This window comes from Aegilops tauschii, chromosome 3 (assembly GCF_002575655.3).
Source record: "Aegilops tauschii subsp. strangulata cultivar AL8/78 chromosome 3, Aet v6.0, whole genome shotgun sequence".
NCBI classification, from domain to species: Eukaryota; Viridiplantae; Streptophyta; class Magnoliopsida; order Poales; family Poaceae; genus Aegilops; species Aegilops tauschii.
The window spans coordinates 285,575,139-285,647,227 of NC_053037.3; the positions used below are offsets into that span (position 1 = coordinate 285,575,139).

Here is a 72,089-nt window from a genome sequence, read left to right on the forward strand (position 1 = left end):
CGGCGTCATCTGCTACCTCAACCTCGCCAGGCTCCGCCTCAACTACGGCACCCACTACAACCTCGGCGAAGTCATGAAGCATCAAGTACCATGGGATCCAGGAGGTTCGCCATGGCATCAGCTTGAGGTCAAGCTGAATTTTAAGGAGTGGGGAATGTTAGCGAACCCTACTAGTGTGCTGGGCTGGGCCATATGCTGCTCGGCTTGGGCTGCACGGAGGCCTGGCAAGAAAGCAACTACATATACGAGGCCATCGGCAACAGACAAGTCGGCTAGGAATTGGACGGCTTCGGCCTCCTCTGCTTCTGTATCTTCTTCCTCTCGTGTTCCTCTCCTCCTCTGTACTAGCTAAACCTTGGTGAATCCATGGCTTGTAGTTCAAATCCTTGAGCAATTGATCTCTGTACTAGTGTGTTGCTAACAATTGGTTACTCCATTATAGGTTGTGAGAATGACACGTTTTCTCTGAAATTCTAAGGCCCATCCTGCATCACACGCTCTTAATCTTCAAGAAAAAAAACTGCAAAAGTGTAGAAGTTGTCTTTCACTGGGTGAAACTTACATCGTGCAAGATCCCATGTTGCCCGCATGTTTTTGTGACACCAAAACTGATTGTAGGGCCTGTTTATGTGCACCCGCGCCACTGCCATCCATCTAGTGGCCTCCGGCGGTGCCTCCTTTTCATCAAAGACGAAGTCGTCAAAGCCCTCTTCGCGGATCCCTAACTCGGCCATCATCTCTCCACTTCCGACGCGGAGTTAGAGCCAGATGCCTCAGCTGTCGTCAACCCCATAGTTGCAAAGCATGAACGCTAGCCCGAGAAAAACTAGATCAGGCCTTTGAGACGAACTCTAACCTCTTCTCGCCCCCAGAGAATTGATCAAGGCAGGGTAGTGATGCGAGGATCACCCCTAAGCCAGCCCGGATCAATTGCAGAGGAGGGAAGGTGAAACACTCAATGGCGGTGAAAAAATCACCTCCGGGAGAAGGAAACCCTAGTAAGAGGGAAAATCAAAAATCACCTCTCAAAAAGGAAACCCTAGTTAGAGGGAAATCAAGGCATGTGTGCACGATGCAATTACCCGTGGAGTTAGGCCTCGGTCTGTCTATGTCTCTGGACCCATGATAGTGGAGTTAGGCCTCGGTCTATCTATGGAGTATGGACCCATGATGAAGGAAGCCACGGGTTTAGTCAAGAGAAGCCTACAAGGTTCAGTGTGTGCGTGTTCGGCAAAGAGTAGCCCATATCTTAGCAAAGGAAGATTGCAGTACCGAGCTATGCATGACGAGGATTCTGTGCCTCAACTTGTATTTTTTGATGCTTTGAACTCGGATGTAACCAAGTATGATTAAATAAAGCGGCAAAGCTTCCAATTTAAAAATAAATAAATCCAGATGTGAGTGCATAAGTGATCAGATTTGAGCAGTGCACATGTCCGGTATTTAGATCTATGATAAAGAGCATCAAATATCAAATTTTAGTTATAAGGAAAAAGAAGAGAACTTCAGCCACATAATTTTATGATTGATATGGTAGAGCCATAGATCTAAGTTTGAAACCACTGATAGGCAGAATATTCAATTTTTCCAAACAGGAGGCCACATCACTGCAAGCTTAACCAAATTCATGGCAAATCCACCGACCACCGAATCATGGGCACGAACTTAGTTCAAATACAAAATCAACATTGAGGATTCGACTTTGTAGATGCGCTTTATACATCTCTGACTCCAATGTTTGAAGAGCCCAAGAGAAACTGGATCTTAGACATATCTGGTCTTCCCATGAAAACCCTGCTTCTTCACCTGTGAATTCATCATGTAGAAATATGTCAAGAATTGATTGATGCACTTTCCAGCTAAATTAACCTCTGCTAGTTTAGCAAATGAGTGTTTCTATACCACTTTGAATGTTGACTGCAGCTTGGATAGAGCGACAGGGCACTCTCCCTTCTCATCATACTCATCAAACTCTCCTTCAGAAAGATCAATGTCAAATGGTGTCCCATGTACCTTAAAGAAGAGGGAGATTATTAGAACACCAATAAAACCATAACAAGCATGCTGCGAGAGTGAGGAACACATAGATTGTCAAATATAGCTATCAAGCAATGCTTACTTGCTTCATATGATAAACTAAAATCCACATATCTGCAGTACATAACATAAGGGTAGTGGTACTGGGTAACTGCAACTCAAGCTCTTAGTTTGATTATAAGTTGTCCCTTTCGATCTGGGTGGAGCATAGAAGAACGTAATTACTTTCTCTTATATATACTATGTGGGATGAAGAAACACACATTTTGAAAGAGCCCAGGAAGAACACATACAGAAATCACAGATTTGCTTGTCAAAAAACAAGGCGTATTGTTTTCTGTTCGTGGAAAAGAAGACAGACAATGAATAAACTAGAAGGAATATCTGTGTTCTCAGATGCAATATAAACAGAGGTATCATTGTAATGTAAACACATTATATTAGTTCTTTTTTGTTCAATGACACACATGATATTAATTCATAAGCAAAATGATGCAAAAACCAATAATACATAGAAGCAACCATGAATTCATCAGCAGGTACATAACAGTGAAACCAATGAGTCAAGCTCGCATTGAACAAATGCAACATTAGAGCTCAGTTCTAGGCTTCTAGCACATAAATTGTCTGGGCAAAATTAATTACTAGTTACAAAACAATATAGTAAGCTGACTGCAAACAAAAATCCAGCACATTCTTTTATAATGTGACCATACAGACTGTTAATACTCGTGGATGTGGTGAAAGATCAATAAATACTTACAGATTCAGCCTTCCAGCCATTACCAAAAGCGAACTCAATAGGTTCATAGCCTCTGCATTCAAAGACCATCAAACAAGTCATCTCTCCTTTCTGGCTCTGCTCAGCAGTCAGTGGTGTTCCCTGCCCAGGAATCATCACAACTGATCCCTCCCTCGAACATAACTTGCACTGAAAGAAAACCAGAACACCGTACTGATAAGACATATAACGATATCACAAAAGTATGTACTGGAGGAAGTTTTTTGCTCCTGTACACATTCCCTAGAAAGACCTAGGGAAAACACAGGCAGGGGCCTATCAAAAGTCACTAAGCAATATAATCTACCATCAGCTAATAAAACATTTAGATTTAAATTATATAAATCATAAAATGGTTTGCAATAGAAGTGCCTATTTGACAAAGTAGTAGTATTATGGAACCTATGAAGTCCCTTAAAAGTCAAAAAAAAGAGATGCTTAAGCTTCCAACAAAACAAATGTGCAACAGAGTAATGAGATCTTGCAACACTGAAGCGGAATATAAGTACTTCTCTAGCAAGGTGCAGGTGTAATGACACCAAGAGAAGGGTGTTCTACCAGCAGTTTGAAATCCTTTATATTTGGTGAAGCTCATTGCCCTAGGGTCTTTGAGATGCATAGCGTGTCCTTTTAAAACAGTTAGCACATGAATCTGTCATCAAATACTCCCTACTAAAGTTGTACTAAAGCTGCATAAAGTAATATGGATCGGAGGGAGTACTCTCTTTGTATCTCAAAGACTGAAGGACAGTGAGCTAGCTGTCTGCTTTTAAAACGTCCTGATGGTTCCTACTGTCAATTCTAGCCAACCGGGAGAGACCTATGTCTATCCACTAAATAACTGGTTCAATGAAGGTCCATAATAAATAAACAAAAGAAAACCATATACGTATTAATAATACCCATTACCACAGAAATCAAGTAAATCTGTCTATCCCAGACACGTTTAGTGATAGCAATGGAGAATTGTAAGCAGATTGGTACTGTAAGCAAATATATTATGTCCCTGTTGTTTAAATAAAGATATCAGCTTGCAAACTAAACTTCCATTAAGAAAATAAAAAACAAAATAAGATCGCCCTGTGTTAAATTGTTCAGTACTCATTATTCAAAAAAAAGGAGGGAGTGGCAGAAACAGTGCCAGCAATAACAAAGCCCCAGACAACACATGCAGTGTTGCAGGCTAGAAACGAGAGTTACAAGACAGTCAAAGTTCTCTAGCAAAAGCAAAGTAAACAGTCCTCCCAAAATAAGTCAAAATGACAGCTTGATGCCATCAGTCCACCTTGTATTTGTTTCATCCAAAAGATGGGCAACCTTTTGTTAAAATCCAAATCACAATATGAACATGCTATATGCGTCGTTGAAGACCTCATAAGATAATTTAAACTATTACCACATAAACAAGCAGACAGAACACATATTATATACATAATTTGTTTGGACTTCACTTGCAAAATCACATGAAACCAAAATTATCACCACACAATAGCATAGACTTAGAAGAGCTTAACCACCGTCACACAGTAACAAGTTTCCTGGACATGTATGCCAATCGTAGAAGATGACACACCTATGTTCTTAACTTTGAACACAAACTGATCCTCCACCACACTATTCGATCCCCATTTTGGTTCAAAAAAGTTCAATCCCCATCTTAATGACACCTGGCATCAAACGGTGTAAAAAGAGAACAGACTACCAAATCCCACACGGAAATTTCAACCCTATTAATTCTGCGAACAGTACACACAAGACAGGAACAAGCCGATCGATCCTATCAATGCAGAAATCCGCGTTTCCAGTCTCATCGACGACACAAAAAGTATTCTCCACGGACAGAAAGCTAAGGGCACATATGAATGAGTCCAGAGGAGGCATGCGGTGAGAGAAGGTGGCACCTTCTGGAGGAGATTGGCGGTGCCTTTGCCAGTGGGCAGTTGGACGACCTCGTCGAGGGAGACGCAGGTGGTCTTGGCGCTCGTCTCCCCGCAGCTCTCGCACCGCAGCTGCGATCGATCCGACGCAGATACGCAATCGCCGTCAGAATCATCCGAATCGGAGAGAGATGTGGCGTGAGGAAAGCGACCAGAGAGTAGGCGGAGTCAGGAAGCGAACCTTGAAGTAGTAAGGGTAGCTGGGGTCGTCGCAGCCGCCGCGGGGCTGCAGGTTGGTGAGGCCGTCGAGCTCTGCCCCCACGAGCAGCGCGAAGAACACCATCTCCCCTCCGGTCGACGGGGTTGCCGCCGCCTCCTCCTCTTTCAGTCCTCGCTAGGGTTGGGGGCTTGGGTTTTTGGGTCGCGTCGGTGGCAGACGAAGCCTTGAGAGGAGAAGTGGGCGGGTTTGGGTTTGTGTGTTCGCTTTGCCTTCGCTCTCGGGGAGAAGGGGACGGGGGAGGAATATGTGTTTCTTCTTTCTTTCTTTTTTGCGAACGGGAAGAATATGTTCGGTCGCTCTGCGCTTCTCGCCGTTTCGGAACAAGTTGGACAGGAATGCCCCTGGTCTGTACTACCTCGTTTATTTCTTAGTTAACTAAAAAAGATAAATTATCTCAAATGATAAGTGTCGAGGCACGAAGCACCCCGCCCCTGACTTTTTTACAACTAAAATTGTCATCAGGAAAAAAAAGTTGCCATACTTTTCATTCGTCGTGTGCTTTTCTCAAAGTCTTTCGGTTTTCAGTCTGGTCGTTGAAGGACCGCATGTGGTATTAACGAACGTGTCATCATGTATCGTTAATAACCCCCCAGCCCCACCCCAATGCTATCGCCAGCCTGTCTATTTTGCAGGTTGCTTTTCTGAAGAAAAGCACAACAACACACTGAAATACTTTGGATTCACGCTCTGAAATGTTTTGTTTTTCTCTTGCTTTGATTTGATTCGTCTATTCTGACATGCACGAGAAAACCCTTCAAAAATGAATCTAACTCGTTGAATTATTTCGCTTCTCTGGCTACCATACTGTTCTTCAACAATCTATCTTGTAGGAGAGAATAATTTAGAAGCACTGCTGAAAACTATGATCTGAGAAGTACCTCACGCCTTATTTCCGCGATAAATCATTTCAAAGTCTTTGTACTCTAAAACAAATCTTTTCCAAAGACTCTGTTTTGCAGGAAATATCTCGGATTTCACCGAGTGCTTTGATCGATCCTCTTGACTCAAATCATATCTCAATGCCACTCTTTTGAAGATTTATTTCGCCCCGTTGTTCTCTAACAATGCAGGACTTCAATTTATGAAAACCTTCGGTAATATGCATACATTCAAGGGGAGCGTACTTTATCTTCGGACAATCTTCTATTATTTACTTGTTCGCACAATCATTGGTTACCACTACCTTTCGATGTGTTTCGTTTCGTCAACAATCGTTCAAAAAGGAGGAGGGGGATTGTTGGCGCAATATGTTGACCCCTTGTTGATGCGGAGCATCCCTCGACCATCCCCATGGACGTCACACCACCATCTCAAGCACGGAGAGGACCTATGACGAGAGCTCGCGCACGTGCCATCGAAACCGAGGTTAACTCCTTCCTCTTTGAACTCCATTCAAATTCACACGAGAGTTGGGTCCTACCTCAAACGGAAGTGTTATGCACGCTCAGGTATCAAGAAGAAGACCGTGAAGAGGCAAGGACGGAGGTACAAGCAGCTATGGAGGAGGAGAAGGAAGGAGGAGGAAGAAGGGGAGGTCCTGGACACTCCGGGTGCCGGCCACTTTGGCCCCGGGTGCCCGGCCTCAACCTGGGCGCGGCCCCTGCCAGCCCCGGGTGCCTGGCCATGTGGGGCCCGAGTGCCCGGCCCTCCCTGGGCGCTGCCCCCATGTAACGCCCCGAGACCGATGAAGGAAATATGCCCTAGAGGCAATAATAAAGTTATTATTTATTTCCTTATATCATGATAAATGTTTATTATTCATGCTAGGATTGTATTAACCGGAAACTTGATACATGTGTGAATACATAGACAAACAGAGTGTCACTAGTATGCCTCTACTTGACTAGCTCGTTGATCAAAGATGGTTATGTTTCCTAGCCATAGACATGAGTTGTCATTTGATTAAGGGGATCACATCATTAGGAGAATGATGTGATTGACTTGACCCATTCCGTTAGCTTAGCACTCGATCGTTTAGTATGTTGCTATTGCTTTCTTCATGACTTATACATGTTCCTATGACTATGAGATTATGCAACTCCCGTTTACCGGAGGAACACTTTGTGTGCTACCAAACGTCACAACGTAACTGGGTGATTATAAAGGTGCTCTACAGGTGTCTCCAAAGGTACTTGTTGGGTTGGCTTATTTCGAGATTAGGATTTGTCACTCCGATTGTCGGAGAGGTATCTCTGGGCCCACTCAGTAATACACATCACTATAAGCCTTGCAAGCATTGTGACTAATGAGTTAGTTGCGGGATGATGTATTACGGAACGAGTAAAGACACTTGCCGGTAACGAGATTGAACTAGGTATACCGACGATCAAATCTCGGGCAAGTAACATACCGATGACAAAGGGAACAACGTATATTGTTATGCGGTCTGACCGATAAAGATCTTCGTAGAATATGTGGGAGCCAATATGAGCATCCAGGTTCCGCTATTGGTTATTGATCGGAGAGGTGTCTCGGTCATGTCTACATAGTTCTCAAACCCGTAGGGTCCGCACGCTTAACGTTACGATGACGGTTATATTATGAGTTTATGTGTTTTGATGTACCGAAGGAGTTTGGAGTCCCGGATGAGATCGGGGACATGACGAGGAGTCTCGAAATGGTCGAGACGTAAAGATCGATATATTGGACGACTATATTCGGACATCGGAAAGGTTCCGAGTGATTCGGGTATTTTTCGGAGTACCGGAGAGTTACGGGAATTCGTATTGGGCCTTAATGGGCCATACGGGAAAGGAGAGAAAGGCCCCAAAGGGTGGCCGCACCCCTCCCCATGGACTAGTCCGAATTGGACTAGGGAGGGGGGCGCCCCCTTCCTTCTTTCTCCTTCTCCCTTCCCTTTTCCTACTCCAACAAGGAAAGGAGGAGTCCTACTCCCGGTGGGAGTAGGACTCCCCCCTTGGCGCGCCCTCCTCCTTGGCCGGCGGCCTCCCCCTTGTTCCTTTATATACGGGGGCAGGGGGCACCCCATAGAGACAACAATTGATCATTGATCTCTTAGCCGTGTGCGGTGCCCCCCTCCACCATATTACACCTCGATAATATCGTAGCAGTGCTTAGGCGAAGCCCTGCGTCGGTAGAACATCAACATTGTCACCACGCCGTCGTGCTGACGAAACTCTCCCTCAACACTAGGCTGGATCAGAGTTCGAGGGACATCATCGAGCTGAACGTGTGCTGAACTCGGAGGTGCCGTGCGTTCGGTACTTGATCGGTCGGATCGTGAAGACGTACGACTACATCAACCGCGTTGTGTTAACGCTTCCGCTTTCGGTCTACGAGGGTACGTGGACAACACTCTCCCCTCTCGTTGCTATGCATCACCATGATCTTGCGTGTGCGTAGAATTTTTTTGAAATTACTACGTTCCCCAACAACCGACGCTTCAGAAGACTTCCATATTTTTGTGATCACTGTGTGTTTCATTTGTGCTTGCTCTTTTATTTTTGCATTGCATCATGTCATCATGCCATCATGTCATTAATCTTTGCATCTCAACTTAACTAATAAATTGCATAGATGGTTGATCTATTTAAATCGAGGGAAGGGTGACTTCTCTTTATAACATATCCTCCCAATATTAGGGAGCTATATTTAATATTTCATTAATTTGGAATTCACCATAACACACTTGCAAATTATCCCAATGCCTTTGTTATTTTAATTCCTGGTCTCCAACCTTGCCATATATTTTTTCATCATATTCCGGAGCTCCACCAAAAATCCGAACATTTTTGGACCGTCCCAACCCTCACTTCCTATTCAAATCATTTGAATTCAAATCAAATGAGTTTGAATTTAAATCTTTTAATCAATAGCTCGCGTTGTTGCTTCCCTATGTTTATTTTGATATGTTCCTAGAGAAAAATTATGTTGAAAGATGTTAGTAGCAATGATGCGGATTGGATCCGTGATCTGAGGATTATCCTCATTGCTGCACAGAAGAATTATGTCCTTGATGCACCCCTAGGTGATAGACCTATTGCAGGAGCAGATGCAGACGTTATGAACGTTTGGCTAGCTCAATATGATGACTAGTTGATAGTTTAGTGCACCATGCTTAACGGCTTAGAATCAGGACTTCAAAGACGTTTTGAACGTCATGGACCATATGAGATGTTCCAAGAGTTGAAGTTAATATTTCAAGCAAATACCCGAGTTGAGAGATATGAAGTCTACAACAAGTTCTATAGCTAAAAGATGGAGGAGAATAGCTCAAGCAGTGAGCATGTGCTCAGATTGTCTGGGTACTACAATCGCTTAAATCAAGTGGGAGTTAATCTTCCAGATAAAATAGTGATTGACAGAATTCTCTAGTCACCATCACCAAGTTAGTAGAACTTCGTGATGAACTATAGTATGCAAGGGATGACGAAAGTAATTCCCGAGCTCTTCGTGATGCTGAAATCGACGAAGGTAGAAATCAAGAAAAACATCAAGTGTTGATGGTTGACGAGATCACTAGTTTCAAGAAAAGGGCAAAGGGAAGAAGGGGAACTTCAAGAAGAACGGCAAGCAAGTTGCTGCTCAAGTGAAGAAGCCTAAGTCTGGTTCTAAGCCTGAGACTAAGTGCTTCTACTGCAAAGGGACTGATCACTGGAAGCGGAACTACCCCAAGTATTTGGTGGATAAGAAGGATGGCAAAGTGAACAAAGGTATATTGGATATACATGTTATTGATGTGTACTTTACTAGTGTTTATAGCAACCCCTCGGCATTTGATACTGGTTCAGTTGCTAAGAGTAGTAACTCGAAACGGGAGTTGCAGAATAAACAGAGACTAGTAAAAGGCGAGGTGACGATGTGTGTTGGAAGTAGTTCCAAGATTGATATGATCATCATCGCACACTCCCTATACTTTCGGGATTAGTGTTGAAACTAAATAAGTGTTATTTGGTGTTTGCGTTGAGCATGAATATGATTTGATCATGTTTGTTGCAATACGGTTATTCATTTAAATTAGAGAATAATTGTTGTTCTGTTTACATGAATAAAACCTTCTATGGTCATACACCCAATAAAATGGTTTGTTGGATCTCGATCGTAGTGATACACATATTCATAATAATGAAGCCAAAAGATGCAAAGTTAATAATGATAGTGCAACTTATTTGTGGCACTGCCGTTAAGGTCATATTGGTGTAAAGCGCATGAAGAAACTCCATACTGATGGGATTTTGGAATCACTTGATTATGAATCACTTGATGCTTGCGAACCGTGCCTCATGGGCAAGATGACTAAAACGCCGTTCTCCGGAACTATGGAGAGAGCAACAGATTTGTTGGAAATCATACATACAGATGTATGTGGTCCGATGAATATTGAGGCTCGTAGCAGGTATCATTATTTTCTGACCTTCACAGATGATTTGAGCAGATATGGGTATATCTACTTAATGAAACAGAAGTCTGAAACATTTGAAAAGTTCATATACTTTCAGAGTGAAGCGGAAAATCATCGTAACAAGAAAATAAAGTTTCTACGATCTGATCGTGGAGAAGAGTATTTGAGTTACGAGTTTGGCCTTCAGTTAAAACAATGTGAAACAGTTTCACTACTCACGCCACCTGGAACACCACGGTGTAATGGTGTGTCCGAACATCGTAACCGTACTTTATTAAATATGGTGCGATATATGATGTCTCTTACCGATCTACCACTATCGTTTTGGGGTTATGCATTAGAGACGGCTGCATTCACTCTAAATAGGACACCATCGAAATCCGTTGAGACGACGCCTTATGAACTATGGTTTGGCAAGAAACCAAAGTTGTCGTTTCTTAAAGTTTGGGGTTGCGATGCTTATGTGAAAAAGTTTCATCCTGATAAGCTCAAACCCAAATCGGAGAAATGTGTCTTCATAGGATACCCAAAGGAGACAGTTGGGTACACCTTCTATCACAGATCCGAAGGCAAGACATTCGTTGCTAAGTATGGATCCTTTCTAGAGAAGGAGTTTCTCTCGAAAGAGTGAGTGGGAGGAAAGTAGAACTTGATGAGGTAATTGTACCTGCTCCCTTATTGGAAAGTAGTTCATCGCAGAAACCAATTTCTGTGACGCCTATACCAATTAGTGAGGAAGTTAATGATGATGATCATGGAACTTCAGATCAAGTTATTACTGAACCTCGTAGGTCAACTAGAGTAAGATCCGCACCAGAGTGGTACGGTAATCCTGTTCTGGAGGTTATGTTACTAGACCATGACGAACCTACGAACTATGAAGAAGCGATGGTGAGCCCAGATTCCGCAAAATGGCTTGAGGCCATGAAATCTGAGATGAGATCCATGTATGAGAACAAAGTATGGACTTTGATTGACTTGCCCAATGATCGGCGAGCCATTGAGATTAAATGGATCTTCAAGAGGAAGACGGACGCTGATAGTAGTGTTACTATCTACAAAGCTAGAATTGTCGCAAAAGGTTTTCGACAAGTTTAAGGTGTTGACTACGATGAGAGTTTCTCACTCGTATCTATGCTTAAGTCTCTCCGAATCATGTTAGCAATTGCCGCATTTTATGAAATCTGGCAAATGGATAAACAAAACTGCATTCCTTAATGGATTTATTAAAAAAGAGTTGTATATGATGCAACCAGAAGGTTTTGTCAATCCTAAAGGTGCTAACAAAATATGCAAGCTCCAGCGATCCATCTATGGACTGGTGCAAGCATCTCGGAGTTGGAATATACGCTTTGATAAGTTGATCAAAGGATATAGTTTTATACAGACTTGCGGTGAAGCCTGTATTTACAAGAAAGTGAGTGGGAGCACTACAACATTTCTGATAAGTATATGTGAATGACATATTGTTGATCGGAAATAATGTAGAATTATTCTGCAAAGCATAAAGGAGTGTTTGAAAGGAGGTTTTTCAAAGAAAGACCTCGGTGAAGCTGCTTACATATTGAGCATCAAGATCTATAGAGATAGATCAAGACGCTTGATAAGTTTTTTCAATGAGTACATACCTTAACAAGATTTTGAAGTGGTTCAAAATGGAATAGTCAAAGAAAGAGTTTCTTGCCTGTGTTACAAGGTGTGAAATTGAGTAAGACTCAAAGCCCAACCACGACAGAAGATAGAAAAAGAATGAAAGTCATTCCCTATGCCTCGGCCATAGGTTCTATAAAGTATGCCATGCTGTGTACCAGATCTATTGTATACCCTACACTGATTTTGGCAAGGGAGTACAATAGTGATCTAGGAGTAGATCACTGGACAGCGGTCAAAATTATCCTTAGTGGAATAAGGATATGTTTCTCGATTATGGAAGTGACAAAAGGCTCGTCGTAAAGGGTTGCATCGATGCAAGTTTTGACACTAATCTAGATGACTCTAAGTCTCGGTCTAGATACATATTGAAAGTGGGAGCAATTAGCTAGAGTAGCTCCATGCAGAGCATTGTAGACATAGAAATTTGCAAAATACTTACGGATCTGAATGTGACAGACCCGTTGACTAAAATTATCTCACAAGCAAAACATGATCACACCTTAGTGCTCTTTGGGTGTTAATCACATAGCGATGTGAACTAGATTACTGACTCTAGTAAACCCTTTGGGTGATGGTCACATGACGATGTGAACTATGGGTGTTAATCACATGGTGATGTGAACTATTGATGTTAAATCACATGGCGATGTGAACTAGATTATTGACTCTAGTGCAAGTGGGAGACTGAAGGAAATATGCCCTAGAGGCAATAATAAAGTTATTATTTATTTCCTTATATCATGATAAATGTTTATTATTCATGCTAGAATTGTATTAACCGGAAACTTGATACATGTGTGAATACATAGACAAACAGAGTGTCACTAGTATGCCTCTACTTGACTAGCTCGTTGATCAAAGATGGTTATGTTTCCTAGCCATAGACATGAGTTGTCATTTGATTAACGGGATCACATCATTAGGAGAATGATGTGATTGAATTGACCCATTCCGTTAGCTTAGCACTCGATCGTTTAGTATGTTGCTATTGCTTTCTTCATGACTTATACATGTTCCTATGACTACGAGATTATGCAACTCCCGTTTACCGGAGGAACACTTTGTGTGCTACCAAACGTCACAACGTAACTGGGTGATTATAAAGGTGCTCTACAGGTGTCTCCAAAGGTACTTGTTGGGTTGGCGTATTTCGAGATTAGGATTTGTCACTCCGATTGTCGGAGAGGTATCTCTGGGCCCACTCAGTAATACACATCACTATAAGCCTTGCAAGCATTGTGACTCATGAGTTAGTTGCGGGATGATGTATTACGGAACGAGTAAAGAGACTTGCCGGTAACAAGATTGAACTAGGTATTGAGATACCGACGATCGAATCTCGGGCAAGTAACATACCGATGACAAAGGGAACAACGTATGTTGTTATGCGGTCTGACCGATAAAGATCTTCGTAGAATATGTGGGAGCCAATATGAGCATCCAGGTTCCGCTATTGGTTATTGATCGGAGAGGTGTCTCGGTCATGTCTACATAGTTCTCGAACCCGTAGGGTCCGCACGCTTAACGTTACGATGACGGTTATATTATGAGTTTATGTGTTTTGATGTACCGAAGGAGTTCGGAGTCCCGGATGAGATCGGGGACATGACGAGGAGTCTCGAAATGGTCGACACGTAAAGATTGATATATTGGACGACTATATTCGGACATCGGAAAGGTTCCGAGTGATTCGGGTATTTTTCGGAGTACCGGAGAGTTACGGGAATTCGTATTGGGCCTTAATGGGCCATACGGGAAAGGAGAGAAAGGCCCCAAAGGGTGGCCGCACCCCTCCCCATGGACTAGTCCGAATTGGACTAGGGAGGGGGGGCGCCCCCTTCCTTCTTTCTCCTTCTCCCTTCCCTTTTCCTACTCCAACAAGGAAAGGAGGAGTCCTACTCCCGGTGGGAGTAGGACTCCCCCCTTGGCGCGCCCTCCTCCTTGGTCGGCGGCCTCCCCCTTGCTCCTTTATATACGGGGGCAGGGGGCACCCCATAGAGACAACAATTGATCATTGATCTCTTAGCCGTGTGCGGTGCCCCCCTCCACCATATTACACCTCGATAATATCGTAGCAGTGCTTAGGCGAAGCCCTGCGTCGGTAGAACATCAACATTGTCACCACGCCGTCGTGCTGACGAAACTCTCCCTCAACACTCGGCTGGATCGGAGTTCCAGGGACGTCATCGAGCTGAACGTGTGCTGAACTCGGAGGTGCCGTGCGTTCGGTACTTGATCGGTCGGATCGTGAAGACGTACGACTACATCAACCGCGTTGTGTTAACGCTTCCGCTTTCGGTCTACGAGGGTACGTGGACAACACTCTCCCCTCTCGTTGCTATGCATCACCATGATCTTGCGTGTGCATAGAATTTTTTTGAAATTACTACGTTCCCCAACAACCGACGCTTCAGAAGACTTCCATATTTTTGTGATCACTGTGTGTTTCATTTGTGCTTGCTCTTTTATTTTTGCATTGCATCATGTCATCATGCCATTATGTCATTAATCTTTGCATCTCAACTCAACTAATAAATTGCATAGATGGTTGATCTATTTAAATCGAGGGAAGGGTGACTTCTCTTTATAACATATCCTCCCAATATTAGGGAGCTATATTTAATATTTCATTAATTTGGAATTCACCATAACACACTTGCAAATTATCCCAATGCCTTTGTTATTTTAATTCTTGGTCTCCAACCTTGCCATATATTTTTTCATCATATTCCGGAGCTCCACCAAAAATCCGAACATTTTTGGACCGTCCCAACCCTCACTTCCTATTCAAATCATTTGAATTCAAATCAAATGAGTTTGAATTTAAATCTTTTAATCATGGCATTTTCTATTTTCTCGGAACAAGCACATTTTTGTGAGTCCGGGAAAATAATCCCCATGTCCAACTTCTTTCCCTAACCCTCTCTTTCTTTTCTTCTCTCTAATTCTTTTCTGTTAAAGAAAGTTTAAGAGAGAGAGGGAGAAAGGAACCCAGTAGGCCACGAGGCCCAGCCGCCCCACTTAACCTAAACCCTAGCCCGATCGAACCCCCTATTGATCCCCATCTCCTTCCCTCCAGCGCCGCCAGTGCCCGACCCCCTCTCCCTCTCCTCGCGCCCGATCCCCAACTCCCTCCGCGCGCCAGCACCCGACCTCCTCCTCGCTCCCATGGCGTCGCCACCCACACCCACCGCCGGCGCCCTGCAGCCGCCGCTGTCTTGTTGACGTGCTGTGCCCCACCTCCATGGCCGCCGCGCCCCGCCTCACAGCCTCGGCCTCGCCAAGCTTGCCTGTCCTCCGCCGTGAACCCGTCGTTTCCGTCCCGTTCTGGGCCTTCTCCGCCCACGCCCTGCCTCCTCATGCGTTGCACCAGTCGGAAGCCAGTGCCTACAAGCGAGGGCTGCAACTCACGCAGGAGAGCTCATGCTCGACCCCGCAACCCTCTGTCGTGCCTCCGCGCGCCCAACCTCCGTCCCGCGCCCACAACCATGCTCTGGATCAAGAGGAGCTCGACCCTGAGCGCCTTCGGCCCGTCCGACCTCCTCTGCCTCGCTGGCCTCCAGCGTTGACCGAGCGCCCGTGCAGCCGCATGCGTGGGCTGCTTCTGCTGCAAGGCCCAGCCAGCGCCCTTCCGGCCTGCCTCCGCTCAAGCTGCCGACCATCTCCTGCCGCTGACCACGACCATCGCCTCCTTGCTGCTGGCATCCCGAGGCCCCTTGTGTTGTTTTGTGTTGGACCGTCAAGGCCGGCAAGATCGACTACAATGGACGCCAAGGCCACACCAGGACCGCCAAGCATCGTCTCCGAGATTTTTCCCCAAGTACCACTACGGTCGTCATTCGCCGAGTACCCCTTCGGATCACCAAGTTCGACTACCATCGTCGTGAACCGCTTCCGAAATGTGTACCACTACGCCGGAGACCTCGGACCCGTCAAGTACCTCTCCAAAAACGAACGTGTGCCACTACTTCCACTGTCGCCATGTACGATTACTTCCCACGATGACCCGTGGACGTCTACTTCAACTACCGTCGCGAGAACGACTACTTCCACTATGGCCCGTGTACCACTACTTCCTTCGACGAACTGGATTTGTTCCGAAAATGCACGCTTCAAAGGTATAACCGCCGAGAACGAATGCATGTGTTGTATGAGTTGCTTGCGGTAGCACCGTGCCCGACTTGTTCGTCGCATGCTGTCACTTGTTTCCTTGCCACCGTCTTGTGGGACACCCGGTAACCGGGAGCACCCCACCGTCCTTGCATGACACGCTCACGCCCACTTCTTTTGCACCGGTATCTCCGTGAGCTATCGGAACCGATATGTTGTCGTGGCATCATTTTCGGATTCGTTGCCGTGCCACCCCTTTCTTCCACCACGGTGACAAATGCTTCATAACATGCCATGTCAACATTTTCATAAAATTGCTTAAAACTTGCATGACAACATTTAAATGTTTAAAAATTGTGTTTGGATTAAATTGCTAAATGACATGAGGATTTATCGGAATTGTTGTTTGTTGTTCCGGCCTCATTTCAATTGCCTAGATAGTTAGTTTACTTATGCTTCACCTCTTGCCATGTTAATCAACATTTAATATTGTTGGGTACATAAACGTGAGAGAACTAAATAATTGATGTGGTGTTTCGTCAATATGCAACTCGTTGCATATTGAGCTCCACTTAATTTGTAGTATTGTTTGTTGCATTTTCCCATGCCATGCTTCATTTAAACCGGACATGCATCATACTTGACTGTGCATCATGCCATGTTTATGATTGTGTGTTTACTATATTGTTTGTTTCTTTCCGGGTTGCTTCTCTCGTTAGCTTCGGTTTCATTCCGGAGTTGTGAGGATTCGTTCGACTCCGTCTGTTTGTCTTCTTGATGGACTCGTTCTTCTTCCTTGCGGGATCTCAGGCAAGATGACCATACCCTCGAAATCACTTCTATCTTTGCTTGCTAGTTGTTCGCTCTATCGCTATGTTGCGCTACCTACCACTTGTTATATCATGCCTCCCATATTGCCATGTCAAGCCTCTAACCATCCTTTCCTAGCAAACCGTTGTTTGGCTAAGTTACCGCTTTTGCTGAGCCCTTCTTATAGCGTTGCTAGTTGCAGGTGAAGATGAAGTTTGTTCCATGCTGGAACATGGATATCATGTTGATGTTGGGATATCACAATATTTCTCTTATTTAATTAATGCATCTATATACTTGGTAAAGGGTGGAAGGCTCGGCCTTATGCCTGGTGTTTTGTTCCACTCTTGCTGCCCTAGTTTCCGTCATACCGGTGTTATGTTCCTTGATTTTGCGTCCCTTACGCGGTTGGGTGATTTATGGGACCCCCTTGACAGTTCGCTTTGAATAAAACTCTTCCAGCAAGGCCCAACCTTGGTTTTACATTTGCCTCACCTAGCCTTTTTCCCTTGGGAGTCGCGCATCCCGAGGGTCATCTTTATTTTACCTCCCCGGGCCAGTGCTTGTCTAAGTGTTGGTCCAAACTAGAGCACCGTGCGGGACCATCCCTTGGCAACTTGGGTTACGTCGGTACCTGTACGCTTCGCTTATCCGGTGTGTCCTGAGAACGAGATACGTGCGACTCCTATCGGGATTGTCGACACATCGGGCGGCTTTGCTGGTTTTGTTTTACCATTGTCGAAATGTCTTGTAATCGGGATTCCGAGACTGATCGGGTCTTCTCGGGAGAAGGAATATCCTTCGTTGACCGTGAGAGCTTATAATGGGTTAAGTTGGGACACCCCTGCAGGGTATTATCTTTCGAAAGCCGTGCCCGCGGTTATGTGGCAGATGGGAATTTGTTAATATCCGGTTGTAGAGAACTTGACACTTGACTTAATTAAAACACATCAACCGCGTGTGTAGCCGTGATGGTCTCTTCTCGGCGGAGTCCGGGAAGTGAACACGGCTTTTGGGTTATGGTTGACGTAAGTAGGAGTTCAGGATCACTTCTTGATCATTACTAGTTGACGACCGTTCCGTTGCTCCTCTTCTCGCTCTTATTTCCGTATGTTAGCCACCATATATGCTTAGTGCTTGCTGCAGCTCCACCTCTCTACCCTTTTCCTACCCTTAAGCTTAAATAGTCTTGATCTCGCGGGTGTGAGATTGTTGAGTCCTCGTGACTCACAGATACTTCCAAACAGTTGCAGGTGCCGAGGATACCAGTGCAAGCGATGCTACCGAACTCAAGTGGGAGTTCGATGAAGACCTTGGTCGTTACTATGTTTCGTTTTCCTGTTGATCAGTAGTGGAGCCCAGTTGGGACGATCGGGGATCTAGCATTTGGGGTTGTCTTCTTTTATTTTGGTTCCGTAGTCGGACCTATGTGTGTACTCTGATTGATGTATGATTTATTTATGTATTGTGTGAAGTGGCGATTGTAAGCCAACTCTTTATCCCATTCTTCTTCATTACATGGGATTGTGTGAAGATGACCCTTCTTGCGACAAAACCACAATGCGGTTATGCCTCTAAGTCGTGCCTCGACACGTGGGAGATATAGCCGCATCGTGGGCGTTACAAGTTGGTAATCAGAGCCATCCCCGACTTAGGAGCCCCCTGCTTGATCGAATCGCTGGCGTTGTTGAGTCTAGAACAAAAATGTTTTGAGTCTTAGGATTATATATATCGGAGAGTAGGATTCTTTTTACTCCTCAGTCCCTTCGTCGCTCTGGTGAGGCCTCCTGACGTAGAAGTTTTGACTTTTCTCTCCTCAAATTTCACTACAAGAAAATTTAGGATCACGCGGGTATCTTGGAATCGTTCCGATGGTTTTGTGACGAGAACATTGTTCTTGGTGCCTCCTGACATTTAGGGGTTGTGGCAGTGTCCCGGGGAGTTGAGCTCCGAGGTGTTGTCGTCACAATTTTATCGTTGCAGTTCTGGAATACCTGAGTTTCGCCGACATCGAAAATCTCTTTTATGCAGTTGTTGGTGAGATCACCTCGACGCCACCCAGTACTGGGGCGGGAGTTCGGGAGTATTGCGATAACTCGTATAACGTATGCTTTTCGAAGGTTGAGGTAAATGATTTCCAAAGGTTTCTTGGTTATGTGTTGAAGGATGGATACAGCTGGATCTAGGTATTGTTAGTTTGGGTGAGATATTTTGTGTCCCCTGTATCCCCAACACCTGATTGCATAACCAGAAAGTTTCGGGAGTTTATAAGTGGGAATTCAAGTAGCTCCTAGGATATCTTTCCGACAGATGCATGATATGAGATTGGGGTTCGACGTCTAGTGGTCCGCCTTTCCACGGTTGGTTTTACAGTGGTCTCGTAGTGTCGTAAAGAGTCCTTGGCTATGCCGACTCGGGGACGCTTCGTATGTCATGTGCACTGCCTTGTACATGATGGTGTTGTACGATCGAGCCCGTGTGGGCCCCACCACGAAAACTTTGGACGAAATCTCTATCACTACAGGAATCAGCTATTTTGCCGTCTGCCACGGCGGACGGCAAAGGCATGAACGGCGGACGGCAAAGGCCTTTGCCGTCAGCCGCGGACGGCAAAAGGCTCCGGCAAAGTAGGCTACGGTAAACAGCTACTTTGCCGTCTGCTTCCTGGCGGCTGACGGCAAAGGCCCTTTGCTGTCTGCCGCGGACGGCAATAATTGTGCTCTCAGTCCGTTAAGTGGCTAACGGCAGGCCTTTGCCGTCCGCCGCGGATGGCAAACTTTCTAGTGCCTTTGCCGTCCGCTTCCGCCTCGCCCGCCGCATCGGCCGCCCCCGCTTCCGCCTCGGCCTGCGGCGCCACTTCCGCCTCGGCATGCGCCGCTGCTCAGCCGCCGCGTCGCGTCGCGTCGGCCGCCCCCGCTGAGGCGCTGCCGCCTGCCCCCCGCTGCCCGCTGCCGCCTCGCCTGCCCCGCGTGCCCCGACGCCTCCTGCCCGCCGCTGCCCGCTTCCCGCTGCCGCGCTGCCGGCTGCCGCCTCGCCTGCTCCGCGTGCCACGATGCCTCGCGGTCAACGCGACTGCATGGGATCTCGTCTTCCGCGCGCCGCCCCGTCCCATCCCGCGCCTGCCGCACGCCCGCGCCTGCCGCGGCCCGGTGCCTCCCTGCCATAGTTTAATGCCCCGCTCCGCCCCGCCACGGCGCCTCACCTGCCGCGCATTAATTCCCGGCGCTATAAAACCCGCCCTGCGCTGCGAGTTTGGTCACACCGCCCGTCCATCCCTCCTCTCCCTCTTCACACGCGCGTTCTCTTCACTGATCTGCGGGGATGGCGTCCAGCGACTCGGACTCCGACGGCGCGGCACCGGGCGGCCACTGGCCGTCGAGCCTCACGTTGGGCCAGACGGAGGACCTCGCTCGGTTCTGCCTCTACGTGCCGCCGCCGGCGAAGGTGCCGCGGCCGTGGAGGATCTGCGCGGACGGATTCCCCACGCAGGGCGTACCGGCGACCAAGGCAGAGCTTCACGTGCACCCCGGGGGACGCTACAACCGGAAGGGCCGCCGCCATTTTTGGAAGGGCAAGCGGTTCGACGACGTCATCGGCGCCTTCAAGCGCGCCGCCCGAGGGCTCCCTGTCGGTGATCTCTCTGGTGGAGCCGGACCCTCCCAGCCGTGCGGGTGCATACCCGCTCCCACCCCCGCCCCAGCAGCCCCGGCCGACGTTGTGATCCCGCCGGAGCAGGCGGCGCTCCAGCAGGACGGCGACCCGGAGGACACGCCTGGGCTCCTCGCGATCCTGGCGCAGTCAGCGGAGGAGGCCGCGGCGTCGGCGGCGCTGGAGGCCCAGGAGGAGGCGGCGCAGCAGGCGGCGATGGCGCCGCCGGAGTGGCAGCAGGTGCCGCCGGAGTGGCAGCAGGTGCCGGCGGCGGAGGAGGAAGATGATTCGGACGACGTCCCGGTGGACTGGGACGACGTTGCGAACCGGTCCAGCAGCGACGATGACGGCGGCAACGGCCCGGCCGTGATTGACCTCGTTGATAGCGACGCCGAGTAGTTTTTTTAGTGTGTTGTTTAGGTAATTTGGTTATGTCGTTCTAAGCCTAAGTACTAGACTTTATGTACGAACTAGACTTTATGTACGAACTTTTTTTAGTGTGTTGTTTGCGGACCTAAAACTAAACTAAAACTAAACCTAAAACTAAAAAAACAGAAAAAAAGGAAAAAAGAGGAGGTAGAGCTCACCTGGGGCAGGGCCGGTGGAGGAGGTGGCCGGTGGAGGAGGGGGGCGGGGCGGTGGAGGAGAGGTGCGGGGCGGCCTGGGGCGGCGGCGCCGGGCCCAGGGCGGTGGGGCGCGGGGGGGCCGGGGCGGGAGCGGGGGCGACGGGGCGGTGGGGCGGCGGGGGGCCGGGGCGGTGGGGCGCGGGGGGGGTTGGGGCGCCGGGCGGCGGCGAGTGCTGGGGGCGGCGGTGCGCGGCGGAAGGCGGCGGCGGCGGTGGGGTGGGATGTGTGGTGGCGGGGCGCGTCGGCGAGGAGAGAGAGGGAGAGAACAGAGAGTAACGGGCGGGGGGGGGGGGGTACGGGCCGTTAGGTAGTCTCCTCTTTACCGTCCGCCACTCTTTGACGTCCGCCCTTTTGCCTCTTTGCCGTCTGCTGGCAGACGGCAAAGAGGTGGGGCGTTAAGTTTTTTCCAAACGGGCGGGGGGTGGGGGCCACCTCTCTCTTTGCCGTCTGCCAGCGGACGGCAAAGATTCTTTGCCGTCTGCTGGCAGATGGCAAAGAGCCCGCAGATGGCAAAGAGCTTCTTTGCCGTCTGCCATTTCTTTGCCGTCAGCTTTTGGGTAGCTGATGGCAAAGAGCTTCTTTGCCGTCAGCTAGCAAACGGCAAAGAGCTGGCAGATGGCAAATTAGCTGATTCCAGTAGTGTATCATATGTTTGTTCCGGCTTATTCCGCAAGCCAAATCCTTTGTTTTGTTTTGTTTTGTGGTATTCGAGTTGCTTCGAAGTCAAATGTTGAATCCATACCTTTCCTAAACGGTGTTCTTATATTGCTATGTGAATACTAATCCTTCTTGATCATCGAGGTCGTCATGTTAATTCTTTTCCAACCGGCGTGCTTCTCTTCAAGTGGATCCGATCTTTTCAACATCCACAAGATCAACTCTAAGTTTTCTCAACGGTGTTTGTTTCATCCGTCCCAAGGTGCCTTTGTTTTTCCCGCCCTCCCACCCTTTTCCTTCAAGGAATCAGATGTCTTAACCAAGTATCCATTTTATTCACGTGAAGTCCCTTCATTCTTTTCAATCAATGTTCTTACCCGGTGGTTCTCATGAAGATGTTCTTCAAGTTTATCATTCTTCATTCTTTTTCTTCTCCGGTGGACTAAATTCAAGCCTTCAATGTTGGTCACATTCCTTTCCTTGTTTCAAATGCTTTCTCATGTCGGTGCATCTCTTAATCATCCACCTCTTGCTATTCATGTTATCTGGAGTGCTGAATACATCTCAGAAGATTCGCATTTCCATTCCCAATCCGTTCAAGCTATCTTGAGGTTGTTATCTCTTTTGAGCCATTTAATTCAACCGGCGCAATATTTCTTTTAATCATTCAACAGTGTATCTTTTGAGTGGGCCCTAACCCACAAGTATTTTCCCAGGATCTTACCTGACTCTTCTAATTTTTCGGAGTTATTCTCAAATTTATTGCAAAGTTTGACGTAAGAATGATTTATCATCAGTCATATGTCTTTCTCCAAGATCTTTCAAATTCTTTCATCGTTGGTTCATCATTTCTATTATCCATTGTTCCGGAGTGTCTCAATAATTTATGGTGGTGTTTCTTGTCATCATTCTCAACATTTGAAGACCGAAGAAGAGTTTTTCCTCCAAATCTTATCCGTTCTCTCAAGATTCATGGTTGCCATCCTCTCAAATTGTTTCCAATCGCGAAATTCTTTTCTTACCCATCCGGAGCATTTCAGAGTTGTTTTCATTTCTTGATCATCCAAAGGCCATCTTTTCAAAAGATTTCTTCGTTCTAAGTTTTTCAGCCTCGTTCTCCAATTATTCTAAATTGATGTCTCTTCGTTCATCTCCATATTCTTCCGGTGCATCGTTCAAATATCCGCTAATGAGTTCATGATATCTTCGTTTCACTTGTATCTAAATTCTTTCAAGTATCTTCGTTCATTTTCTAATTCTTCCCGGTGTTTCTTTATCTTTTCTTCGTTCATTTTCAATTCTTACGGTGGTTCGTTCAAGAGTTCTCTTCCTTGGTTATCATATCAATTCATTCGTTCTTTCCAATCCTACCGGCGGATCGTTGAAGACCTTCCCAAGTTTGCGCTATATCTCTTTTAATCCTTTCTACGAGAATAAGTAGTATGCCAAATCCGTTGCTTGTCATCAATTTATATTGGTGAAGGATATGCATAACGCAATTCTTATTATGGTTTCATCCAAGTGATCTAGTTTCTTCTTTCCAGAGTTGTTCATCATGTCACATTTCTCGGTTCGAGATGCTTCATCTTTTCTTTCCCGGAGTTCCAAGTTTTCCACTCTATCTCGTTGCGATGCTCCACCTAAATCATTGCAAGGCTTCACCTTGTGTTTTCAACTTTTCTTTCTTTTTATCATCTTTTATTACCGGAGTTCTTCATAGAGGCTCTACATGGTGCTTCGTCAAGGATTCCTTTCATTCGTCAATTGTTCTTCAAGTTTTCTCTCGGAGTCAAGATCCGGCAAGCTATAATCTAAAATAAACATGGTGCTCAACACATGTTTGTCTTGAGGAGTTCAAGCATTCTTCATCTCGCATTCCGAAGTGCAATTCTTTCTTCTTTATCTTTTGAGGTGGTGTTATGTCCTTCTTGACAATTTCCATCCATGTTCCATGTTTCACATGTTGTCAAGAATGAGGTATTTTAAATCCTTTAATCTCTTTGTTGGAGTTATCTTGGTATAGATTTCACTTAAAGCCTTCTCGAAGGAATGTTGCTAATTGTGGTGTCTATCAATGATCCAAGTTTTCTCCTATCCTCTCGGCGAGAGAAGTTTTCATCTTCGTGTTGCTCTCAAGCAAGCAATTGTTTCCATTTGTGGCAGGATTTCTCCTCAAGTGTTGAGAAGTTTTTTTTCCCTAAGCCCTCAACAAGCTTGTTCTTTTCGTTGTTGATTCTTCAACAACTACGTTCTATCCTTCTTTTTAAGGATGCTATATCAAATTCATTTGAGGTAGAAGATGTTATTGTCTTCTCCGTTCTTTTCATTCCATTCGTTCTTTTGTTCCAGAGGCAGTGTGTTGTTGATTTCATGAAGCATCACCCCATCTTCTCAAGTTCATGTTAATTCCTTCCATTTTCTATCGAGTGCTGTCCAAATTATGTCATTCTTGTTCCTTGTTTCTCTTTTCTACCGGTGTGCTTTCATATTCCGTTTGATCCGTTAAGCTCTTGTTCCATATTTTTCAACCTATAAGGTTCCCGTAATGTTCCTTGTTCCTCTTTTCTAACGGATTGTTTTCAACTTGGTTCATCTTCGTTGTATTCTCTCTTTTTGTTCGTTCAATCTCTCAAGGTTCTTTGGTTTCACTCTTTTGTCAAAGAAGCAACTTAGTTTTACCTTTTCCTCTTCCGTTTCTCTCCGGTGCCATCCTAGATCTCGGGACAAGATCCTCTTGTAGTGGTGGAGTGTTGTAATGCCCCGAGACCGACGCTTCAGAAGACTTCCATATTTTTGTGATCACTGTGTGTTTCATTTGTGCTTGCTCTTTTATTTTTGCATTGCATCATGTCATCATGCCATCATGTCATTAATCTTTGCATCTCAACTCAACTAATAAATTGCATAGATGGTTGATCTATTTAAATCGAGGGAAGGGTGACTTCTCTTTATAACATATCCTCCCAATATTAGGGAGCTATATTTAATATTTCATTAATTTGGAATTCACCATAACACACTTGCAAATTATCCCAATGCCTTTGTTATTTTAATTCTTGGTCTCCAACCTTGCCATATATTTTTTCATCATATTTCGGAGCTCCACCAAAAATCCAAACATTTTTGGACCGTCCCAACCCTCACTTCCTATTCAAATCATTTGAATTCAAATCAAATGAGTTTGAATTTAAATCTTTTAATCATGGCATTTTCTATTTTCTCGGAACAAGCACATTTTTGTGAGTCCGGGAGCCATGTCCAACTTCTTTCCCTAACCCTCTCTTTCTTTTCTTCTCTCTAATTCTTTTCTGTTAAAGAAAGTTTAAGAGAGAGAGGGAGAAAGGAACCCAGCAGGCCACGAGGTCCAGCCGCCCCACTTAACCTAAACCCTAGCCCGATAGAACCCCCTATCGATCCCCATCTCCTTCCCTCCAGCGCCGCCAGTGCCCGACCCACTCTCCCACTCCTCGCGCCCGATCCCCATATCCCTCCGCGCGCCAGCACCCGACCTCCTCCTCGCTCCCATGGCGTCGCCACCCACACCCACCGCCGGCGCCCTGCAGCCGCCGCCGTCTTGCTGCCGTGCTGCGCCCCACCTCCATGGCCGCCGCGCCCCGCCTCGCAGCCTCGGCCTCGCCAAGCTCGCCTGTCCTCCGCCGTGAACCCGTTGTCTCCGTCCCGTTCTGGGCCTTCTCCGCCCACGCCCTGCCTCCTCATGTGTCGCACCGGTCGGAAGCCGGTGCCTACAAGCAAGGGCTGCAGCTCACGCAGGAGAGCTCATGCTCGACCCCGCAACCCTCCGTCGTGCCTCCACGCGCCCAACCTCCGTCCCGCGCCCACAACCATGCTCTGGATCGAGAGGAGCTCGACCCTGAGCGCCTTCGGCCCGTCCGACCTCCTCTGCCTCGCTGGCCTCCAGCGTTGACCGAGCGCCCGCGCAGCCGCATGCGTGGGCTGCTTCTGCTGCAAGGCCCAGCCAGCGCCCTGCCGTCCTGCCTCCGCTCAAGCTGCCGACCATCTCTTGCCGCTGACCACCACCATCGCCTCCTTGCTGCTGGCATCCCGAGGCCCCTTGTGTTGTTTTGTGTTGGACCGTCAAGGCCGGCAAGATCGACTACAATGGACGCCAAGGCCACACCAGGACCGCCAAGCATCGTCTCCGAGATTTTTCCCCAAGTACCACTATGTTCGTCATTCGCCGAGTACCCCTTCGGATCACCAAGTTCGACTACCATCGTCGTGAACCGCTTCTGAAATGTGTACCACTACGCCGGAGACCTCAGACCCGTCAAGTACCTCTCCGAAAACGAACGTGTGCCACTACTTCCACTACCGTCGCCATGTACGATTACTTCCCACGATGACCCGTGGACGTCTACTTCAACTACCGTCGCGAGAACGACTACTTCCACTATGGCCCGTGTACCACTACTTCCTTCGACGAACTGGATTTGTTCCGAAAATGCACGCTTCAAAGGTATAACCGCCGAGAATGACCGCCCGTGAACGAATGCATGTGTTGTATGAGTTGCTTGCGGTAGCATCGTGCCCGACTTGTTCGTCGCATGCTGTCACTCGTTTCCTTGCCACCGTCTTGCGGGACACCCCGTAACCGGGAGCACCCCACCGTCCTTGCATGACATGCTCACGCCCACTTCTTTTGCACCGGTATCTCCGTGAGCTATCGGAACCGATATGTTGTCGTGGCATCATTTTCGGATTCGTTGCCGTGGCACCCCTTTCTTCCACCACGGTGACAAATGCTTCATAACATGCTCATGTCAACATTTTCATAAAATTGCTTAAGACATGCATTGTCATCCGCATCATGATAACAACATTTAAATGTTTAAAAATTGTGTTTGGATTAAATTGCTAAATGACGTGAGGATTTATCGGAATTGTTGTTTGTTGTTCCGGCCTCATTTAAATTGCCTAGATAGTTAGTTTACTTATGCTTCACCTCTTGCCATCTTAATCAACATTTAATATTGTTGGGTACATAAACTTGAGAGAACTAAATAATTGATGTGGTGTTTCGTCAATATGCAACTCGTTGCATATTGAGCTCCACTTAATTTGTAGTATTGTTTGTTGCATTTTCCCATGCCATGCTTCATTTAAACCGGACATGCATCATACTTGACTGTGCATCATGCCATGTTTATGATTGTGTGTTTACTATGTTGTTTGTTTCTTTCCGGGTTGCTTCTCTCGTTAGCTTCGGTTTCATTCCGGAGTTGTGAGGATTCGTTCGACTCCGTCTGTTTGTCTTCTTGATGGACTCGTTCTTCTTCCTTGCGGGATCTCGGGCAAGATGACCATACCCTCGAAATCACTTCTATCTTTGCTTGCTAGTTGTTCGCTCTATCGCTATGTTGCGCTACCTACCACTTGTTATATCATGCCTCCCATATTGCCATGTCAAGCCTCTAACCATCCTTTCCTAGCAAACCGTTGTTTGGCTAAGTTACCGCTTTTGCCGAGCCCTTCTTATAGCGTTGCTAGTTGCAGGTGAAGATGAAGTTTGTTCCATGTTGGAACATGGATATCATGTTGATGTTGGGATATCACAATATTTCTCTTATTTAATTAATGCATCTATATACTTGGTAAAGGGTGGAAGGCTCGGCCTTATGCCTGGTGTTTTGTTCCACTCTTGCTACCCTAGTTTCCGTCATACCGGTGTTATGTTCCTTGATTTTGCGTCCCTTACGCAGTTGGGTGATTTATGGGACCCCCTTGACAGTTCGCTTTGAATAAAATTCTTCCAGCAAGGCCCAACCTTGGTTTTACATTTGCCTCACCTAGCCTTTTTCCCTTGGGAGTCGCGCATCCCGAGGGTCATCTTTATTTTACCTCCCCGGGCCAGTGCTTGTCTAAGTGTTGGTCCAAACTAGAGCACCGTGCGGGACCATCCCTTGGCAACTTGGGTTACGTCGGTACCTGTATGCTTCGCTTATCCGGTGTGTCCTGAGAACGAGATATGTGCGACTCCTATCGGGATTGTCGACACATCGGGCGGCTTTGCTGGTTTTGTTTTACCATTGTCGAAATGTCTTGTAATCGGGATTCCGAGACTGATCGGGTCTTCTCGGGAGAAGGAATATCCTTCGTTGACCGTGAGAGCTTATAATGGGTTAAGTTGGGACACCCTTGCAGGGTATTATCTTTCGAAAGCCGTGCCCGCGGTTATGTGGCAGATGGGAATTTGTTAATATCCGGTTGTAGAGAACTTGACACTTGACTTAATTAAAACGCATCAACCGCGTGTGTAGCCGTGATGGTCTCTTCTCGGCGGAGTCCGGGAAGTGAACACGGCTTTTGGGTTATGGTTGACGTAAGTAGGAGTTCAGGATCACTTCTTGATCATTACTAGTTGACGACCGTTCCGTTGCTCCTCTTCTCGCTCTTATTTCCGTATGTTAGCCACCATATATGCTTAGTGCTTGCTGCAGCTCCACCTCTCTACCCTTTTCCTACCCTTAAGCTTAAATAGTCTTGATCTCGCGGGTGTGAGATTGTTGAGTCCTCGTGACTCACAGATACTTCCAAACAGTTGCAGGTGCCGAGGATACCAGTGCAAGCGATGCTACCGAACTCAAGTGGGAGTTCGATGAAGACCTTGGTCGTTACTATGTTTCGTTTTCCTGTTGATCAGTAGTGGAGCCCAGTTGGGACGATCGGGGATCTAGCATTTGGGGTTGTCTTCTTTTATTTTGGTTCCGTAGTCGGACCTATGTGTGTACTCTGATTGATGTATGATTTATTTATGTATTGTGTGAAGTGGCGATTGTAAGCCAACTCTTTATCCCATTCTTCTTCATTACATGGGATTGTGTGAAGATGACCCTTCTTGCGACAAAACCACAATGCGGTTATGCCTCTAAGTCGTGCCTCGACACGTGGGAGATATAGCCGCATCGTGGGCGTTACAAGTTGGTAATCAGAGCCATCCCCGACTTAGGAGCCCCCTGCTTGATCGAATCGCTGGCGTTGTTGAGTCTAGAACAAAAATGTTTTGAGTCTTAGGATTATATATATCGGAGAGTAGGATTCTTTTTACTCCTCAGTCCCTTCGTCGCTCTGGTGAGGCCTCCTGACGTAGAAGTTTTGACTTTTCTCTCCTCAAATTTCACTACAAGAAAATTTAGGATCACGCGGGTATCTTGGAATCGTTCCGATGGTTTTGTGACGAGAACATTGTTCTTGGTGCCTCCTGACATTTAGGGGTTGTGGCAGTGTCCCGGGGAGTTGAGCTCCGAGGTGTTGTCGTCACAATTTTATCGTTGCAGTTCTGGAATACCTGAGTTTCGCCGACATCGAAAATCTCTTTTATGCAGTTGTTGGTGAGATCACCTCGACGCCACCCAGTACTGGGGCGGGAGTTCGGGAGTATTGCGATAACTCGTATAACGTATGCTTTTCGAAGGTTGAGGTAAATGATTTCCAAAGGTTTCTTGGTTATGTGTTGAAGGATGGATACAGCTGGATCTAGGTATTGTTAGTTTGGGTGAGATATTTTGTGTCCCCTGTATCCCCAACACCTGATTGCATAACCAGAAAGTTTCGGGAGTTTATAAGTGGGAATTCAAGTAGCTCCTAGGATATCTTTCCGACAGATGCATGATATGAGATTGGGGTTCGACGTCTAGTGGTCCGCCTTTCCACGGTTGGTTTTACAGTGGTCTCGTAGTGTCGTAAAGAGTCCTTGGCTATGCCGACTCGGGGACGCTTCGTATGTCATGTGCACTGCCTTGTACATGATGGTGTTGTACGATCGAGCCCGTGTGGGCCCCACCACGAAAACTTTGGACGAAATCTCTATCACTACAGGAATCAGCTATTTTGCCGTCTGCCACGGCGGACGGCAAAGGCATGAACGGCGGACGGCAAAGGCCTTTGCCGTCAGCCGCGGACGGCAAAAGGCTCCGGCAAAGTAGGCTACGGTAAACAGCTACTTTGCCGTCTGCTTCCTGGCGGCTGACGGCAAAGGCCCTTTGCCGTCTGCCGCGGACGGCAATAATTGTGCTCTCAGTCCGTTAAGTGGCTAACGGCAGGCCTTTGCCGTCCGCCGCGGATGGCAAACTTTCTAGTGCCTTTGCCGTCCGCTTCCGCCTCGCCCGCCGCATCGGCCGCCCCCGCTTCCGCCTCGGCCTGCGGCGCCACTTCCGCCTCGGCATGCGCCGCTGCTCAGCCGCCGCGTCACGTCGCGTCGGCCGCCCCCGCTGAGGCGCTGCCGCCTGCCCCCCGCTGCCCGCTGCCGCCTCGCCTGCCCCGCGTGCCCCGACGCCTCCTGCCCGCCGCTGCCCGCTTCCCGCTGCCGCGCTGCCGGCTGCCGCCTCGCCTGCTCCGCGTGCCACGATGCCTCGCGGTCAACGCGACTGCATGGGATCTCGTCTTCCGCGCGCCGCCCCGTCCCATCCCGCGCCTGCCGCACGCCCGCGCCTGCCGCGGCCCGGTGCCTCCCTGCCATAGTTTAATGCCCCGCTCCGCCCCGCCACGGCGCCTCACCTGCCGCGCATTAATTCCCGGCGCTATAAAACCCGCCCTGCGCGGCGAGTTTGGTCACACCGCCCGTCCATCCCTCCTCTCCCTCTTCACACGCGCGTTCTCTTCACTGATCTGCGGGGATGGCGTCCAGCGACTCGGACTCCGACGGCGCGGCACCGGGCGGCCACTGGCCGTCGAGCCTCACGTTGGGCCAGACGGAGGACCTCGCTCGGTTCTGCCTCTACGTGCCGCCGCCGGCGAAGGTGCCGCGGCCGTGGAGGATCTGCGCGGACGGATTCCCCACGCAGGGCGTACCGGCGACCAAGGCAGAGCTTCACGTGCACCCCGGGGGACGCTACAACCGGAAGGGCCGCCGCCATTTTTGGAAGGGCAAGCGGTTCGACGACGTCATCGGCGCCTTCAAGCGCGCCGCCCGAGGGCTCCCTGTCGGTGATCTCTCTGGTGGAGCCGGACCCTCCCAGCCGCGCGGGTGCATACCCGCTCCCACCCCCGCCCCAGCAGCCCCGGCCGACGTTGTGATCCCGCCGGAGCAGGCGGCGCTCCAGCAGGACGGCGACCCGGAGGACACGCCTGGGCTCCTCGGATCCTGGCGCAGTCAGCGGAGGAGGCCGCGGCGGCGGCGGCGCTGGAGGCCCAGGAGGAGGCGGCGCAGCAGGCGGCGATGGCGCCGCCGGAGTGGCAGCAGGTGCCGCCGGAGTGGCAGCAGGTGCCGGCGGCGGAGGAGGAAGATGATTCGGACGACGTCCCGGTGGACTGGGACGACGTTGCGAACCGGTCCAGCAGCGACGATGACGGCGGCAACGGCCCGACCGTGATTGACCTCGTTGGTAGCGACGCCGAGTAGTTTTTTTAGTGTGTTGTTTAGGTAATTTGGTTATGTCGTTCTAAGCCTAAGTACTAGACTTTATGTACGAACTAGACTTTATGTACGAACTTTTTTTAGTGTGTTGTTTGCGGACCTAAAACTAAACTAAAACTAAACCTAAAACTAAAAAAACAGAAAAAAAGGAAAAAAGAGGAGGTAGAGCTCACCTGGGGCAGGGCCGGTGGAGGAGGTGGCCGGTGGAGGAGGGGGGCGGGGCGGTGGAGGAGAGGTGCGGGGCGGCCTGGGGCGGCGGCGCCGGGCCCAGGGCGGTGGGGCGCGGGGGGCCGGGGCGGGAGCGGGGGCGACGGGGCGGTGGGGCGGCGGGGGGCCGGGGCGGTGGGGCGCGGGGGGGTTGGGGCGCCGGGCGGCGGCGAGTGCTGGGGGCGGCGGCGCGCGGCGGAAGGCGGCGGCGGCGGTGGGGTGGGATGTGTGGTGGCGGGGCGCGTCGGCGAGGAGAGAGAGGGAGAGAACAGAGAGTAACGGGCGGGGGGGGGGGGGTACGGGCCGTTAGGTAGTCTCCTCTTTACCGTCCGCCACTCTTTGACGTCCGCCCTTTTGCCTCTTTGCCGTCTGCTGGCAGACGGCAAAGAGGTGGGGCGTTAAGTTTTTTCCAAACGGGCGGGGGGTGGGGGCCACCTCTCTCTTTGCCGTCTGCCAACGGACGGCAAAGATTCTTTGCCGTCTGCTGGCAGATGGCAAAGAGCCCGCAGATGGCAAAGAGCTTCTTTGCCGTCTGCCATTTCTTTGCCGTCAGCTTTTGGGTAGCTGATGGCAAAGAGCTTCTTTGCCGTCAGCTAGCAGACGGCAAAGAGCTGGCAGATGGCAAATTAGCTGATTCCAGTAGTGTATCATATGTTTGTTCCGGCTTATTCCGCAAGCCAAATCCTTTGTTTTGTTTTGTTTTGTGGTATTCGAGTTGCTTCGAAGTCAAATGTTGAATCCATACCTTTCCTAAACGGTGTTCTTATATTGCTATGTGAATACTAATCCTTCTTGATCATCGAGGTCGTCATGTTAATTCTTTTCCAACCGGCGTGCTTCTCTTCAAGTGGATCCGATCTTTTCAACATCCACAAGATCAACTCTAAGTTTTCTCAACGGTGTTTGTTTCATCCGTCCCAAGGTGCCTTTGTTTTTCCCGCCCTCCCACCCTTTTCCTTCAAGGAATCAGATGTCTTAACCAAGTATCCATTTTATTCACGTGAAGTCCCTTCATTCTTTTCAATCAATGTTCTTACCCGGTGGTTCTCATGAAGATGTTCTTCAAGTTTATCATTCTTCATTCTTTTTCTTCTCCGGTGGACTAAATTCAAGCCTTCAATGTTGGTCACATTCCTTTCCTTGTTTCAAATGCTTTCTCATGTCGGTGCATCTCTTAATCATCCACCTCTTGCTATTCATGTTATCTGGAGTGCTGAATACATCTCAGAAGATTCGCATTTCCATTCCCAATCCGTTCAAGCTATCTTGAGGTTGTTATCTCTTTTGAGCCATTTAATTCAACCGGCGCAATATTTCTTTTAATCATTCAACAGTGTATCTTTTGAGTGGGCCCTAACCCACAAGTATTTTCCCAGGATCTTACCTGACTCTTCTAATTTTTCGGAGTTATTCTCAAATTTATTGCAAAGTTTGACGTAAGAATGATTTATCATCAGTCATATGTCTTTCTCCAAGATCTTTCAAATTCTTTCATCGTTGGTTCATCATTTCTATTATCCATTGTTCCGGAGTGTCTCAATAATTTATGGTGGTGTTTCTTGTCATCATTCTCAACATTTGAAGACCGAAGAAGAGTTTTTCCTCCAAATCTTATCCGTTCTCTCAAGATTCATGGTTGCCATCCTCTCAAATTGTTTCCAATCGCGAAATTCTTTTCTTACCCATCCGGAGCATTTCAGAGTTGTTTTCATTTCTTGATCATCCAAAGGCCATCTTTTCAAAAGATTTCTTCGTTCTAAGTTTTTCAGCCTCGTTCTCCAATTATTCTAAATTGATGTCTCTTCGTTCATCTCCATATTCTTCCGGTGCATCGTTCAAATATCCGCTAATGAGTTCATGATATCTTCGTTTCACTTGTATCTAAATTCTTTCAAGTATCTTCGTTCATTTTCTAATTCTTCCCGGTGTTTCTTTATCTTTTCTTCGTTCATTTTCAATTCTTACGGTGGTTCGTTCAAGAGTTCTCTTCCTTGGTTATCATATCAATTCATTCGTTCTTTCCAATCCTACCGGCGGATCGTTGAAGACCTTCCCAAGTTTGCGCTATATCTCTTTTAATCCTTTCTACGAGAATAAGTAGTATGCCAAATCCGTTGCTTGTCATCAATTTATATTGGTGAAGGATATGCATAACGCAATTCTTATTATGGTTTCATCCAAGTGATCTAGTTTCTTCTTTCCAGAGTTGTTCATCATGTCACATTTCTCGGTTCGAGATGCTTCATCTTTTCTTTCCCGGAGTTCCAAGTTTTCCACTCTATCTCGTTGCGATGCTCCACCTAAATCATTGCAAGGCTTCACCTTGTGTTTTCAACTTTTCTTTCTTTTTATCATCTTTTATTACCGGAGTTCTTCATAGAGGCTCTACATGGTGCTTCGTCAAGGATTCCTTTCATTCGTCAATTGTTCTTCAAGTTTTCTCTCGGAGTCAAGATCCGGCAAGCTATAATCTAAAATAAACATGGTGCTCAACACATGTTTGTCTTGAGGAGTTCAAGCATTCTTCATCTCGCATTCCGAAGTGCAATTCTTTCTTCTTTATCTTTTGAGGTGGTGTTATGTCCTTCTTGACAATTTCCATCCATGTTCCATGTTTCACATGTTGTCAAGAATGAGGTATTTTAAATCCTTTAATCTCTTTGTTGGAGTTATCTTGGTATAGATTTCACTTAAAGCCTTCTCGAAGGAATGTTGCTAATTGTGGTGTCTATCAATGATCCAAGTTTTCTCCTATCCTCTCGGCGAGAGAAGTTTTCATCTTCGTGTTGCTCTCAAGCAAGCAATTGTTTCCATTTGTGGCAGGATTTCTCCTCAAGTGTTGAGAAGTTTTTTTCCCTAAGCCCTCAACAAGCTTGTTCTTTTCGTTGTTGATTCTTCAACAACTACGTTCTATCCTTCTTTTTAAGGATGCTATATCAAATTCATTTGAGGTAGAAGATGTTATTGTCTTCTCCGTTCTTTTCATTCCATTCGTTCTTTTGTTCCAGAGGCAGTGTGTTGTTGATTTCATGAAGCATCACCCCATCTTCTCAAGTTCATGTTAATTCCTTCCATTTTCTATCGAGTGCTGTCCAAATTATGTCATTCTTGTTCCTTGTTTCTCTTTTCTACCGGTGTGCTTTCATATTCCGTTTGATCCGTTAAGCTCTTGTTCCATATTTTTCAACCTATAAGGTTCCCGTAATGTTCCTTGTTCCTCTTTTCTAACGGATTGTTTTCAACTTGGTTCATCTTCGTTGTATTCTCTCTTTTTGTTCGTTCAATCTCTCAAGGTTCTTTGGTTTCACTCTTTTGTCAAAGAAGCAACTTAGTTTTACCTTTTCCTCTTCCGTTTCTCTCCGGTGCCATCCTAGATCTCGGGACAAGATCCTCTTGTAGTGGTGGAGTGTTGTAATGCCCCGAGACCGACGCTTCAGAAGACTTCCATATTTTTGTGATCACTGTGTGTTTCATTTGTGCTTGCTCTTTTATTTTTGCATTGCATCATGTCATCATGCCATCATGTCATTAATCTTTGCATCTCAACTCAACTAATAAATTGCATAGATGGTTGATCTATTTAAATCGAGGGAAGGGTGACTTCTCTTTATAACATATCCTCCCAATATTAGGGAGCTATATTTAATATTTCATTAATTTGGAATTCACCATAACACACTTGCAAATTATCCCAATGCCTTTGTTATTTTAATTCTTGGTCTCCAACCTTGCCATATATTTTTTCATCATATTTCGGAGCTCCACCAAAAATCCAAACATTTTTGGACCGTCCCAACCCTCACTTCCTATTCAAATCATTTGAATTCAAATCAAATGAGTTTGAATTTAAATCTTTTAATCATGGCATTTTCTATTTTCTCGGAACAAGCACATTTTTGTGAGTCCGGGAGCCATGTCCAACTTCTTTCCCTAACCCTCTCTTTCTTTTCTTCTCTCTAATTCTTTTCTGTTAAAGAAAGTTTAAGAGAGAGAGGGAGAAAGGAACCCAGCAGGCCACGAGGTCCAGCCGCCCCACTTAACCTAAACCCTAGCCCGATAGAACCCCCTATCGATCCCCATCTCCTTCCCTCCAGCGCCGCCAGTGCCCGACCCCCTCTCCCACTCCTCGCGCCCGATCCCCATCTCCCTCCGCGCGCCAGCACCCGACCTCCTCCTCGCTCCCATGGCGTCGCCACCCACACCCACCGCCGGCGCCCTGCAGCCGCCGCCGTCTTGCTGCCGTGCTGCGCCCCACCTCCATGGCCGCCGCGCCCCGCCTCGCAGCCTCGGCCTCGCCAAGCTCGCCTGTCCTCCGCCGTGAACCCGTTGTCTCCGTCCCGTTCTGGGCCTTCTCCGCCCACGCCCTGCCTCCTCATGTGTCGCACCGGTCGGAAGCCGGTGCCTACAAGCAAGGGCTGCAGCTCACGCAGGAGAGCTCATGCTCGACCCCGCAACCCTCCGTCGTGCCTCCACGCGCCCAACCTCCGTCCCGCGCCCACAACCATGCTCTGGATCGAGAGGAGCTCGACCCTGAGCGCCTTCGGCCCGTCCGACCTCCTCTGCCTCGCTGGCCTCCAGCGTTGACCGAGCGCCCGCGCAGCCGCATGCGTGGGCTGCTTCTGCTGCAAGGCCCAGCCAGCGCCCTGCCGTCCTGCCTCCGCTCAAGCTGCCGACCATCTCTTGCCGCTGACCACCACCATCGCCTCCTTGCTGCTGGCATCCCGAGGCCCCTTGTGTTGTTTTGTGTTGGACCGTCAAGGCCGGCAAGATCGACTACAATGGACGCCAAGGCCACACCAGGACCGCCAAGCATCGTCTCCGAGATTTTTCCCCAAGTACCACTATGTTCGTCATTCGCCGAGTACCCCTTCGGATCACCAAGTTCGACTACCATCGTCGTGAACCGCTTCTGAAATGTGTACCACTACGCCGGAGACCTCAGACCCGTCAAGTACCTCTCCGAAAACGAACGTGTGCCACTACTTCCACTACCGTCGCCATGTACGATTACTTCCCACGATGACCCGTGGACGTCTACTTCAACTACCGTCGCGAGAACGACTACTTCCACTATGGCCCGTGTACCACTACTTCCTTCGACGAACTGGATTTGTTCCGAAAATGCACGCTTCAAAGGTATAACCGCCGAGAATGACCGCCCGTGAACGAATGCATGTGTTGTATGAGTTGCTTGCGGTAGCATCGTGCCCGACTTGTTCGTCGCATGCTGTCACTCGTTTCCTTGCCACCGTCTTGCGGGACACCCCGTAACCGGGAGCACCCCACCGTCCTTGCATGACATGCTCACGCCCACTTCTTTTGCACCGGTATCTCCGTGAGCTATCGGAACCGATATGTTGTCGTGGCATCATTTTCGGATTCGTTGCCGTGGCACCCCTTTCTTCCACCACGGTGACAAATGCTTCATAACATGCTCATGTCAACATTTTCATAAAATTGCTTAAGACATGCATTGTCATCCGCATCATGATAACAACATTTAAATGTTTAAAAATTGTGTTTGGATTAAATTGCTAAATGACGTGAGGATTTATCGGAATTGTTGTTTGTTGTTCCGGCCTCATTTAAATTGCCTAGATAGTTAGTTTACTTATGCTTCACCTCTTGCCATCTTAATCAACATTTAATATTGTTGGGTACATAAACTTGAGAGAACTAAATAATTGATGTGGTGTTTCGTCAATATGCAACTCGTTGCATATTGAGCTCCACTTAATTTGTAGTATTGTTTGTTGCATTTTCCCATGCCATGCTTCATTTAAACCGGACATGCATCATACTTGACTGTGCATCATGCCATGTTTATGATTGTGTGTTTACTATGTTGTTTGTTTCTTTCCGGGTTGCTTCTCTCGTTAGCTTCGGTTTCATTCCGGAGTTGTGAGGATTCGTTCGACTCCGTCTGTTTGTCTTCTTGATGGACTCGTTCTTCTTCCTTGCGGGATCTCGGGCAAGATGACCATACCCTCGAAATCACTTCTATCTTTGCTTGCTAGTTGTTCGCTCTATCGCTATGTTGCGCTACCTACCACTTGTTATATCATGCCTCCCATATTGCCATGTCAAGCCTCTAACCATCCTTTCCTAGCAAACCGTTGTTTGGCTAAGTTACCGCTTTTGCCGAGCCCTTCTTATAGCGTTGCTAGTTGCAGGTGAAGATGAAGTTTGTTCCATGCTGGAACATGGATATCATGTTGATGTTGGGATATCACAATATTTCTCTTATTTAATTAATGCATCTATATACTTGGTAAAGGGTGGAAGGCTCGGCCTTATGCCTGGTGTTTTGTTCCACTCTTGCTGCCCTAGTTTCCGTCATACCGGTGTTATGTTCCTTGATTTTGCGTCCCTTACGCGGTTGGGTGATTTATGGGACCCCCTTGACAGTTCGCTTTGAATAAAACTCTTCCAGCAAGGCCCAACCTTGGTTTTACATTTGCCTCACCTAGCCTTTTTCCCTTGGGAGTCGCGCATCCCGAGGGTCATCTTTATTTTACCTCCCCGGGCCAGTGCTTGTCTAAGTGTTGGTCCAAACTAGAGCACCGTGCGGGACCATCCCTTGGCAACTTGGGTTACGTCGGTACCTGTATGCTTCGCTTATCCGGTGTGTCCTGAGAACGAGATACGTGCGACTCCTATCGAGATTGTCGACACATCGGGCGGCTTTGCTGGTTTTGTTTTACCATTGTCGAAATGTCTTGTAATCGGGATTCCGAGACTGATCGGGTCTTCTCGGGAGAAGGAATATCCTTCGTTGACCGTGAGAGCTTATAATGGGTTAAGTTGGGACACCCCTGCAGGGTATTATCTTTCGAAAGCCGTGCCCGCGGTTATGTGGCAGATGGGAATTTGTTAATATCCGGTTGTAGAGAACTTGACACTTGACTTAATTAAAACGCATCAACCGCGTGTGTAGCCGTGATGGTCTCTTCTCGGCGGAGTCCGGGAAGTGAACACGGCTTCTGGGTTATGGTTGACGTAAGTAGGAGTTCAGGATCACTTCTTGATCATTACTAGTTGACGACCGTTCCGTTGCTCCTCTTCTCGCTCTTATTTCCGTATGTTAGCCACCATATATGCTTAGTGCTTGCTGCAGCTCCACCTCTCTACCCTTTTCCTACCCTTAAGCTTAAATAGTCTTGATCTCGCGGGTGTGAGATTGCTGAGTCCTCGTGACTCGCAGATACTTCCAAACAGTTGCAGGTGCCGAGGATACCAGTGCAAGCGATGCTACCGAACTCAAGTGGGAGTTCGATGAAGACCTTGGTCGTTACTATGTTTCGTTTTCCTGTTGATCAGTAGTGGAGCCCAGTTGGGACGATCGGGGATCTAGCATTTGGGGTTGTCTTCTTTTATTTTGGTTCCGTAGTCGGACCTATGTGTGTACTCTGATTGATGTATGATTTATTTATGTATTATGTGAAGTGGCGATTGGAAGCCAACTCTTTATCCCATTCTTCTTCATTACATGGGATTGTGTGAAGATGACCCTTCTTGCGACAAAAACACAATGCGGTTATGCCTCTAAGTCGTGCCTCAACACGTGGGAGATATAGCCGCATCGTGGGCGTTACACCCCATCTGGCCCTGGGTGCCCGGCCCTCCCGCCTGGAGCCGCCAGCCACCACCCCGGGTGCCCGGTCCTCTACAGCGCCAAGGCCGGCCCTTCTATGACCCGTCCGGGTGCCCAGGCCTCCGACCTCCGGGTGCTCGGCCCCCTCCGTGGCGCCTACCTCTGACCAGTCCGGGTGCCCGGACTCCACCGTTTTGCCTGCGCGCAAGTTAGGTTAAAAGGACCCTTGTACCCCCCTCTTCCTCTATTTTCGTCCCTAGACTATAAGTATCCCTCATCTAGCTTGTTGGGGAGGTTAGCAAAGTATTTGATAGACACTAGAGAGCTTTGCTCCTTGTATCCCCTCCTCTTGGAGATCAAGCCCCCATCTTGGCAAGAATCCTTGTGGATTATCAAGGCCTCCTCTTGGAGAAGATCAACATCAAGACCTCATCTCCTAGGAGTGGGAAGAACTTTACCCTAGTGCTACTTTCCTTAAATTGTGCGTGTATGCTTGTGGATCTCTTGTATGCTACTCTAGTGGATGTGTTATTTGGGTTTGTTTGAGTGATCCTCCTCTTAGGTTCTTATGTGTTCTTCACTTTCCCCACCTCCAAGTGTGAAAAGATCCCATCTAGGGTTTTGCCCTACAACATCTTGGTATCATGAGCAAGGTTGATTCACATCTTGGAGTCCCATCCCCCCATTTGCTAGCTTGATTTTGTTGTTTTTCGTCCTAATTCGAAAATCCCCACAAAAATAGCCCCAAAAAATTTTCTTGCAATTTGTTGGATCTTGTGAGATTTGGTTGTTTTGGTCCATGGATTTGTTGTTTGGCAAGTGGATCTAGCCCCTACCCATCAATCCCCGCCCTTCCCACCACGAAATCCACTGAATTTGGCCATTCCACAAAAATGTTCGCCCAAATCCGACCCCCCTCAGGCACCCGCACCCCGAACCCCCGGGCTGTTTTCCCTGACCACCCCGGGCACCCGCACCTCCCACCCCCAGGTGCCCGCACCCCCCCCCCCCGAAACAGCCCAACTCCACCTCCGTTTTGGCCATAACTTCCAACTCCCAAGTCTGTTTTTCGTGTTCTTTAGCTCGTTTGGAAGCTCTTGACATCCCCCATCCACATATATCTTTACCACCACCATTTTCCTCCATCAAAAAAATTCACCATAAAAGCACCCACCTTCCGCATTTGACCGATTTTGAGTTGTGGTTTCTGTTTCCTAAAGTGTTTCGGCTACTTAGGAACATGTGACATCGACATCACCGCCATTGAGCATCGCCTCGGAGTCGTCTTCGCCAACGATCTTCACCGTTGACACTGCTAACCATAAGAAAGGACGGTAACCTCGACGACACTTAGTTCATTTACTTGCGTTTGCATTGATAACCCGAGCCATTTTGCGTCACTTACCCATCGAGACTAGCGAGTTGAGAATTGCCGGGCCACGCTATTGTGCACTGTAGTGATCTTGCTATCATCATTGTGCCCTAAGTCTCTTCTGTGCATATCTTACATACTTGTCTCATATCATATTTGGCTCGAGCATCAAGCATAGTGAAAAAAGAGAAAGAAAGAAAAGCTTTTAAGCAAAAGAGGAGAAAAGAAAGCTTGTAAGCAATAGCATTGAGCCATTTTGCATCGATATATAATCTTGGTCCCCATATACATAGCATAGTTGGGATTGAAGATGACATGTTTCTCTCATAGTTTGGTGCACAAGCGTATCTTGCCCATTTAAGCAATCGAGCTAGCGTCTCTCTAGCATCCGTACAACAAGAGCATTTTTCTGTGGTTACACATTTTGAGCTCACTCCTTGGTTGTGCGGATCCCATCTATCGTCCGTGTGTGTGTTCCTAGTGATATTCTTGGGTTTGATCTATTTGCTTTACTTGCAATTTTGTGAACCTTCTCAACCTCATCGATATCTTGACTAACATTTGCTTGAAATTTTTGTGCCACCGTCCTAACCAAGCTACTCCATAAGCTTTACTTGTCTAGGTATGAGAAACAAACCCGGTACCAATTCTCCTATTGTGGCATCATTGAGCGATACTTGATACATCCACAATCCTCAGAAAAGGTAACTTGGTATTGTTCTCTCATTACATTGAGCGATACTTGATACATCGACAATCCTCGGAAAAGGTAACTTGGTATTTTTCCCAAATGGATAGGCCAAGTTCTTTGGCGAACCCACTTTTCGAGGAGCAAGGTGATGATCATGACTACGTCACCAAGAACCACTTCTTCGTCGCCCAACGAGCTCTACATCAAGAAAGTGAAGCTTTGGGTGAACGCCTCGAGCAACTCGCCATCGACCTTCGTCAAAGCAAGGAACCGCGACTACATTGACGCCAAGTTCACCACACAAATGGAAGAATTCCGCAACATGATCGTGAGACGCGAGTCTTCCTCAACCTCTTCGCCAAGACGGCGCCACTCAAGTCGCCGCTCAAGTCGGCAATCTTTGGACTACTCCTCTTACGATGCAAGTCCTCCGCAAGCCCGCTTTCATCGACGTGATGATCCCCAAGGTCGCCAAGCTCAAGAAAATCTATTCCATGCCAATGGCTTACAAGATCGAGTTCGAGCACGTGATAGGGCGCGACGACAAGAGCAAGAAGCAATGGAGCAAGAGCAAATACCTCCACAAGTGCAACGTCAAGCACCTCAAGACGGTGATGCACTCCGACAAGCACAAGAATGTCGTGAAGCACAAGCACTTGAGCGTGAAGCACAAGCACGTGAAGCACAACACGCACTCCGCGAGGCCACTAGAGCCGTCGACGAGCACAACCGCCAAGTGCGTGAACAAGAGGAAGCACTCCGTCAAGCACGACAAGAAGAAGCCGCCAGATGCAAAGAGCAACAAGAAAGGCGAAACCAAGCGCATATGCCTCGTCCTCCTTGACAAGAACGACACCAAGTGGAACAAGTGCCTCAAGACCCTCCTCCACGCCAAGGGCGACATCACGAGGAACGAGCATTTGAAGACCTTCCTCCATGGCAAGAGCGACATCAAAACCACCACTATGATGAAGAACTCTGCTACGGCAAGCTCAAGTTAACCATGCACAAGTTCTCCGGAAGCAATGATCCCGAAGAATATATTGTTGGGGAACGTAGTATTTCAAAAAAATTCCTACGATCACGCAAGATCTATATAGGAGAGGCATAGCAACGAGCTGGGAGAGTGTGTCCACGTACCCTCGTAGGCCGAAAGCGGAAGCGTTTAATAACGCGGTTGATGTAGTCGAACGTCTTCGCGATCCAATCGATCCAAGTACCGAACGCACGGCACCTCCACAATTTGCACACGTTCAGCTCGGTGACATCCCTCGAACTCTTGATCCAGCTGAGGCCGAGGGAGAGTTTTGTTAGCACAACGGCGTGGTGACAGTGATGATGAAGTTACCAGTGCAGGGCTTCGCCTAAGCACTACGATGATATGACCGAGGTGTAAAACTGTGGAGGGGGGCACCGCACATGGCTAAAGATCAACTTGTGTGTCTTTGGGGTGCCCCCTGCCCACGTATATAAAGGAGGGGGGACGAGGAGGCCGGCCTAGGAGGGGCGCGCCTATAGGGGGGGTCCAACTAGGATTCCCAATCCTAGTTGGAGTCCCCTTCCTTTTCCAAGAGGGGAGAGAGGGAAGGAGTAGGGGAGGGAGAAGGAAAGAGGGGGGCGCCGCCCCCTCCCTAGTCCAAATCGGACCAGCCCATGGGGGTGCACGCGGCCTCCTCTTGTGGCCCTTCTCTCCTTTCCACTAAGGCCCATGAAGGACCAATACTTCCCCCAGCGAATTCCTGTAACTCTCCGGTACTCCAAAAAATACCCGAACCACTCAGAACCTTTCCGATGTCCGAATATAGCCTTCCAATTTATCGATCTTTACGTCTCGACCATTTTGAGACTCCTCGTCATGTACGTGATCTCATCCGGGACTCCGAACAAACTTCGGTACATCAAATCACATAACTCATAATAAAAATCGTGATCGAACGTTAAGCGTGCGGACCCTACGGGTTCGAGAACTATGTAGACATGACCGAGACACATCTCCGGTCAATAACCAATAGCGAAACCTGGATGCTCATATTGGCTCCTACATATTCTACGAAGATCTTTATCGGTCAAACCGCATAACAACATACGTTGTTCCCTTTGTCATCGGTATGTTACTTGCCCGAAATTCGATCGTCGGTATCATCATACCTAGTTCAATCTCATTACCGGCAAGTCTCTTTACTCGTTCCGTAATGCATCATCCCGCAACTAACTCATTAGTCACATTGCTTGCAAGGCTTATAGTGATGTGCATTACCGAGAGGGCCCAGAGATACCTCTCCGATACATGGAGTGACAAATCCTAATCTCGATCTATGCCAACCCAACAAACACCTTCAGAGACACCTGTAGAGCATCTTTATAATCACCCAGTTATGTTGTGACATTTGATAGCACACAAGGTGTTCCTCCGGTATTCGGGAGTTGCATAATCTCATAGTCAGAGGAAGATGTATAAGTCATGAAGAAAGCAATAGCAATAAAACTCAACGGTCATAATGCTAAGCTAACGGATGGGTCTTGTCCATCACATCATTCTCTAATGATGTGATCTCGTTCATCAAATGACAACACATATCTATGGTCAGGAGACATAACCATCTTTGATTAACGAGCTAGTCAAGTAGAGGCATACTAGGGACACTATGTTTTGTCTATGTATTCACACATGTACTAAGTTTCTGGTTAATACAATTCTAGCATGAATAATAAACATTTATCATGATATGAGGAAATATAAATAACAACTTTATTATTGCCTCTAGGGCATATTTCCTTCAGTCTCCCACTTGCACTAGAGTCAATAATCTAGTTCACATCGACATGTGATTTAACACCAATAGTTCACATCACCATGTGATTAGTTCACATCGCCATGTGACTAATACCCAAAGGGTTTTACTAGAGTTAATAATCTAGTTCACATCGCTATGTGATTAACACCCAAAGAGTACTAAGGTGTGATCATGTTTTGCTTGTGAGAGAAGTTTAGTCAATGGGTTTGTCACATTCAGAATCGTATGTATTTTGCAAATTTTCTATGTCTATAATGCTCTGCACGGAGCTACTCTAGCTAATCGCTCCCACTTTCAATATGTATCTAGATCGAGACTTAGAGTCATCCAGATCGGTGTCAAAGCTTGCATCAACGTAACTCTTTACGTCGAACTCTTTGTCACCTCCATAACCGAGAAACATTTCCTTATTCCACTAAGGATAATTTTGACCGCTGTTCAGTGATCCACTCCTGGATCACTATTGTATCGTCTTGCCAAACTCATGGTGAGGTACACAATAGATCTGGTACACAGCATAGCATACTTTATAGAACCTATGACTGAGGCATAGGGAATGAATTTTCATTCTCTTTCTATTTTCTGCCGTGGTCGGGTTTTGAGTCTTTAATCAACTTCACACCTTGCAACACAGGCAATAACTCCTTCTTTGACTGTTCCATTTTGAACTACTTCAAAAAAAATTGTCAAGGTATGTACTCATTGAAAAAATTTATCAAGCGTTTTGATCTATCTCTATAGATCTTGATGCTCAATATGTAAGCAGCTTCACCGAGGTCTTTCTTTGAAAAACTCCTTTCAAACACTCCTTTATGATTTCCAGAAAATTCTACATTATTTCCGATCAACAATATGTCATTCACATATACTTATCAGAAATGTTGTAGTGCTCCCACTCACTTTCTTGTAAATACAAGCTTCGCCGCAAGTCTGTATAAACTTATATGCTTGGATCAAATCATCAAAGCGTATATTCCAACTCCGAGATGCTTGCACCAGTCCATAGATGGATCGCTGGAGCTTGCGCATTTTGTTAGCACTTTTAGGATTGACAAAACCTTCTTGTTGCATCATATACAACTCTTCTTTTAGAAATCCATTAAGGAATGCAGTTTTGACATACATTTGCCAGATTTCATAAAATGTGGCAATTGCTAACATGATTCGAATAGACTTAAGCATCGCTACGAGTGAGAAAATCTCATAGTAGTCAACACCTTGAACTTGTCAAAAACCTTTTGCGATAAGTCGAGCTTTGTAGATAGTAACACTACCAACAACGTCCATCTTCCTCTTGAAGATCCATTTATTCTTTATGGCTTGCCGATCATCGGGCAAGTCAACCAAAGTCCATACTTTGTTTTCATACATGGATCCTGTGACGCCCGAATAATTAAGCTACAATAACCTTCTGCTAATGGTGCCATGTCATCATGTTACTGTTGCTAATCTTCACTTGATCCAAATCACAATTCAAATTCAAATCCAATCTAAAGTCAAAAATTCATATTTGTCACTCATGAAATCTAAAATGTTCATCTGGTAGCAAATAATCCATAACAAATATTGGTGGTGAACCAACATTTTTGCAAGGTGTTTAAATGGCCTAAACCAATTAAAGAAGTGACTAAAACAATAGATTAAATGCCTTTTTAAATTATAAAAGTGGAAAACTATTTCAAAAGCCTCCCAAACTTTTGTGGAAGGGCTCAATTTTTCCTAGTATTTGTTTATTCCACATCCACATATTTGCAAAGTCATTTGGTGGCTTAAATAAATGCAAATGGAAGCTGTTAAAAGAAAACAGTATAAAAACAAAGGATAAAAAAACACGGCCTCCCCTCCCCCGTGGGCCTCAGCCCAGCTGGCCTCTGGACCAACCAGGCCGGCCCACTCCGTCCTCCCTTTCCCCCCCACGCGCCCGAAATATCTAGCAGAAGCCCCCACTCCTCCTGATCCCCTCGCTCCTCTCCCCCACCCCACGACCCGATCTAGGTCGGGGCGTTCGCCCCCTGACAATGGTGACTGCACCGCCGCCGCCCTTTCCCCGGCGCCGCCTCGCAGCCGTCGCCCGTCGCTGCCTCGCCGTCGTCCTCCTCGCCCCTCCACTTCCTCGTGCGATGCCCGCCTGAAGCCGCCCTCGCCTCGTCACCGACCCGACGTCGTCGCTCGCATCCCCGTCTCCTCCTCGCACGGCTCCATCGAGCCTCGCCGGTGTTCCCTACAACGGGGGTGAGCCGCCATCCGTCCTCCTCTCTCCCCCCTCTGCCTCGATGTGGCCACCACACCCCGAGCCTCACCCCGCCGTGGCCCCGCGTGGGTCGCGCCCCTGCCGCTCCAGCCACGCCCGACGTGCGCGCCCGGGCACCGCGGCCCTTCCCGGTGTGCTCACCGCGCCCTGCAGCTAAGCCCACGCGCCCGTTGCCCCCGCACCCGCTGTCGCCGCTGCTGCCGCAAGCTGCTGTTGCTACGGCCGGCGTCCGGCAGCGCCACGCGCCGCGCTGCTGCCCCCCCTCGCCACGCCGTGCCACCGCAACCAGGGCCGCGCCCTGCTCCCCCCCGGCGAGCTACGAGCCGGCCGTCGCCGGCGCTCCTCTGGAGCGACTGTGCGCGCTAGCCCAGCCAGCCCTCCCCTGTTTTGGTTAGAGGGACTACCCCCCCCCAAACTAACCCCCCACTGCTACTGACCCGTGGACCCAAGGCCATTAACTTAGATTAGATATAAACTAATTTAAGTACTCCCCCCCGGGTCAATAACCAGCAGACCCCACTTCTAATTATCTCTTTAAAAAGAAAATACTAAATCTGTGAGAATGACACGTGGGCCCCACTACCCAGGTTTGACCAGTCAACAGTTGACTAGTCAACTGTGACTGGACTAATTGACTGGGTCAACCCAGCCCCCTGGCCCCACATGTCATTGACCATGGCTAGCCCCTGCTGAGTTCAAAATGTATATTCTGTTTTTAATTCGATTTAATAGTAAATCTAGGAAATTCTAGAAGATGTTTGAATCTTTGAAAATTAATAGAAATTAAACCGTAACTCGGATGAAAATGTTTTCCACATGAAAGTTGCTCAGAAAAACGTGACGAATCCGAATACGCAGTTTGTTTACCTGTCAGATGCCCCTAACTATCTGAACATGGAACATTCCCCCTCCAGTCATCTGTCTGACACAGGTCCGGAACCGGGAATACCTTCCCGGTTGAATTCGCCTTCACCTGTATCGTGCAACACTACATTAGAACACTCCTAGCGCTGCGTATTGCCATGTTATGCTTTGTGATGCTATGTTTGCTTTATATTTACTGTTTCTTCCCCCTCTTCTCTTCGGTAGACCCCGAGACCGATGCTGCCCATGTGATCGACTACGTCTCCGACGACCCTCCTTCCTTTACAGCAGAGCTTACAGGCAAGCCCCCCTTTGATCATCCCGATATCGCCCATTCCATTCTCTTATGCTTGCATTAGATTTGCTACTGTTATTGTTTTCTCCTATTCTGATGCATAGCCTGCTTTCGTAACCTGCTTATTGTTACCTTACCTGATTATCCTAAACTGCTTAGTATAGGTTGGTTAGTGATCCATCAGTGACCCCCACCTTGTCCTTGTTGCCCCTGCTTCATCATCGAAGACCCGATCAACGGGATCGAAGACCAGGCCCCGACACCGCACATCACTTTCCCCTTAGTTGCTCGACACTACACGATTATATCGAGTGCCGAGGGTGAGACCTCTTCAGCACTTCTGATGTTAACCCTGTAGTGTAGCTATTCGGTCGTGGTCATCGAGGGTGATTTCCTCCTTAACCACTTCCGATACGACTCTGTCGTGCAACCCCTCAAGTGTGAACCTCGAGGGTGGTCCCTCTTACGTTCACCTTGATGATTACATCGAGTGGAATTCGCCGGGGGTGATTCCTCGGGTTTTCCCCTTGATGTTTGGACACACGAATACTTGGACTTTACAGCTGTTACTTGGAAAGGCGGGTCGACCCTGAGGGGTACCCGCGAGTGATGTGGAGTCGGGTTGACCTGGAAGGTGCCCGCGAGATACTTACGAGGCGTGGCCGGGCATTCTTAGCCCTTGCCGCAAGTCCTCGAGACGGGGCAACGGGGTCACATCTTTCGTGAGTCTTTGCTTGTTACCGCGTGCTCCTAATCCACTACGATTTGGATATTTGATCCGAGGGGCCTCTGGCCTGATAGCACTAACCATCACGTGGGCATAGTATGGGCGTTCTGTGTCGTATACATCAGCCGAAGCTTAATAGACGTCAGCGACTGAGCGGCGCGCGCCGGGTTGGACTGCGTAAGCACCTGCCTTTTTGAAGGAGGTAGCTAGGTCAGCTCACCGGCCGCGTTCGCAACGTGCAGGAGTTCCCGGGGCGATGGCCCATGACCCCTGGGGGCATAGGTTTAGTCGGGCGTGCTTGACCTCTCTATTAAGCCTAGGTCGGGTTGCGGCGTATTGTTTGGCCGAGGCCGGGCATGACCCAGGAAAGTGTGTCCGGCCGGAGTCAATCGAGCGTGGTGGGTAAGTTGGTGCACCCCTGCAGGAAAGAAAACATCTATCGATAGCCTGTCCTACGGTAACGGACACTTGGAGTTGTATCCCGATCGATACAACTAGAACTGGATACTTGAGATGAGACATGGATATGAGAAATGGATAGTATGGCTCTGGGATTGCTTTCTCGCAGGAAGTCGAGAAAGGATCTCTGGCCGAGGTTGATAACACTTCTACTACTTTACTTTATGCTACTCTACTCCCTCCTGTTGCTGCAAGATGGTGGTTTCCAGAAGATGCTAGTCTTCGATAGGCTAGGCTTTCCCCTTCTCTTCTGGCATTCTGCAGTCCAGTCCACAGATACAACCCTTTTCATTGATACCGATGCATATGTAGTGTAGATCCTTCTTGCGAGTACTTTGGATGAGTACTCACGGTTGCTTTGCTCCCCCTTTTCCCCCTTTCTTCTTCTTTCCGGTTGCTGCAACCAGATGTCGGAGCCCAGGAGCCAGATGCCATCGCCGATGCCTACTACTACGTGGAGACCGCCGACGACCAGGAGTAGTTAGGAGGCTCCCAGGTAGGAGGCCTTTCCTTTTCGATCGATGTTGCTTTTGTGCTAGCCTTCTTAAGGCAAACTTGTTTAACTCATGTCTGTACCCAGATATTGTTGCTTCCGCTGACGCTTGAGTATTCGAGCTTATGTATTCGATCCCTCGAGGCCCTTGGCTTATTATATAAAGCTTGTATTATTTTAATTTGTGTCTAGAGTTGTGTTGTGATATCTTCCCGTGAGTCCTTGATTTTGATCGTACACATTTGCGTGTATGATTAGTGTACGATTGAATCGAGGGCGTCACAGATCCCATCTCAGATTTCATGGCCTCAAGACATTTCGCGGAATCTGGGCTCATCATCGCTTCCTCGTAGTTTGTAGGTTCGTCATGGTCTAGTAACATGACTTCAAGAACATGATTACCGTACTACTCTGGTGCGGAACATATTCTGGTTGACCTACGAGGTTCGGTAGTAACTTGATCTGAAGTTTCATGATCATCATCATTAACTTCATCTCTAATTGGTGTAGGCATCACTGGAATTGATTTCTGTGATGAACTACTTTCCAACTCGAGAGAAGGTACAACTACCTCATCAAGTTCTAATTTCCTCCCACTCACTTCTTTCGAGAGAAACTCCTTCTCTAGAAAGGATCCATTCTTAGCAAAAAATCTTGCCTTCGGATCTGTGATAGAAGGTGTACCCAACAATTTCTCTTGGGTATCCTATGAAGACACACTTCTCCAATTTGGGTTTGAGCTTATGAGGCTGAAACTTTTTCACATAAGCATCGCAACCCCAAACTTTAAGAAACGACAGCTTAGGTTTCTTGCTAAACCACAGTTCATACAGTGTCGTCTCAATGGATTTTTAGACGGTGCCCTATTTAACGTGAATGCAGCTGTCTCTAATGCATACCCCCAAAACAATAGTGGTAAATCGGTAAGAAACATCATAGATCGCACCATATCTAATAAAGTATGGTTACGACGTTCAGACACACCATTATGCTATGGTGTTCCAGGTGGCATGAGTTTGTGAAACTATTCCACATTTGTTTTAATTGAAGGCCAAACTCGTAACTCAAATATTCGCTTCTGCGATCAGATTGTAGAAACTTTATTTTCTTGTTACGATGATTCTCCACTTCACTCTGAAATTCTTTGAACTTTTCAAATGTTTCAGACTTGTGTTTCATCAAGTAGATATACCCATATCTGCTCAAATCATCTGTGAAGGTCAGAAAACAATGATACCCGCCGTGAGCCTCAACACTTATCGGACCGCATACATCGGTATGTATTATTTCCAATAAGTCAGTGGCTCGCTCCATTGTTCCGGAGAACGGAGTCTTAGTCATCTTGCCCATGAGGCATGGTTCGCAAGCATCAAATGATTCATAATCAAGTTATTCCAAAAGTCCATCCGCATGGAGTTTCTTCATGCGCTTTACACCAATATGACCTAAACGGCAGTGCCACTAGTATGTTGCATTATCATTATCAACTTTGCATATTTTGGCATCAATATCATGAATATGTGTATCACTACGATCGAGATTCAATAAACCATTCACCTTGGGTGTACAACCACAGAAGGTTTTATTCATGTAAACAGAATAACGATTATTCTTTGACTTAAATGAATAATTGTATTGCAATAAACATGATCCGATCATATTATGCTCGACGCAAACACCAAATAACATTTATTTTAGGTTCCACACTAATCCCGAAGGTAAAGGGAGTGTGCGATGGTGATCTTATCAACCTTTGGAATCATTTTCAACACACATCGTCACCTCGTCCTCAACTAGTCTTTGTTCATTTTGTAACTCCTGTTTCGAGTTACTAATCATAGCAACTGAACGAGTATCAAATACTCAGGGGCTACTATGAACACTAGTAAAGTACACGTCAATAACATGTATATCATATATACTTTTGTTCACTTTGCCATCCTTCTTATCCGCCAAGTATTTGGGGCAGTTCCGCTTCCAGTGACCATTTCCTTTGCAGTAGAAGCACTCAGTTTCAGGCTTGGGTCTAGCTTTGGGCTTCTTCATGGGAGTGGCAACTTGCTTGCCATTATTCTTGAAGTTACCTTTCTTTCCCTTGCCCTTTTACTTCAAACTAGTGGTCTTGTCAACCATCAACACTTGATGCTTTTCTTGATTTCTACCTTCGCTGATTTCAGCATCGCGAAGAGCTCGGGGAATCGTTTTCGTCATCCCTTGCATATTATAGTTCATCACAAAGTTCCAGTAACTTGGTGATAGTGACTAGAGAACTCTGTCAATCACTATCTTATCTGGAAGATTAACTCCCACTTGATTCAAGCGATTGTAGTACTCAAACATTCTGAGCACATGCTCACTGGTTGAGCTATTATCCTCCATCTTGTAGGCAAAGTACTTGTCAGAGGTCTCATACCTCTCGACTCAGGCATGAGTCTGAAATACCAATTTCATCTCTTGGAACATCTCATATGCTCCGTGACATTTCAAAACATTTTTCAAGTCCCGGTTCTAAGCCGTAAAGCAAGGTGCACTAAACTATCAAGTAGTCATCATACCGAGCTTGCCAAACATTCATAACGTCTGTATCTGCTCCTGCAATAGGTCCGTCACCTAGCGGTGCATCAAGGACATAATTCTTCTGTGCAGCAATGAGGATAATCCTCAGATCACGGACCTAGTCCGCATCATTGCTACTATCATCTTTCAACATAGTTTTCTCTAGGAACATATTAATTATAAAACAGGGGAGCTATACGCGAGCTATTGATCTATAACATAGATATGCAAATACTATCATGACTAAGTTCATGATAAATTAAAGTTCAATTAATCATATTACTTAAGAACCCCCACTTAGATAGACATCCCTATAATCATCTAAGTGATCACGTGATCCATATCAACTAGACCATGTCCGATCATCACGTGAGATGGAGTAGTTTTCAATGGTGAACATCATTATGTTGATCATATCTACTATATGATTCACGCTCGACCTTTCGGTCTCAGTGTTCCGAGGCCATATCTGCATATGCTAGGCTCGTCAAGTTTAACCCGAGTATTCTGCGTGTGCAAAACTAGCTTGCACCCGTTGTATGTGAACGTAGATCTTATCACACCCGATCATCACGTGGTGTCTCGGCACGACGAACTGTCGCAACGGTGCATACTCAGGGAGAACACTTATACCTTGAAATTTAGTGAGAGATCATCTTATAATGCTACCGCCGTACTAAGCAAAATAAGATGCATAAAGGATAAAGATCACATGCAATCAATATAAGTTATATGATATGGCCATCATCATCTTGTGCCTTTGATCTCCATCTCCAAAGCACCATCATGATCACCATCGTCACCGGTGAAAGAACATGCGGTGCCCCCATGTTTGGTTTTGGTGATTGATGACAATCTCTATGGACTAATGGTTGCCTTGAGTTATATTTGAAGGATTTGTCCATAGGCTTTTCGTGAAGACCATTTGTTGGTTTCAAGGAGAGTTTGTGATGACCAAGGTGCTTTTCAAGGAATTACCTAAAGATTGGTCATGTGAGAGGTTGATCAAGACTAAGTCAAAGAGTAAATCAAAGTGATCAACTCACAAAGCGTACAAGATGTACCAAGGGATCAAGTGATCCCATGGTATGGTAAGCATTGTCCATTACGCTTTGTATGCTAACCCATGGTATTCGTGAGAGTTCTTTGTGGGGTTAGGTTGCAGTGTGCAAGTTCAAGTGGAGCATCACGAAGAGATCAAATGCTTGAAGCTTGTCATCCATTGTGGTGACAATGGACTTGTGAAGATGTGCGGAAGGGTGGCTCACCCATAGTGTAGTATGGGGGAGCAATCAACTAGTCTTCATCGAGCCAACGCAATCAAGAAAGGTGGTCCAACTTGAGGGAGTCAAGATCATCATCATCTAGCTTAAGTGGACCATGTGCAAGGCAAAGGTTTGCCCTTGATAGGTTTTCTATTTTACCGGTCTCATGGTGGTAGTTGGGAGACCGGGTTATAGGATCGATTGCCGTACTATCAAGGGGGGCTCTTGATGAGTAGCTTGATCGTATTGTTCGTAGAGAGCTCAAACCATTGCATCCTTGCATCATCTGTCTTGGTTCTTGTTTGGTTCTCTTTGTGAGTTTTGGAGCTTATGGTCATCTTGATGAACAAGCTCGAGCTCATCGAAAACGGAGTTCTCATGCATCTTCTCTGATGTTTTCGATGTTGGAGGTTCTGCCGGTTCTTCTCTGTTGGAGGTTTCCCTCCTCTTTCTGTTAGGCATACCTCCCCTGCCTCTTCTTACTATACCCAGTCACTGTTTTGTTGCTACTCATTGTCTTGTATCCAACAAGCTTGAGTTTGCTCAATTCGAAGCTCATTTGCAGAAGTTATGGCAGTTCTGGTTTTATTGGATCTGTCTGTTGTCTCTAGCTGAGTTTTGAAGGCATCCAAGTGCTAAAGCCTCTGTGGCGTGCGGTAGCACTACTCAAGGGAGCGGTAGTACCGCAGGGGCCAGAGGTAGTACCGCTCCTGGTGAGCGGTAGTACCGCTGCCTCTAGCCCAGAACGCTGGCGCGCACGGAAGTAGGCGCGGAAGTAATTTTTTACTTCCGCGCCCTACGCGGTAGTACCGCTCCTGGTGAGCGGTAGTACCGCTGCCTCGTGTCCTGGCGCTGATGCATGCGGTAGTAGGCGCGGATGTAATTTTTTACATCCGCCCTTATGTGGTAGTACCGCTCCCTGTGAGCGGTAGTACCGTGCCGACTTTCTCTCGTAGCTAGCTCCAGCAGACGTAGGTGCGGCTGTAATTTTTTACATCCGTGGACGCGCGGTAGTACCGCAAGGTCTCGTGGTAGTACCGCTCCTGCAGTAGTTCCACCCTGTTGCCCTGTTGCAGTGTTGTTTCATTTGGCTTCTGCCGCCCTAGCGGTAGTACCGCTCGGTGCGGGCTGTGAGGATAACGGTTGGATTTTCCCCCTCCTATAAAAGGGGGTCTTCTTCCCCAATGAACCTTATACTTTGAGCTCGTGTTCTTCCCCCATTGTTGACCTTCTTCGAGCTTTCTAACTCTCAATCCCTCCATGGATTCTTGCTAGTTTTTGAGGGAAAAGAGAGAGGAGATCTAGATCCACATTTCCACCAATCACTTTCTCCTCTATGTGAGGGGAACCCCTTGGATCTAGATCTTGGAGTTCTTCGTGTTCTCTTCTTTGTTCTTCCTCTCATTTTCCTCCCTAGCATTAGTTGCTTTGGTGGGATTTGGGAGAGAAGGACTTGGGCACTCCGTGTGCCCTTGCCATTGCATTTGTTGCATCGGTTTGAGTTCTCCACGGTGATACGTGGAAGTTACAAGTTGAGAAGCTTATTACTCTTGGGTGCTTGGTACCCTTGAGCTTGTTCCTCTTGGGTGCTTGGGCGCCCTAGACGGTTGGTGGTGTTCGGAGCTCAATCATTGTGGTGTAAAGCTCCGGGCAAGCGTCGGGGTCTCCAATTAGGTTGTGGAGATCGCCCCGAGCAATTTGACGGGTACCGGTGACCGCCCCCAAGGGTTGCCAAAGTGTACGGGTTCGGTGACCGCCCCCAAGGGTTGTCATTTGTACGGGTTCAGTGACTGCCCTCAAGGGTCCCTTAGTGGATTCACGACATCTTGCATTGTGCGAGGGCGTGAGGAGATTACGGTGGCCCTAGTGGCTTCTTGGGGAGCATTGTGCCTCCACACCGCTCCAAACGGAGATTAGCATCCGCAAGGGTGTGAACTTCGGGATACATCGTCGTCTCCGCGTGCCTCGGTTATCTCTTAGCCGAGCCCTTTACTTATGCACTTTACTTTGTGATAGCCATATTGTTTCTTGTCATATATCTTTCTATCACCTAGTAGTTTATCTTGCTTAGCATAAGTTGTTAGTGCACATAGGTGAGCCTAGTTGTTGTAGGTTTTGTGCTTGACACATTAACCGCTAGGTTTATTCCGCATTTGTTCAAGCCTAAACCGTAATTATTTAAAGCGCCTATTCACCCCCCTCTAGGCGATATCCTCGATCTTTCAACCGGCTTGACACCTTGATCTCCATCGAAGCATCGTTGTCGTCTCGCCAACTATTGCTTCTACGACCATCGCTACCGCTTAGTGATAAGGTAAAGCAATTACATGGCGATTGCATTTCATACAATAAAGCGACAACCATATGGCTCCTGCCAGTTGCCGACAACTGTTACAAAACATGATCATCTCATACAACAATTTATATATTATCACGTCTTGACCATATCACATCACAGCAAGCCCTGCAAAAACAAGTTAGACGTCTCTACTTTGTTGTTGCAAGTTTTACGTGGTTGCTACGGGCTTAGCAAGAACCATTCTTACCTACGCATCAAAACCACAATGATTTTTCGTCAAGTGTGCTATTTTAACCTTCAACTAGGACCGGGTGTAGTCACACTCGATTCAACTAAAGCTGTAGAAACAGACACCCACTAGCCACCTGTGTGCAAAGCACGGCGGTAGAACCAGTCTCATGAACGCGGTCATGTAATGTCGGTTTGGGCCGCTTCATCCAACAATGCCGCCGAATCAAAGTATGGCATGCTGGTAAGCAGTATGACTATTATCGCCCACAACTCTTTGTGTTCTACTCGTGCATATAACATCTACACATAGACCTGGCTCAGATGCCACCGTTGGGGAACGTAGTATTTCAAAAAAATTCCTACGATCACGCAAGATCTATCTAGGAGAAGCATAGCAACGAGCGGGGAGAGTGTGTCCACGTACCATCGTAGACCAAAAGCGGAAGCGTTTAGTAACGCGGTTGATGTAGTTGAACGTCTTCGCGATCCAACCGATCCAAGTACCGAACGCACGACACTGCTACCTCTTGAGCATGCGTTGGTTTTCCCTTGAAGAGGAAAGGGTGATGCAGCAAAGTAGCGTAAGTATTTCCCTCAGTTTTTGAGAACCAAGGTATCAATCCAGTAGGAGATTACACGCAAGTCACCTAGTACCTGCACAAACAATCAAGAACCTTGCAACCAAAGCGGTAAAGGGGTTATCAATCCCTTCACGCTCACTCGCAAAAGTGAGATCTAATCAAGATAGTAAAGTAAATATTTTTGGTATTCTTGTTGTATAGGTTGGAAAGTAAAGATTGCAAAATAAAATAAATAGGAAACTAGAATTATAGATCGGAAACTTATATGATGTAAAATAGACCCCGGGGCCATAGGTTTCACTAGTAGCTTCTCTCATGATAGCATGTATTACGGTGGGTGAACAAATTACTGCCGAGCAATTGATAGAAAAGCGCATAGTTATGAGAATATCTAGGCAATGATCATGAATATAGGCATCACGTCCGTGTCAAGTAGACCGAAACGATTTTGCATCTACTACTATTACTCCACACATCGACCGCTATCCAGCATGCATCTAGAGTATTAAGTTCATAAGAATAGAGTAACGCATTAAGTAAGATGACATGATGTAGAGGGATAAACTCAAGCAATATGATATAAACCCCATCCTTTTATCCTCGATGGCAACAATACAATACGTGCCTTGCTACCCCTACTGTCATTGGAAAGGACACCGCAAGGTTGAACCCAAAGCTAAGCACTTCTCCCATTGCAAGAAAGATCAATCTAGTAGGCCAAACTAAACCGATAATTCGAAGAGACTTGCAAAGATATCAAATCATGCATATAAGAATTCAGAGAAGAACCAAATATTATTCATAGATAATCTTGATCATAAATCCACAATTCATCGGATCTCAGCAAACACACCGCAAAAAGTATTACATCGAATAGATCTCCAAGAACATCGGGGAGAACTTTGTATTGAGAATCAAAGAGAGAGAAGAAGCCATCTAGCTAATAACTATGGACCCGAAGGTCTGTGGTAAACTACTCACGCTTCATCGGAGAGGCAATTGTGTTGATGTAGAAGCCTTCCGCGATCGATTCCCCCTCCGGCAGATCGCCAGAAAAGGCCCCAAGATGGGATCTGATATGTCTCCGTCGTATCTACTTTTCCAAACACTTTTGCCCTTGTTTTGGACTCTAACTTGCATGATTTGAATGGAACTAACCCGGACTGGCGTTGTTTTCAACAGAATTGCCATGGTGTTATTTATCTGCAGAAACAAAAGTTCTCGGAATGACCTGAAACTCCACGGAACATATTTTTGGAAAATATTAAAAATACTGGAAGAAGAATCCACGTCAGGGGGCCTCCACCTGTCCACGAGGGTGGGGGCGCGCCTGCCCCCCTGGGCGTGCCCCCCTGCCTCGTGGGCCCCCTGTTGCTCCACCGACCTCAACTCCAACTCCATATATTCGTGTTTAGGGAGAAAAAATCAGAGAGAAGGATTCATCACGTTTTACGATACGGAGCCGCCGCCAAGCCCTAAAACCTCTCAGGAGGGCTGATCTGGAGTCCGTTCGGGGCTCCGGAGAGGGGAATCCATCGCCATCGTCATCATCAACCATCCTCCATCACCAATTTCATGATGCTCACTATCGTGCGTGAGTAATTCCATCATAGGCTTGCTGTACGGTGATGGGTTGGATGAGATTTATCATGTAATCGAGTTAGTTTTGTTAGGGTTTGATCCCTAGTATCCACTATGTTCTGAGATTGATGTTGCTATGACTTTGCTATGCTTAATGCTTGTCACTAGGGCCCGAGTGCCATGATTTCAGATCTGAACCTATTATGTTTTCATGAATATATGTGAGTTCTTGATCCTATCTTGCAAGTCTATAGTCACCTACTATGTGTTATGATCCGGCAACCCCGAAGTGACAATAATCGGGACCACTCCCGGTGATGACCGTAGTTTGAGGAGTTCATGTATTCACTATGTGTTAATGCTTTGGTCCGGTACTCTATTAAAAGGAGGCCTTAATATCCCTTAGTTTCCATTAGGACCCCGCTGCCACGGGAGGGTAGGACAAAAGATGTCATGCAAGTTCTTTTCCATAAGCACGTATGACTATATTCGGAATACATGCCTACATTACATTGATGAATTGGAGCTAGTTCTGTGTCACCCTATGTTATGACCGTTACATGATGAACCGCATCCGGCATAATTCTCCATCACCGATCCAATGCCTACGAGCTTTTCACATATTGTTCTCCGCTTATTTACTTTTCCGTTGCTACTGTTACAATCACTACAAAACCCAAAAATATTACTTTTGCTACTATTACCGTTACTTCCATACTACTTTGCTACTAAATACTTTACTGCAGATACTAAGTTATCCAGGTGTGGTTGAATTGACAACTCAACTGCTAATACTTGAGAATATTCTTTGGCTCCCCTTGTGTCGAATCAATAAATTTGGGTTGAATACTCTACCCTCAAAAACTGTTGCGATCCCCTATACTTGTGGGTTATCAAGACTATTTTCTGGCGCCGTTGCCGGGGAGCATAGCTCTATTCTTTGAGTCACTTGGGATTTATATCTGCTGGTCACTATGAAGAACTTGAAAAAGATGCAAAAACAACAATTTATCCCTCAACTACGAGGGGAGGTAAGGAACTGCCATCTAGCTCTGCACTTGATTCACCTTCTGTTTTGAGTAAGCTTGCGACACCTAAACCTGCTTCTGCTATTAATTCTGATATGTCGCATGTTATTGATGATGCCACTTCTGCTATGCATGATACTTATGATGAAACTACTTCTATGCTTGATACTACTGTGCCACTTGGTGAATTTCTTGATGAACAACTTGCTAGGGCTAGAGAGAATGAAATTACTGATACTGATAATATTGATGATAGTGATGATGAAGACTCTCCCCCTAATAAATATGAATTACCTGTTGTTCCTGAGGGTTATGTTATGGATGAAGAAGCTGCTAGAGCTATTTTAGCTTGCAATGATAGATATGATCTTAAGAAGTTATTAGCTAAATGGAAGCAGCAATCTCTTAATGCTAGAATGAAACCTGACCCTGCTTTTGCTACTTCACCTATCTGTGTTACTGATAAGGATTATGAATTCTCTGTTGATCCTGATATAATTACTTTGGTTGAATCTGATCCTTTTTATGGCTATGTATCTGAAACTGTTGTGGCACATCTTACTAAATTAAATGATATAGCCACCCTATTCACTAATGATGAGAAATCTCGCTACCTTTATATCCTTAAAATATTTCCGTTCTCATTAAAGGGTGATGCTAAGATATGGTTCAATTCTCTTGATCCTGGTTGTGTGCGTAGTCCCCAGGATATGATTTATTACTTCTCTGCTAAATATTTCCATGCTCATAAGAAACAAGCTGCCTTAAGGGAAATATATAATTTTGTGCAAATTGAAGAAGAGAGTCTCCCACAAGCTTGGGGGAGGCTTCTCCAATTACTTAATGCTTTGCCTGATCATCCTCTTAAGAAAAATGTAATACTTGATATCTTTTATAATGGACTAACCGATGCTTCCAGAGACCACCTGGATAGTTGTGCTGGTTCTGTTTTCAGGGAAAGAACACCAGATGAAGCTGGGATTCTATTGAATAATATGTTGACAAATGAAAATAATTGGACACTTCCTGAGCCAATTCCTAAGCCTATTCCTAAACCAACTCCGAAGAAGAGGGGTGTTCTATTTCTCAGTCCTGAAGATATGCAAGAGGCAAAGAAATCTATGAAAGAAAAAGGTATTAAAGCTGAAGATGTTAAGAATTTACCTCCTATTGAAGAAATACATGGTCTAAATTTACCGCCTGTTGAAGAAACATATGAGCTTAATCCTTCACCTATTGAAGAAACTCATGGTCTTGATAACCCGGCACATGTAGTAAAGGTAAATTCTCTCTATAGATTTGATGAAGGTGATATTCATCGTTATAAGTCTGCTAGACAATGCTTAGATGAGTTTGACAATTTTATTGTTAAACAAGAAAACTTCAATGCTTATGTTAGTAGACAATTGAAATACAATTCAAATATGCTTGAACACTTGGGTGATTATATGTCTAGAGTTAAAGGCGAACTTAAACTCATTAGTAAACATGCTTCTATGGTTACCACTCAAGTAGAACAAGTACTTAAAGCTCAAAATGATTTGCTCAATGAATTAAATAGTAAGAATAATGATTATGCTGTTAGAGTGGCTACTAGAACTGGTAAAATGACTCAGGAACCTTTGTATCTTGAAGGCCATCCTAAGAGAATTGAGCAAGATTCTCAGAGAAATAATATTGACACACCTAGTCCCTCTAAAAAGAAGAAAAAGAAAAATGATAGGACTTTGCATGCTTCTAGTGAACCTATTGCTGAACCACCTGAGAATCCAAATGATATTTCTATTTCTGATGCTGAAACACAATCTGGTAATGAACATGAAACTAGTGATAATATTAATAATGATGTTCATGATGATGCTCAACCTAGCAATGATAATGATATAGAAATTGAACCTGCTGTTGATCTTGATAACCCACAATCAAAGAATCAACATTATGATAAGAGAGACTTTGTTGCTAGGAAACATGGTAAAGAAAGGGAGCCATGGGTTCAGAAACCCATGCCTTTTCCTCCCAAACCATCCAAGAAAAAGGATGATGAGGATTTTGAGCGCTTTGCTGAAATGATTAGACCTATCTTTTTGCGTATGCGATTAACTGATATGCTCAAAATGAATCCTTATGCTAAGTATATGAAAGAAATTGTTACTAATAAAAGAAAGATACCGAAAGCTAAAATTTCCACCATGCTTGCTAATTATACTTTTAAGGGTGGAATACCAAAGAAACTTGGAGATCCAGGAGTATCCACTATACCATGCTCCATTAAAAGAAACTATGTTAAAACTGCTTTATGCGATCTTGGAGCCGGTGTTAGTGTTATGCCTCTCTCTTTATATCGTAGACTTGATTTGAATAAGTTGACACCTACTGAAATATCTTTGCAAATGGCGGATAAATCAACTGCTATACCTGTCGGTATTTGTGAGGATGTGCCTGTTGTGGTTGCAGATGTTACTATTTTAACAGACTTTGTTATTCTTGATATGCTCGAGGACGATAGTATGTCTATTATTCTTGGAAGACCCTTTTTGAATACCGCATGGGCTGTTATTGATTGCAACAAAGGCAATGTCACTTTTCATGTTAATGGTAATGAGCATACGGTACACTTTCCGAAGAAACAACCTCAAGTTCATAGTATCAACTCTATTGGAAAAATTCCATCGATTATTTTTGGAGGTTTTGAATTTCCTCTTCCTACTATCAAGAAGAAATATGATATTCTTATTATTGGGGATGTGCATATCCCCGTTGAGGTAACATAGTGTTATTCAAAATTTCTCCGGTTCCATGTTATTCGGAATGAGTTTGTTAACAAGACTTGATCAACCTTGTTAGTGGATTCCTTTTGATGAGCATGAGATGGATGAAATTAAAAAGCACAACCTTCTGTACCATCTCTCTACTTTCTATTATTTAGTTGAAATAAAGTAAAAATAGTATTTTTCTGTCTGTTTCCTGAATTATCCGTACAATATAAAAATACCCCGAAATAAAAGTTCTCCAAATGCCCTGAAATTAAAATATGATTTTTTCTGGAATATTTGAGAATATCTGGCACTGAGAACACATCAAGGGGAGCAAGCACCTAGCCACGAGGGTCCAGGGCGCGCCCCCTGCCTCGTGGGCCCATGGTGGCTCCCCTCCACTTATTCCTGCACCCACACACTTCTTCTTCCTCCCAAAAAAATCACCATCCGGCTCAAGCACGAGTTCTAGCTCATTTTGCTATGATTTTCGATCTCCTTGCTCAAAGCACCTCTCACAAAACTGCTTGGGGGGATTGTTCCTTGGTATGTGACTCCTCCATTGGTCCAATTAGTTTTTGTTCTAGTGCTTTATTCATTGCAAATTTGTGCTGCCTAGGCGACCATGTTCTTGAGCTTGCATGTCAAATTTATATGGTTCCAAGTAGTTCTAATGCTTGATATAGTCTCTAGGCACTTGTAGGAGTAGTTGCTATCAATTTTGTTGAGCTTGGTTCACTTTTATTTGAAGTTACTAAAAATTTCAGAAATTTTTCAGAGGAAGAAATATGTTTAGGAAAATGTACCAAGGTGGTCCTTCAAGGAAGCAAGGACCCAGGCTTGCAATGCGCGATGCTGACGATGAACCACCAAGGGATGCCCCAGTGCGGCCTTGTGAATGGCCTTCAGAAGACTTTATGGATCAAGCAGAAATCAAGGAAGAATTTAACGCATATTTGCGTAACGCTGATCTTGTGAGCTTCGAGGCAGAAAAGTGCCGTCAGTACCACTATCTCACTAGTTCCTTTGTGAGGAGGTTTGAATATTCATCTTCACACAATTCTCAAACTGTCCTGTTTGATCTTTATGAGAATTCTTATACTATGGACTTAGAGGATTTTACCACTGCTTGCAAACTTCCACAATGGGGTAGTCCTCGTGAACCTCGTAAATCTGAATTTAGAGATTTTCTTGCCAGTATAACTGTGGGTGAATCTAGAGACATAACATAAGCTACCATAGGGAGTATTCATTTTCCTGCTATACATTATTTTGCTCTCTTCATAGGTAGGTGCATAAATGGTAAGGATGAAGCATGTCACATGTGTGTCCCTGACCTCAGTATTCTTAGGAGTGATGTTTTAGGAGATAAATCTTATAATTTGGGAACTATTGTTGCACGCAGGTTGCATAATAATAAAATTAATGGAGATTTCTTTGGAGGAATTTATGCAACCCGTCTAGCTAATTTTCTTGAGGTACCTATACGTGAGTATGATGTTGAGCTGCCTAATGTTTATTTAGATTATAATGCCATGGTTCATCATCATTTTCTTGAGAGGAACGAGCAGTCCCTCCAGTATCGCTTAATCTTTGACAGACGTCGTGCTGTCCATATTACTCTCCCTGCTCCTGCCTTCTTTGATTATCAGGCAAAAGGAAGACATGTTATTACCAAAGAGGAGGCAGATGAGTACGAGAGGAGGGCGGAGGCAGCTCGCCGCCACGCTGCAGCTCAGGAGGCAATAGCCGCTGCATCTCATACGACCCCGGCTACAACTATGGATATCCGCCAGGCCATCCGTGGCAATAAACCAACTTAGGCCAAAAGCCTAAGCTTGGGGGAGTACGTATTTCTCACCGACATTACATTTATGTTCACACACTCATTGCTAGATGTCGGTGCTCATACTTTTTCACTGTAATATCCATGCTAGTTTATTTTATTTTTCTTGCTTTCTTCTTGTGTGTTTGTTAAATCTTAAGAAAAACAAAAAAATAGTGTAGCTTTAAGCTAGTTTACTTTCTTGCTGTAGTAGTAATAATTAAAAGAAAACCCAAAAAGATTTCCCGTTCTTCTTTTGCTTGTTGGGAGCTTTCCCGTGTAAATAGTTTTATTTCTTTTCTTTTCTTTGGGGGTCGATAGGAGAAGACCATGATCAAATTGGTGAAGTGGCTCTTATATGCATTATTGTTGATTTAACCAAGAGCCCATATTGCCTTGTCTTCTCCTGTTTATTGAATGCTCGCAGATTCCAGCTTAGTCCAATGCACGTGCACTCTCATTATTTTCACATCGTTCGGTCGAGCAAGTGAAAGGCAATTATGATGATATATGATGGACTGATCGAGATGAGAGAAGCTGGTATGAACTCGACCTTTCTTGTTTTTGTAAATATGATTAGTTCATCGTTCCTGATTCAGCCTATTATGAATAAACATGTTTGCAATGACAATTAGAGATCATAGTTGCTCGTGCCATGCTTGATTAGCTATGAGTTATAATGGTTTACCTTGCGTGCCAACATGCTATTAAAATGGTTGTGATGTGGTATAGTGGGGTGGTATCCTCCTTTGAATGATTTAAGTGACTTGGCTTGGCACATGTTCACACATGTAGTTGAAACAAATCAACATAGCCTTCACGATATTTATGTTCATGGTGGATTATATCCTACTCATGCTTGTACTCAATGTTTATTAATTTTAATGCATGTTCATGACTGTTGTCGCTCTCTAGTTGGTCGCTTCCCAGTCTTTTGCTAGCCTTCACTTGTACTAAGCGGGAATACTGCTTGTGCATCCAATCCCTTAAACCCCAAAGTTATGCCGTATGAGTCCACCATACCTTCCTATATGCGGTATCTACCTGCCGTTCCAAGTAAATTTGTATGTGCCAAACTCTAAACCTTCAAATGAAATTCTATTTTGTATGCTCGAATAGCTCATGTATCAACTAGGGCTGTCCTTATCTTCCATGCTAGGCGGGTTATTCTCAAGAGGAGTGGACTCCGCTCCTCACTCACGAGAAAATGGCTGGTCACCGGAATGCCCAGTCCCATGCTTTATGCAAACTAAATCAAAATAATTGCAAACAAAACTCCCCCTGGGACTGTTGTTAGTTGGAGGCACTCGTTGTTTCGGGCAAGCCATGGATTGATGCTTGTTGGTGGAGGGGGAGTATAAACTTTACCATTCTGTTTGGGAACCGCCTATAATGTGTGTAGCATGGAAGATATCGCCATCTCTTGGTTGTTATGTTGACAATGAAAGTATGCCGCTCAAAATATTATTTATCTCTGCTTTAAAATTGAGCTCTGGCACCTCTACAAATCCCTGCTTCCCTCTGCGAAGGGCCTATCTATTTACTTTTATGTTGAGTCATCACCCTCTTATTAAAAAGCACCAGCTGGAGAGCACCGCTGTCATTTGCATCCATTACTATTAATTTATGTTGGGTATGACTATGACTGGATCTCTTTTACCATGAATTACAATGTCTAGTCAGTCCTTGATCTTTAAAGGTGCTCTCCATTTATGTTTTGCGGTCTCAGAAAGGGCTAGCGAGATACCATCTTGTTATATCATATCATGATTGTTTTGAGAAAGTGTTGTCATCCGAGATTTATTATTATTGCTCGCTAGTTGATTATGTCATTAATATGAGTAAACATGAGACCCAAGTGTTATTGTGAATGTGGCTAGTTCATGATCTTTGCTGAAAACTTGAATGCTGGCTTTACATATTTACAACAACAAGAGCAAACAGAGTTTGTAAAAGTTTTTCTTTATCACTTTCAGTTTGTCAACTGAGTTGCTTGAGGACAAGCAAAGGTTTAAGCTTGGGGGAGTTGATACGTCTCCGTCGTATCTACTTTTCCAAACACTTTTGCCCTTGTTTTGGACTCTAACTTGCATGATTTGAATGGAACTAACCCGGACTGACGATGTTTTCAGCAGAATTGCCATGGTGTTATTTATGTGTAGAAACAAAAGTTCTCAGAATGACCTGAAACTCCACGGAACATATTTTTGGAAAATATTAGAAATACTGGAAGAAGAATCCACGTCAGGGGGGCCTCCACCTGTCCACGAGGGTGGGGGCGCGCCTGCCCCCCTGGGCGCGCCCCCTGCCTCGTGGCTCCCCTGTTGCTCTACCGACCTCAACTCCAACTCCATTATTCGTGTTCGGGGAGAAAAAAATCAAAGAGAAGGATTCATCGCGTTTTACGATACGAAGCCGCCGCCAAGCCCTATAACCTCTCGAGAGGGCTGATCTGGAGTCCGTTCGGGGCTCCGGAGAGGGGAATCCGTCGCCATCGTCATCATCAACCATCCTCCATCACCAATTTCATGATGCTCACCGCCGTGCGTGAGTAATTCCATCATAGGCTTGCTGGACGGTGATGGGTTGGATGAGATTTATCATGTAATCGAGTTAGTTTTGTTAGGGTTTGATCCCTAGTATCCATTATGTTCTGAGATTGATGTTGCTATGACTTTGCTATGCTTAATGCTTGTCACTAGGGCCCGAGTGCCATGATTTCAGATCTGAACCTATTATGTTTTCATGAATATATGTGAGTTCTTGATCCTATCTTGCAAGTCTATAGTCACCTACTATGTGTTATGATCCGGCAACCCCGAAGTGACAATAATCGGGACCACTCCCGGTGATGACCGTAGTTTGAGGAGTTCATGTATTCACTATGTGTTAATGCTTTGGTCCGGTACTCTATTAAAAGGAGGCCTTAATATCCCTTAGTTTCCATTAGGACCCCGCTGCCACGGGAGGGTGGGACAAAAGATGTCATGCAAGTTCTTTTCCATAAGCACGTATGACTATATTCGGAATACATGCCTACATTACATTGATGAATTGGAGCTAGTTCTGTGTCACCCTATGTTATGACCGTTACATGATGAACCGCATCCGGCATAATTCTCCATCACCGATCCAATGCCTATGAGCTTTTCACATATTGTTCTCCGCTTATTTACTTTTCCGTTGCTACTGTTACAATCACTACAAAACCCAAAAATATTACTTTTGCTACTGTTACCGTTACTTCCATACTACTTTGCTACTAAATACTTTGCTGCAGATACTAAGTTATCCAGGTGTGGTTGAATTGACAACTCAACTGCTAATACTTGAGAATATTCTTTGGCTCCCCTTGTGTTGAATCAATAAATTTGGGTTGAATACTCTACCCTCGAAAACTGTTGCGATCCCCTATACTTGTTGGTTATCAGGATCTCACGGGTACAGAAGGTTGCGGCAGTGGAAAAGTGGTTTCGTGGCTCCCCCTGATGTTTTTAGGGTATAAGAGTATATATAGGCGAAAGAAGTACGTCGGTGGAGCTCCTTGGGGCCCATGAGGGTAGGGGCGCGCCTACCCCCCTGGGTGCGCCCTCCTGCCTCGTGGCCGCCTCACGGAGTTCCTGGCTTCAACTCCAAGTCTTCTGGATTGCATTTGTTCCAAGAAAGATCCTCGCGAAGGTTTCATTCCGTTTGGTATTCCTTTTCTGCAAAACACTGAAATAGGCAAAAAACAGAAACTGGCACTGGGCCTTCGGTTAATAGGTTAGTCCCAAAAACAATATAAAAGAGCATATTAAAGCCCATTAAACATCCAAAATAGATAATATAATAGCATGGAACAATAAAAAATATAGATACGTTGGAGACGTATCAAGCATCCCCAAGCTTAATTCCTGCTCGTCCTCGAGTAGGTAAATGATAAAAACAGAATTTTTGATGTGGAATGCTACCTAACATAATTTTCAATGTAATTCTCTTTATTGTGGCATGAATGTTCAGATCCATAAGATTCAAAATAAAAGTTTAATATTGACATAAAAAACAATAATACTTCAAGCATACTAATAAAGCAATCATGTCTTCTCAAAATAACATGGCCAAAGAAAGTTATCCCTGCAAATTCATATAGTCTGGCTATGCTCTATCTTCATCACACAAAGTATTTAATCATGCACAACCCTGATGACAAGCCAAGCAATTGTCTCATACTTTTGATGTTCTCAAACCTTTTCAATCTTCACGCAATACATGAGCGTGAGCCATGGAAATAGCACTATAGGTGAAATAGAATGGTGGTTGTGGAGAAGACAAAAAAGGAGAAGATAGTCTCACATCAACTAGGCGTATCAACGGGCTATGGAGATGCCCATCAATAGATATCAATGTGAGTGAGTAGGGATTGCCATGCAACGGATGCACTAGAGCTATAAGTGTATGAAAGCTCAACAAAAGAAACTAAGTGGGTGTGCATCCAACTTGCGTGCTCACAAAGACCTAGGGCAATTTGAGGAAGCCCATCATTGGAATATACAAGCCAAGTTCTATAATGAAAAATTTCCCACTAGTATATGAAAGTGACAACATAGGAGACTCTCTATCATGAAGATCATAGTGCTACTTTGAAGCACAAGTGTGGTAAAAGGATAGTAGCATTGCCCCTTCTCTCTTTTTCTCTTATTTTTTATTTTTTTATTTGGGCCTTTCTCTCCTTTTTTTGCCTCTTTTTTTTTCGTCCGGAGTCTCATCCCGACTTGTGGGGGAATCACAGTCTCCATCATCCTTTCCTCACTGGGACAATGCTCTAATAATGATGATCATCACACTTTTATTTACTTACAACTCAATACTTAGAACAAAATATGACTCTATGTGAATGCCTCCGGCGGTGTACCGGGATGTGCAATGATTCAAGAGTGACATGTATGAAAAATTATGAACGGTGGCTTTGCCACAAACACGATGTCAACTACATGATCATGCAAAGCAATATGACAATGATGAAGCATGTCATAATAAACGGAACGGTGGAAAGTTGCATGGCAATATATCTCGGAATGGCTATGGAAATGCCATAATAGGTAGGTATGGTGGCTGTTTTGAGGAAGGGATATGGTGGGTGTATGATACCGGCGAAAGGTGCGCGGTATTACAGAGGCTAGCAATGGTGGAAGGGTGAGAGTGCGTATAATCCATGGACTCAACATTAGTCATAAAGAACTCACATACTTATTGCAAAAATCTATTAGTTATCGAAACGAAGTACTATGCGCATGCTCCTAGGGGGATAGATTGGTAGGAAAAGACCATCGCTCGTCCCCGACCACCACTCATAATGAAGACAATCAATAAATAAATCATGCTCCGACTTCATCACATAACGGTTCACCATACATGCATGCTACGGAAACTTTAACACAAGTATCTCTCAAATTCACAACTACTCAACTAGCATGACTCTAATACCACCATCTTCATATCTCAAAACAATCATAATGAATCAAACTTCTCATAGTATTCAATGCACTTTATATGATAGTTTTTATTATACCCATCTTGGATGCTCATCATATTAGGACTAATTTTATAGCCAAAGCAAATTGCCATGCTGTTCTAAAAGACTCTCAAAATAATATAAGTGAAGCATGAGAGATCAATAATTTCTATAAAATAAAACCACCACCGCGCTCTAAAAAGATATAAGTGAAGCACTAGAGCAAAATTATCTAGCTCAAAAGATATACGTGAAGCACATAGAGTATTCTAATAAATTCCGATTCATGCGTGTCTCTCCAAAAGGTGTGTACAGCAAGGATGATTGCGGTAAACTAAAAAGCAAAGACTCAAATCATACAAGACGCTCCAAGCAAAACACATATCATGTGGTGAATAAAAATATAGCCTCAAGTAAAGTTACCGATAGACGGAGACGAAAGAGGGGATGCCTTCCGGGGCAGCCCCAAGCTTAGGCTTTTGGTTGTCCTTGAATTTTACCATGGCGTGCCTTGGGCATCCCCAGCCACCAATCAAAACTCTGACGCAAATGAAGGATGTCATGAGAGCTCGCTTCATGCCTACACACTACACCCGTGATCTTTTCAAGAAGTTGCAACTCCTCAAGCAAGGCACGAAGACGGTGGAAGAATACTACCAAGAAATGGAGGTTGCCATGATAAGAGACAATGTCAAGGAAGATGATGAGCAAACTATGGCACGCTTCTTGAAAGGCCTCAACCACCCAATCAAATAGATTGCCGACTTCCAACCATACTCCAACCTTCTCGAGCTAGTTCATCAAGCGACGAAGGTCGAGCGACAAGTGCAAGATGACTTCAAATACGCCAAGTACTCGTCCAAGACCTACGGCTCCTACACTCAAGCTTCGTGACTTCGGCACCTCCTACCTCAACTAGAGCAGCACCAAGTTCCGGCGACAAGTCAAGTTCCAAGCAAGTTACGCCTTGATACGTCTCCAACATATCTATAATTTTTGATTGTTCCATGCTATTATATTATCAATCTTGGATGTTTTATAATCATTTTATAGTCATTTTATATCATTTTTTGGTACTAACCTATTGACATAGTGCCAAGTGCCAGTTGCTGTTTTTTCCCATGTTTTTTACATCGCAGAAAATCAATATCAGACGGAGTCCAAATGCCACGAAACTCCACAGAGAATTTTTATGGGCCAGAAGGAACACAACGGGCCCTGGCTGCGCCTGGGGAAGGGGTGCCCCGAGGGGGGCACAACTATAGCGACAAGACCTCAAACAGTCTGATCTCTATGCATAAGTGTCATCCCTGGATCGGTAATGCTGACACACATAGTACTTGAAGGATTTATAACAGAGTAGCAATCACACACTTATTACATCGAATGTCTCAAAAGAGAACTTATTACAATAAATATGGCTTAAGGTCATCTAATACGATAACAGCGGAAGGCTTGGAAGATAAAGTGAGTCCATCAACTCCAATGGCATCACTGAGTGAAAGACCACGACCTAAGGCTCCTTACTCGTCGTCTGAAAAGTCTGCAACATGATACGTTGCAGCCCGAAAATGGGTCAGCACATGGAATATGCTGGCAATGTAACACAAAAGAGTAATGAACAGAATAAAGCTATCACTATATGCATATATGGCTGGTGGAGGCTGTATGGTTAATATGTTTTGCGAAAAGCCAATTTTTCCCTACAACAAAGGAATATATTTTATTTAACTATCATGGTGGTTGTTAAACGTTGAGAATGGTAAACCCCATCTCAATCCCAATTAAAAGTAATCAATAACCCAATCAAATTTTATAATTAAAAGTGATGAGATCCACATGATAATCCAAGAACCAGATACTCAAGATGTCCATAACCGGGGACACGGCTAACCATGATTAGTTTGTACACTCTGCAGAGGTTTGTGCACTTTTCCGCACAAGACTCGATCTCCTCCGTTGGATTTCTCGCACTACATAATGTTTGAGAAACGGATGACCGAGACACAGTCTTTCCAAAGAGGTCCCCTTAACCGATAGATAGGCATGTACACCTACAATCCCCTACATCTGCTAGCCCACCATGGAAAGGTTTCCCACAACTTACTCAACTATGCCAGAGCCCATAATGGCATGTGGCTGCACATGGAAGTTTCTAGCATGAATAATCTTATGATCCCTTTGAGCCTGGGTGGCAGTCCATAGGAGAATCACACGGTACCCCAGGATTTCCAAAAATACAAGCAATCACTGGATACCCCAGGTGCCTCAATCCACCCAGATGTGTATTAAAGTTGCCACCTTAAGTTAACCATTAATTAACAATACTCACATCTATCATGAAAATGCTCAAACCCAATCCACGTCTACGAGCATAGCATAGCAATATAAGCAACGTAGAAGTAACTCCCAAAGGTTTGGTAATAAACAGGTGAATAGGTACTACCTCATCTACTTCCCAACCCACAATTTCATTCAGATCCTAACCATGCAATTGTTTGAGGATTGATCTAATGCAATAAAACTGGGTAGTAAAGAGGTATGATCAAAGTGTTACTTGCCTTGCTGATGATCCGCGAAACCTAGAGACTCGTAGTAGCACGCTTCGCACTCCGGGTACTCTATCGCAAACAAACAAGCAGACAATAAGCAATCAAGCAAGGGCACGGGTGAAACTCAAATAAGGGATCTAACCAGAAAGTTCAACTTAAAAACTCCGGTTTGCAAAAAGAATCAAATCAAACGAAGCAACAAAACTCAAACGGCGAAAGAAACAAGCTTCATTTACTAATCTGGACTAAAGTCGAATTTTACAGTAGCAAAATCTTGTTCAAGTTGGTTAAACAGAAAGAGGGTTTCAAGACGAAACTCTAGGCGCTTGAATCGCCTGATTCCGATAAACGAGCGAAAAGTTATACTAGAACGAAAATCGGATCAGAAATCGCGATCGAAAATAATCGCGGAAAATCCGAGAAAAACAAAAACTGGCGAACAGGCTAACGAACGAACGTACGCTGTCTGCGGCTAAATGGTGAAAACCGTTCGTTAAAACGAACATACGAACGGGCGTTCGCTAAATAACTAAACCGAAAAAAATAAACCGAACCAGATCTAAAAAAAGGATCTAGGTCTAGAAAAAAATCGTTCGGTTTTCTTACGTAAACTGAGGCGGCGGGGGGGGGGGGGGGGGGCGGCGACGGCGGCTGCGGCGGCGGCGGGCTAGGGTTAGGGTTTTGGGGCGCGGGTGGGCTTCGGCGGGCAGGGGGTGGCGGCTTATAAAGCCCCACGGGCGGAGTCTCGCTCGGGTACGGCCCGGAGTCGGTTTGACTTTTTTTTTTAAATAATTCGGACGTGCAGAAAAAGAAAGAAAAGAAATACTAAACGGACTCCAAAAATCCCGAAATAAATTTTCCCGGTCCTCTAAAAATAAGCCGGACAAGGTGAACATTTATTTGGGCCTAAAACACAATTTTGAAAAACGCATATTTTTCCTAATTCAAATAAAATAGCAATAAAA

The 72,089-nt window shown here is 45.8% G+C and overlaps 2 protein-coding genes across 2 annotated transcripts; one reads left to right on the top strand and one right to left on the bottom strand.

The window, feature by feature from the left end:
- Positions 1 to 1,504: 1,504 nt before the first annotated feature.
- LOC120976682 (uncharacterized) lies at positions 1,505 to 5,235 on the bottom strand. Its single transcript, XM_073510420.1, has 5 exons — positions 4,937 to 5,235; positions 4,720 to 4,827; positions 2,801 to 2,968; positions 1,903 to 2,013; positions 1,505 to 1,806 (listed from the first exon to the last, which is right to left on the bottom strand). Exons 1-5 carry the CDS (start codon positions 5,036 to 5,038, stop codon positions 1,765 to 1,767), a joined length of 531 nt encoding a protein of 176 aa, XP_073366521.1. The 5' UTR covers positions 5,039 to 5,235; the 3' UTR covers positions 1,505 to 1,764.
- Positions 5,236 to 40,081: 34,846 nt separating this feature from the next.
- Positions 40,082 to 42,152, top strand: LOC123497703 (uncharacterized). Its single transcript, XM_045234396.2, has 2 exons — positions 40,082 to 41,091; positions 41,186 to 42,152. The coding sequence occupies exon 2, from the start codon at positions 41,498 to 41,500 to the stop codon at positions 42,077 to 42,079; it is 582 nt and encodes a 193-aa protein (XP_045090331.1). The 5' UTR covers positions 40,082 to 41,091; positions 41,186 to 41,497; the 3' UTR covers positions 42,080 to 42,152.
- The last annotated feature ends 29,937 nt before the right edge of the window (positions 42,153 to 72,089 follow it).

What these genes read in the sequence shown, in the direction of transcription:
- LOC120976682 (XM_073510420.1), bottom strand. Translation starts at nt 5,038, where the DNA reads ATGGTGTTCTTCGCGCTGCTCGTGGGGGCAGAGCTCGACGGCCTCACC. An exon ending in ATGGCTGGAAGGCTGAATCT is followed by an intron (nt 2,014 to 2,800) that starts GTAAGTATTTAT and finishes CTCTTCTTTAAG; the next exon opens with GTACATGGGACACCATTTGA. An exon ending in TGCAGTCAACATTCAAAGTG is followed by an intron (nt 1,807 to 1,902) that starts GTATAGAAACAC and finishes ATGAATTCACAG; the next exon opens with GTGAAGAAGCAGGGTTTTCA.
- LOC123497703 (XM_045234396.2), top strand. Translation starts at nt 41,498, where the DNA reads ATGCAAGTCCTCCGCAAGCCCGCTTTCATCGACGTGATGATCCCCAAG.